The following is a 72,089-nucleotide window of genomic DNA, read 5'->3' on the forward strand; positions in this document are numbered from 1 at the left end:
CTTTAGAAAAAAACACTTTGTTGCAAAACAAAAAGGCAATATCAGCTTAACCGCAGGCAGCAGAGTAGATATTTCTGAGTGAACTATCAAGTAATTGGAAGGTGTTAAACAGCAAGTGAAAAGATTGTTTGCGTGCAATACATAGGAGGACCAGGAGGCCATGCATTTCAGAAATTGTGTTACGTCACGTCAATTTTACTTTTCTGGATAATGTCAAATCTTCTCAAAGACGTTTTGTAAGCCACAATTTAATCAATTACATAAGAGAGAAAATTGCATTTATCAGGCTTTTAGTTGCAAGTACCTCTGATGAGATAGCTCATAAACACTAAGTGTGAGAGTAAGTTTTTGAAGTACACCCCCTAAATGTGTCAGTCAAAGTTATGTCATGAAAACCTTTTGAGAGACACTATGACAGGTGTAAGGTAGTGTAATGGACCTAACATGTACGTAAATACATAGAAAAATGCCTGCTCAAAGCGTAGGTGCAAAAGTGATAACGATACCTATGAAGAAATGTATGCACGAGACGATAACTTTGTGATCAGTCTCATTTAGACAAATAACGCCTTTAATTGCGTACCCTTACATTTTCAGCTTTACATAAGAGATTTGTTTGTTTGTTTGTTTGTTTGTTTGTTTAACGCTTAGCCGAGCACGAAGGGCCATATCAGGGCGGTGCTGCTTTGACATATAACGTGCGCCACACACAAGACAGAAGTCGCAGCACAGGCTTCATGTCTCACCCAGTCACATTATTCTGACACCGGACCAACCAGTCCTAGCACTAACCCCATAATGCCAGACGCCAGGCGGAGCAGCCACTAGATTGCCACTTTTAAAGTCTTAGGTATGACCCGGCCGGGGTTCGAACCCACGACCTCCCGATCACGGGGCGGACGCCTTACCACTAGGCCAACCGTGCCGGTCTACATAAGAGATGCATTTGAACATCCAAAATGCCCGTCAATGTAAAGTATGAAGATTAAATGTTACCACGATTGACAATGTGCGCCATATTTATTGAACATTCATGAAAAAATCGGGTGCATACGTTTTACTGAAGGAAAAACTGAATTTAGAGTGTTATACAAAACTTTCTGATTAACATGATTTACATAGAATACAGAAGAACAATGTATGCCATGTAGTTACTGAATGTAGGTTGAGCTTGCGGAATATTGTTTGAATATTGCACCTGCAACGATGACGTCACACGTAACGTCGAAGCTACAGGTAAGCGAGGTGTACAGTCTAGAACAAGCACTGTATACTAGTCGGCCAACATGGCTCTCAGCCCGATTTTAATGCACAGTTGGTACTCCCGAGCAAATTTTGTATCATTTGAAATTAGAGAGTTCATTATAGAAGTACACCCCCTAATTTTGAAAGTCAGAATTCTGCCCGAAAAGTCGTTTGCTCTCATTATGATGTGTTGGAATACAATTTGATGGCCTTTTTTTTTTTTTTTTTTGGCCAAGCACATCATTGTGGGGCTTTGTTATGTATGTTATAACATAGGCAAATGCCTGGTCGACTAGTAGGTGCAATATTTAAAAAGATACACGTAAAAACATTATTGTGAGAGACTGTTTGTTATTAGCTTTTCTTACACAAATTACGCCTTTGATTGCGCATCCTTACATTTTCAGCTAGTGCTGATTTTGTTTTATCTGAATTGCATGTTATCTTCCTAATTGCTCCTCATTTCAAAGTTAGATGATAAAATGTATCCGCGATGGGCAATGTGTTATATTACTTAAATTTTCACCAAGAAAATCGGTTGTTGACTGTTTTTTGTCAGTTTACTATTCACTGAAGAAAACATGCTTTTCATGTGTAAAACAAAACATTCTGGTGAACTTCATGTGAACGGGACAAAGCAGTACAATTTTGTTTATGTAGTTACTGAATGTAGATTGAGCTTGCAGGCTGTTATTTAAACATCGCAATAACAGCGATGACGTCACACGTGACGTCAAGGTTACAGGTAGGCAACGTGAGGAGCCTAGAATGAGCAGTCTGTGTATAATGTTCGGAAAGACAGACTGCATACAATATACAGAGCAATCGGTACTCCCTCGAAAAAGTTGTGCCATGTGAAAGACATATGAATATACTTTCCAAATTGTTTTGTCGTGGACCATAGTGATATACAGCATCAGTTCACAATTCGAAGGCAAAACACCCCAACTACACTGAGCACAAAAAGGAGTGGATATTTCTTCAGTGCTATAGACCTCATGTTAAACAGCAGCATTTCGGTCAGAAACATATGTGTATATCAATATTTGCCTTCCTTCTGCTAAAAAAATGGGTTAAAAGGATTTGAACATTATTTGGATATGACGTGATAGGTCCATAATCACACCTACCCACACAAATGAGGGGTTTTGACAGCATGATTATCTTAAACTGTCTATACGGTGACAAAAACTAAACAATATTTCACATGTTTTACACCAATGAGTTTTGTTGGAGTCTTAGCTAACAGGGCATACTTATTTTGTTTAAATCTGCCGCGCAGTCAGGCTGATCTAATCGGTGAAAGAGAACGCCCACACAGTTGAAAACGGCAAGAAATCCTGTTTTTTGAGAATGTTTGTCCTTGGAAGAACGCAGTTGATATGCATTAGATCTTAAAATACACGAAGCAGTCCTGTGACGTCATACCCCCAAAAATGCTCAAATCCTTTAAACCCATTTTTGAGCAGAAGAAAGGCAATTCGTCATATACCCAATTATTTCTGGCGCAAACACTGCTGTTTAACATCAGATCTGTAGCACTGAAGAAATATCCTCTCTTTTTTGTGCTGAGTGTGGTTGGGATGTTTTGCCTCCAAATTGTGAATTGACGCTGCTACTGCTGAGTTCCAGGACAAAACAATTTAAAACGTATATTCATATACATGTCTTTCATGCCATTGAACTTTTTCGCGGGAGTACTGTATTTTAGGCAGTAAGTCTCACCGACTAGTATACCGTGCGTATTCTAGACTGTACATGCACACCTCGCTTAGCTGTAGCTTCGACGTCACGTGTGACGTCATCGTTGCAGGTGCAATATTCAAACAATATTCCGCAAGCTCAACCTACATTCAGTAACTACATGGCATACATTGTTCTTCTGTATTCTATGTAAATCATGTTAATCAGAAAGTTTTGTATAACACTCTAAATTCAGTTTTTCCTTCAGTTAAACGTAAAACCGCCCAAAACGGTATGCACCCGATTATTCAGGGAATGTTCAATAGATATGGCGCACATTGTCAATCACAAATACATTCTATCTTCTTACTTTATATTGACGGGCATTTTGGAGGTTCAAATGCAACTCTTATGAAAACCTCACTGCCTGAAAATGTAAGGATTCGCAATTAAAGGCGTCATTTGTCTGAATGAGACTCATCGCAAAGTTATCGTCTCGCGCATACATTTCTTCACAGGTATCGTTATCACTTTTGCACTTACGCTTAGATCAGGCATTTGTTTTATGTATTAACGTACATGTTATGTCCATTACACTCCACCCGTACCTGTAATAGTGCCTCTGAAAAGGCTTCCATGACATAACTTTGACTTACAAAATTACGGGGTGTACTTCGGATATAAACTCTCACGCTTAGTGTTTATGTGCTATCTCATCCGAAGTACCTGCAGAACGTCTGAAGAACGTCCCACAGGATCTCCCAGGAAATTTCCAGCCGATATTCACACAAAAATGCCTCAAAATGTGCAAAAAAAAACCGCCACAGAATGTCTCTGGAAAATTCAAAAATTATCTACAGAAAACAAACTCCACAGAATATCTCAAGCAAAATGCGACTAGATGTCGCAGAAATATTCCAGCGGGATATTTATAGGCAAACTCAACAGAATGTCCACAGAAAAATGTCACTGGACGTCTCAGGAAATTCTAGCAGGATAACTATGGAAAAGCTTCACAGAATGTCTAAAGAAAAAGTCAACAGGATGTGGCAGGAAAATTCCGACATAATATCTACAGAAACAAAGTCCACGAAATGCCTAAAGAGAATCCCGCAGAATGTCTCAGGAAAATATTCACAAGAGTTACGTACAAGACAAATAAGCGCTTCCTCGTTACAACAAAAATTCAGATGTCAATGAAAATAAAGACACACATCGTACAGTAGACCTTTCAACATTTAGTGTTGACACGAATAAGTCGCTTCAACAATTAAAGCAAAGCGAAACAAACAGAAGATAAAATAAATGAGGTTTTGCAGCACCTCCTTCGGGAATTTCTGATAACCCTTTCAAGCGTTTTCAATGCTTCTGAAAAGAACACCAAACATAAACAAAACCTTGATTCACTCACCCTCATAAAGTCGTTTTATTAATTTTGAGCATAACCAGCATGGCAAAGTTTTAGTCTTTGATCGATTCATTCTAATGCCACTTGGAAAAGGTATTTTGATAATTAAAAATATGCTTTAACCTTCTATAGCACGCTTCAAGTACGATTGCTGAATGCAAAATGACAATCAGTTATTGATGAAACATCACCGTATTTAGCTCCCAACACCAGAACATTTCTAAAATATCAAACAAAAAAGCCCGAGTTGTTAGACGATCAATGACTTGCTAACTAAGATAGAAGAAAGATGAATTTGCTACCAGATATTTCTAGCAGAAACGAGTGCCAAAACATCACATCTATGTTGCATGGCAACAATACAAATGTATCAAAACAAGCTGCTCGTTCTTATTTGGCCCTTTAAAGGCTATAAACAATGATTTGAAGAAAAAAAACCCTGAAAGAGTAATCATTATGGCCAGCTATAGAAAACTAAATTCAAACATTTTACCAACAAGCACTCATTTACACAATAAACGAGAAAAATCCAATTCATTTTGTGAGTTCAACAGCCTTACACGACTTGTTTTATTCTCCCTTTGCCTAGTTTATTTCTGTTTACTATTAAATTGTTCTTTTAGTAACAAATTGAAACGCGTTAGCATGTATGTCAAAGAAAAATAAGTTTTTATAGAAGCGTTAAAGAGCTTGAAAAGAAATTCTAACTACTCAACTAGTGAGATTCATATACTCAACGAAGTCAATAAAGAGCACGGTATCAAAAATAATACCGCTTTGGATTTAAGTGTTAGACACATTAAAAAAAAGTCGGAAAGGTCCACGCTCGAGAAAAGTATAACGTAGTCCCCATCACTCATTTGACTTACCCTGAGAGCTGCATTCTGAAAATTAAAATCAAAGGAAAATAAATAATCAAACACATATCACGTAGCTTCTTGGAGGAGAAAAACCCAGACTTAAGCTTTTGTTTCTAAATAGTTTCTACGGCTCATAAAGAAATCAATAATAGTACACTTTCTGTCAAAACTTTAACATAAAACAATAACTGACAAGCATGACCTTTTTTTCTTTACCTGAATTCTATTTGGATCCTCATTGACATTTCTTTCCAAAGGAATCATAAATACAAAAAGGAAAAACTAAAGTGTCACTGTGTGACTGATTTGCATTTTGCAATATAAATCCTATTTCAGAATAACATTTAACACATATTTTTTCTATCAAAGCAAAATATTGCTACCAACAAACATACGTCAACGTCAAACAGGTTTGATTTGTTTCATCTTAGTCGTGATGGCAGACAAACTCGATCAACTTGGGAGTTTAACCACTGCAAGTGTTTTAAAACAGCATTGACTTAACATCTCTGAGCATTGAAAAAATATCAAGGAATGCAATTTACCTAGCACACACGTTGTCAAGAATACCAACAAAACAGCCACAAAAGTACAAGTCCTTTGTGCGAAAGCAGCCATTTTGTTTTTGTAGCCTCCTCCTCCTCCACTCCTTTTAGCAGAAAATCCTTCTATAGTTGCACTTGTAGTTTATTCTTTCACAACTGTCTTGTTGTCATTGGGTGGAAGCCTACCGCCATGTGCTACCGGATGTGACGTCAGCACGATATTCAGACGGTGTTCAGCTCATGCTTGTGGTATGTAGGTCGTGGCTTGGATCGTTGTCTGGTCACACCTGATAGAAAGGTCTGTCAATTTCCATGTTAACTGGATAATATTAGGAGTAGAAAAAAGCCCGTACGATGTGTACAGTAAGCGCGTGTTGTATTGAGTATGCGCGCTAAGTAGTTGATTGTTTTCTTACCGAAACTCTTGTCTCCAGTGATTCAACAACTGTTCATTATTTCTGTTAATTTTATAATCTTTGCTTTTTGTTACACTAACGAACACTTTCAGTTCCATAAATGGCTGTGGTTGTAGAATGTCCGTATACAAACGGAATCACACATCACTGTTGTTTCAAAACAAACTGTCAAATCAAGGGATTTGTTTCAAGCAATTATGAGGGTGTAACTGTGATATGTAACTTATTATCTAATATATTTATGTAACAACTGATTTTGATTAGTTCATGGTTATGCCTTTTTAATCGGTGTTTCTGCTAGAGTACGGCTTAACAACACAACAAAAGGTATGACCTTGTGCTTTATCTCCTTTCAAATATTCAGTCTAACATGGAGAACAACAAGGGCAGAAAAAGGTTCCAGTGTGAGGTAATATAATTAACTGTGCAAGAAAAAAAACAACGTATTTTTATGCTAGTAGCAGTTGATTGAACCCAAGTACCGTTCATGAGAATATTTGTGTTAGTAGGTAAAGCTGTCGATATTTTTGAAATGGTGCATTTGATTTTAGCTTTAGAAATGGTATCGAAATGAATGATTAGTCAGAAACAAAAATAGTACAAAGAGAGAGAGAGAGAGGAGAGAGAGAGAGAGAGAGAGAGAGAGAGAGAGAGAGAGAGAGAGAGAGAGAGAGAGAGAGAGAGAGAGAGAGATTGGATTGGATTGGATTGTTTAATTGTGTAACCAGTGATTTGGTTTTTACAATGGTAAAAAAAAGAGAAAATGTACAAAATCAGCATTTCACGTAATCGAATCAAATGTATATATACATGGTGTTAAATATTTTTGGCAGTTGCTTGCTAATATAGTCACCTCACCATATAGATATATACATCGTAGCAAACAGTGTATCAACCATGAAAACTTTCTGGTAACGGTAATACCGAGGGGTACATTTTCCATGTCACGAATCAAACATCAAGTCTCTTCTGCCTCGCTTTCCAAGCCAGGAATAGATATTTAGCAAAACTTACGGCTTTTGTTTCGTCGCTACCTTTCAACAGTTCACACAGTTGGAGTTCGCATGGAGAGTCAACCGGTATGCCAATATATCTGGTTCTAATAGCCTGATACACTGGGCACACAAAGACAACATGCATTTCATCCTCAGTTTTATTTGTACAAAAAGGGCATAGCCGGCTTGCTTCCGAATGCGAAAAACGTTGCCTGTGTGCACTGAATGGAGAGACGCCAAGTCTGAACCTGCTGAGAGCTGTCCTGTAGATATTCACTTTTATAAAGTCTAAATAATGTTCTCGTCCGATCAGACTTTTGTGACTGTGGTAAAGTTCAAAGCGAGGACTTTGTGACGTATGATTGAGCCATTTCAGACAAAAGTTTTCACTTAATCGTTCTTTGAAGGTGCGCAGGAATAGTCTCTCATCTGCCACGCTTCCAAATTGCCACACAAGGCCAAAACCAAGCTCACACAACAAAGACTTAACACGTGTGACCCAGTTGTCATGGCCCCTTTCATGCATATTCAATAGGGACAAGTATGCCATCTTAGAAAATCTAACGTCCGGCTGCTTAAGTAAGCGGAACCAATATTGAATGCACTTTGCAGCGGACTCAATGTGAAGTGGATAACGGCCAAGTTCACTGTAAATCATGTCGTTAGGTGTCATGGTTGGTACATTCATAAAAAGCTTGCACGCGTAAAGGTGCACCCTTTCGATCTGTTTATTTTCGCTGTGACCCCAAAGTTCAGAAGCATAGAGAGCAGTGAAGGAACAATTTGAGCATCACCAGTTTGAAAAACACTTCGCATGAGGAAATACCACACTTTTTCAGCGTTCTAAGGATTTCCATTGTTCCCTTTTTGCCTCTCGACACAAATTCCTCCGTGCCTATGTTTAAACTCATCATTGTAGAAAAGGTGAAGCCAAGGTATTTATACCTACCAACAACTTCGAGTATCTCAGTGCCTAAGTACCACTTTTCTTTCTCGGATAGATAACCACCTTTACGGAATACCACAACTTTTGTTTTTTCCGCATTAACTTTCAGTCCGAGTCTGTTTGATGATTCGTATAGTGTGGTTAGCTGTGTTTGCAGTCCTATTATAGTAGATGATATGAGGGCGAGGTCATCCGCAAACAACATGAGAAATATTTCTACCTGCGAGAGAGAGAGAGAGAGAGATAAAGAGAGAGAGATAAAGAGAGAGAGAGATAGAGAGAGAAAGAAAGAGAAAGAGAGAGAGAAAGAGAGAGAGAGAGAGAGAGAGAGAGAGAGAGAGAGAGAGAGAGAGAGAGAGAGAGAGAGAGAGAGAGAGAGAGTGCGCTTGTGGGTGTTCCCGAGTGCATATGTACCAGCGAATGTGTGTGTGTGCGCAACGATGATCGTAACAAATGCTTGCAATGAGTTTCATCTAAACACACGCACACAGATACAGAAACAGACACAAAGACACACATAATGACACAGACACACAGACACAGACACAGACGCTCACACAAAAAGAAAATACACACACACCCACAACCACGCCCCCCCCCCCCCCCGTCACATACAGACACACACACGCACACAGACACTCAGACAAACACCCTTCCACTCACCCACCCACCCACATAGAGACACATACTCTCCCACACAACCCCACCCGTCCATCCACACACTCACGCAAACACACACACACCCACACCCACACATACACACTCATACACACACTCACACACACACACGCACACACACACACACACACACACACACACACACACACACACACACACACACACACACACACCTGTGTTTCTGTTTGCTTCTGTGCCAGAATTATGCGAATGCTGTGACTCAGTCTAACGTGCCAAATTAGCATAACAATCAATACAATAAATTTCAACATTGTGCCCCCACAACACTCAACACTGAAGATGGCAGCTATTCGTCGGTGTGGTGGCACAACTCCCAATCAAAACCTGCAATTTACTGGGTTTGGAGACATTCCGACTACCTGGTTGACCAGGAAGATAACTTTTCACGTGTAAATTGGTGTCAACAATAGTTTTAATTAATATGTTCTGGTTTTTACGTGAGAGCTAAAGACTGTGAACACCCTTTGTGAAGACCCTTTCGAGACCGTGCACGAATACAATATCAGCTGCCCTTCTTGCAACTCGTTTAGATACTCTTGTAACTCCTCACAGATCTGTTAAAGGCCAACATTGGCGCGCGGCAGAAGTGGTTCTAGTTTTTCGTGCTGACAACACTAAATTAGGCTCTGTGGCCTTCTACGAGGCTTGGTTTTTTGGAGACGGATGTTCGGCTTTAAGGACTTTACCTGGGATAAGATTAGGCTCTTCCATTAACAGACAGGGCACAACTCTACATTCTGTACAATGCAACTTTTTTCACCAGTTTTACGAGAGAGAAAGAAATGTCACTGACACCAATGTCAGCCTGCGGAATTGATCTTCCACATGCCACCAGTCCTCTGCTGACTGTATGGAAAGCCGTCATCAGGTCAACACAGGCGATGAAGAGGTCGCAATGCTGCTTCTGGCATTGTTCATGTTGGTCTGCTACAAAAATCATGGCATTAGTCCTGCAACCGGCAGGGCAGCCACACTCTCCAGGACCCTCTTGTGAATATGTGGTTTATAATACTAGCATAGCTCGATCTAAAGATTTGAAAGAACCAAGTTGTCTTTCTCTTAACTCTTTGGTAATAAAACTGCCCACTCTACAATAACGTTTCTCCTTTATGTATTATGTATGTAAGAAGCAAGAAACAAAACAAAACCAACAAACAAACCAATCACAATAATTTATATAAATGTGGGAACATGTTTCAATGACACAGTCGTAAAGTATATCGAATGCCGCGCCCTAAACCAAGTAGATCACAAGCGTTGTTTGATACATATTTGGGCGAAATGCACTATAGAAGCAAGATTACGTGTTTTTCGTGCAGTAAAGATTCGTTACTCGAGCAAAACTATCCGAGGTTTGTTTGTTTGTTTGTTTGTTTGTTTGCTTAACGCCCAGCCGACCACGAAGGGCCATATCAGGGCGGTGCTGCTTTGGCATATAACGTGCGCCACACACAAGACAAACGTCGCAGCACAGGCTTCATGTCTCACCCAGTCACATTATTCTGACACCGGGCCAACCAGTCCTAGCACTAACCCCATAATGCCAGACGCCAGGCGGAGCAGCCACTAGATTGCCAATTTTAAAGTCTTAGGTATGACCCTGCCGGGGTTCGAACCCACGACCTCCCGATCACGGGGCGGACGCTGTACCACTAGGCCAACCGTGCCATTATCCGAAGTAACCTGTCAGCCTAGTGTTGTGTCCCTTGGATAAAGAACGTCCCGAACTTGGGTGTATCCCTTCCGAGTTGTTGTAACAGGCAACGGTAGTATTGCCTTTCACTGCTGTCCGTACTGCGTCGTCTGTCAGTCGTTTTGATCTATTCAATCCGTCACAGAATGGCTCGCATGCTTCCTTCTATCGTCGTGAGAAAAAATTATTGTAATAGAAAGCATTGGGCCTAATGATTATGTACGTCATTTATTGACTCGTTTATTCCTCTCCCCTCCATCGTCCCGTCCTCACCAAACACACACACACACACACACACACACACACACACACACACACACACACACACACACACATACACACACACACACATGCACGCACGCACGCACGCACACACACACACTCACACACACACACACACACACACACGCACACACACACATATAAACACATGCACACACACACACACACACACACACACACACACAAACACACACACACACACACACCTGCGTTCCTTCCTACTTCTAAGCAGGAAACAATGTGAACAAGCAGCATTAGCATGACAATCAATATAATCGATTTAAATATTGCGCCGACGATGGCACCTATTCTTCTGTGAAACAGCACAACACCCAATGGAAACCTGTAACTCAAGGATTTTGGAGACATTCCAACTACCTTGTTGAGCATGAAGTTATCTTTTCAAATGGAATTTGGTTTGTTAATGAACTTAATCAATGTGTCCTTCTTTTCAAGTGAGGGCTAGACTGTGAACACCCTTTCGATACATTGCAAAAATGCAAGCGCACCAGCCAGTTTTGCAAGTGCACTTCCTTCTTGTGTAAATGTGACCCTCCACCACGGAATGAGTCGCATGTCACCTCGCGCGGTTTTGCGCTAGGCTTCCGGGGGGTGACTGGTAACAGTGTGAGGGTCACCTTTGTCACAGGCTTATAACTCGAACAGTTTTCGCTCTTTTCTAAAACGGTTTTCACCACTGGATAGAGCATAAAAAACTCTTTAGGAAAATGTAAAAATATGAAAATCATGCTAAGGTGACATGCGACTCATTCCGTGGTGGAGGGTCACATATCCCCATCTATATTCTGGCCGTGGGGCAGTTTAAGAAAGTGTGGTAATTCTTTAAACAAAAGCGCTCAAGGAAAAAAAGTTGATTAATACTTTCTTCTGTTGTAATGACTTGTTTTGCAGCTCTCTGCAGTGTGTACAAAGTGACTTTTTCACCCATGTTTACATTTATACACGTATTGACTAAATGATAGAACATAGACTGGGAATCGAGACGAGGGTGGTGGTGTATGTGTGTGGGTATGCATGCATGTGTGTGTGTGTATGTGTGGAGCGATTCATAGAAAAATGCTATACTGATTTTCATGAAACTTAACATGAATTCCTTGGTATTATATCCCCAGACCTTTTTCATTTTTTTAATTTTGTTGATAAATATCTTTGAAAGTTGAGGCGGCACTGTCACGCCCATATTTTTGGTCAAATGGATTGACAGTTTGGCCAAACAGTCGTCGACCACGACAGAACTATATATGGGATTGAATTTCAGCGCGGCAGCTTTACAATGTGTTAATTCGTTTGCTCTTTCAAATTGTGAATTAAATCGAATTTCACAAACCGATTTAAAAATGATTTTAACTTGGCCAAACAATTATTGCAACAAATTTCGCACACAAATTTAGGCATTACTTCCCGTGTAATGTCATTAAAACTTATATGCCAGTTAAGGTCGTTCACTTGACTATCACGATCACTTTTTGGAATAAAAATATATTTTACAGGGATCACGTGACCGCCACTCAAATAACGGTATCCTAAAAATCGACTAGACAAAAACGGAAAGGCCCAATTACAAATCGACAAAAAATCACAACAGGCATACATTTTACATACGAAAAGAAAGTCAAATCAATTATTTACCCAGAAAAGGATGTTTTGTTCAGGTAGCTTGCGTATTGCGTGTGCTATGTTATTCCTTCGGCGATGACTGTACATTTGGTGGAGATCTTTCAGTTTGATGCTTCACGCGACTTGTTTCTGACCACACAGAACAGATAGCACAGTTACTGTATCTGAAATAACCTCCACGTTAAGTTTTTTGTCCACGCACAGCCGGACCTACGGCCTAACACTGCTCAATCCCAATAGTCTGGATATTCGTTGAACAAAGCGTAAACATTGGCATAAATGTACTTTTTCAAATTCTAATTGAATAAGAGGATACCACAAGTGATCGGACAAGGTCATGACCTTCAAATGTATACTCTTAATCAAAGATCACGCTACTTATCCTACAATTTTGATACTCCCGGTTTCTGTCAAAATCAGGTCTGTAAAATCAGCAACAGGGAAGCTTTTTGCATTCTGTATTACATGAGAGGGTGACAAAATGAGTAAATTAGCATGCTTACACTCATCATACAAAAATAATGCATCATTACCTGCAATTGGACACATAATTCGCGAGTGACCATCGCACGAAAACGAAAAAAGCCCACCCTTTTTAGTAACCCCTGCTGCCGAATAACACCACAAAAAAACAACGAGCAGATTAGCGTTCACATCAAGTGATCAGACAGGGTCATGACTTTTAAATCTATACTCCACCGAAAATAAAAATCATACAAATCTTTTACTGAAATTTTATACTGCCGGTCCTGTAATCCATATCAGAGTTCGGTGGGTTATAGAAACACGAAAATACCCAGCATGCCTCCTCCAAAAGCGGCGTATGGCTGCCTAAATGGTGGGGTAAAAACGGTTATACACGTCCAAATCCACAAGTGCAAAAACAGGAGTGAACATGGGAATTTCAGCCCACGAACGCAGAAAAAGAAAACGAATACTGCCGGTCACTTTTGTTCGTGTTCTTTCTTTTTTCTTCTTTTTTCTTCTTTTTCTTTTTGAATGTGACCTCAGTTGCATGCAGGCTGCTTCAACCCTTCTTTTTTTGCCTCTCTTTCTCTTTTTTCTTTTTTTTTTTTTTTTAGGTGGGGAGCATCCTTCTTCATTGTTTTTAAAAAAAATGAAATTAACACCATAAAACCTTTCACTCAAACTGTCTTAATATAAATTCCAAATCAAACACGACATATATTAATAGGTTTACCGTAACGGTATTTGCCAATGCACATTTTAACGACTATTATCAACTAATTTATATATTCTACTGCCTGAAGAAAAATGTGTTCACGTGGTTGGAAGCCCAGCAAGGCTGTTTCTGCATTCAATACTATACAAACGTCAAACTTCTTAATAACTCTATAAACAACATCTGACCAAATGTTATGTATTTTATGGCAATCAAAACAGAAATGCCCAATATAATCTATTTTATCAGGACAATATGTACAAATATTATCATTTAAAAATAATATTATGTTGGTTGGGTAAATATTATGTAAACATTTCCAGTGCATTTCTCTCAATTTCGTTTCAGTGGAAACTCCTAACAAAAGCCAGTGCCACTCGGTAATTTCAACATTAAATTCATGTTACCAAAAATTCACATAACAGGGATTCTAATACTCTGACGGTCACTTTTGGTATCAGGTCAAAAAACGAGTAAAGCTTTATGTATTTTTTTAAGGGCAGGAGCTACCTTCAAATACACCGTTTTTCTCTTCCAAGTCATTTGACCACAACATTCATAAAACAGAACTGTTTGTGTTCAAATTTGGTGTGCTTTTGCTTCAATGTATGTAGACTAATAGTATATGATCAAAAACAAAATGAGCTTTAGATTGACGTAGTACAAATTATTAACTTGAAAAAATGAAATTCATTATGGATGACAAGATCATTAATTTTCAAATCTATTCAATAGGATGATTTGGAATTTTGCAGAAATGTATAAGACATACTAATAGATGTTTTGTTCGAAGTGATTAGCTCTAGGAAGGACAGTTAAACAGATACACATTTTGGATGTTTTGAGACATTTTGTACCCATAAAATCAACATTTAGAAAAACAATATCTAAAAATGTTTCGAACAAATCAAATATAAACATCTTACACACGTGTAAGCCAATTTTAGTTCAAATATGGGGAGTAGTTTTGAAATTAGACTGTCATCCATGAAGTAACATGATTCCATTCATCGCTTGTCTTATTTTTTAGTTAATAATTTTTGCAAAGTCAATTTAGAAATAATCTTTTATTTTATCATGTACTATTATTTTCCATACATTGCAGCAAATGCGCACCAACTTTTAACGCAAACACATTTGTTTCAGGAATGTTGTGGTCAAATGAAAAACGGTGTATTGTCATGGTAGCTCCTGGCTTATAATATACTTATCATAAAAAATGATGCACCAGTCCCTGACATCGGACACAGAATTCGCAGGTTCCTTAATTGCAAAAAAGAACAAGAACACACGCAGTCTCATATATATGGGGGACAATTGTCCAGGGGGCAGTTGTCCGGGGGGGGGGGGGGGGGGGGGGGCAATTGGCCTGGCAACAGATGAGGTGAACAAAGTGGTGACCAGGACCATCATCAGTTTCTCTTTGAGTGATGGGCATGGACAGAGAAAGTCTCCCAAGCTCAGAGTATTCCCCCTTCTGTAGCGGATAAGACTAGTCATCTCGTGTATCACAACCTTAAAACACGTGTGCGAGGTGGCCAATCTTGCTGCACTGACAAACTTCCTTTTCCCAGTAGATGCAGCTACTGACAGTGTGCAAGCGACACAAAATTCTCAGGGGAACTGGGAGGTGGTGTCCTTTCCTATTGCAGGGGAGATGTACCTAACTTCTCTCCTCACATGTGTTTTAAAGAGTCTGCTATTGTTTCTTATCTTTTCAGCTTGGCTAGTAGCTGTGTAGCTGTGCGCCATTTGGCATGGTTGACATAGCTGCTGCTTTCGCTGCTTTCTCCGCCATTTCGTGTCTCCTGATTCCTGTGTCGGAGGGGAAAACGACTTTTCCTTTTGTATTAATTTGGTTGGCCAAGAAATGAATTTCGGTTTGCATCTCTCCTCCGTTCTTGGTACTCCATACAAGAGTATTAAACAATGGCGACTGCACGTGAGAGGGAACAATAAAGAGACCAAAAAGCAATGTACTCCCGTTAAAATGACGAACACGGAACGAATAACAGCGACGTTTCGACCTAAGGGTCTTCTTCAGGCACCCATACAGGAGCTTGCAGAGAGGCCTAAATAAGTGATGATTACCACCAGAAGTCGGAGATTAAGCTGGACATTAAGATAGCAAATAACCAACGAGAATACGCTAATCCCCTCGCACAGCTTGATATTGTGTAATACTGTACCAAGTCCAGGGATCGCCAAGGTGCACCCAATTAACCCACTTCATTCAAAGCAGGGTCTGTGGTGGTTGCCTTCTGCTGGATGCCGCTCTATCCTGGAAAAAAAAGTCTTCGGTCCAAAGAGAATGACTCCCTTATATTTGAGTTATTATGTTCATACCAACTGTTCTACACATTTGTGACCCTCCACCACGGGATGAGTCGCATGTCACCTTTATATGATTTTCATATTTTTACATTTTTACTCTATCCAGTGGTGAAAACCGTTTTAGAAAAGAGCGAAAACTGTTAGAGTTATAAGCCTGTGACTAAGGTGACCCTCACACTGTTCCAAAACACTCCCCAGACTTTTATTAAGCCTAGCGCAGAACCGCGCGAGGTGACATGCGACTCATTTCGTGGTGGAGGGTCACATTTTAGAAACTGGTTCTCGATTCAGTTCTGTCTTGTTCACAGTTTTTAGATATTGAGAGTTTAGAGGATGTTTCGACAACTTTTAAAAGAGTATCTTTGACCTAAATGTCCCTCGCTCTTGGCAACCATTTCTCCTCGAGGAAGTGTATTGGGTTGCATGGAAGGCCCCAATTCCACCGACGGTTTCTTCAATGATGTCGATGTTATCTACCGAGAAACAGACATTGTCGTCTTTCCTCAGAAAAATGTCTTGGAATACAATTAACATTTTGACCAAAACTCGCTTTGCCATTACCACAAATGATGTGATGAAATTAAAATTCTTCTGCCTCGAATTAGTATAAATAGCGAAAGGATTTAGGGATTTCCTTTAAACGTGCTCACTCATGGCGGTTTCGGTTCCCATTTTGAAAACTGTCGTGGCGGCCAAACTAGTGAAGAACAAAAGGATGCAAACATATGAACGCGCGCGCGCTCTCGTGTGTGTGTATTTGTGTGTGTGTGTGTGTGTGTGTGTGTGTGTGTGTGTGTGTGTATACGATTGTGTGTATGTGTGTGTGTGTATACGATTGTGTGTATGTGTGTGTGTGTGTTTGTCTGTCTGTCTTTCTATATATATATATATGTGTGTGTGTGTGTGTGTGTGTGTGTGTGTGTGTGTGTGTGTGTGTTTGTGTTTGTGTTCTAAAGTATGTGTATTTGGGCAAATTAACAATGACCATGACATATCTTATTTACAAACAGCAAAAACAAAAGCGATAACAACAACGGAAGAGCAAAAATAACACAGGGTCCTCATTTTTCCAAGTAGGTATTTTTAATGCGTATATATAATACAAAACAAACAGCAACACTATGATTCTGGATTTGAACATTTAAATACACCTCTTGAACCACGTGGAAGTCACATGACACACAGAGAGTTACACACACACGCACGCACGCACGCACTTGCGCGCACACGCACACACACACAACACACACACTAACACACACACACACACACACACACACACACACACACACACACACACACACACTCACACACACACACACACACCCACCCCTAAACCGGCAAACAAACATACTACCAAATCAGGCGAATGCTGTGTTTTTCACACTTACAATTGGTCTCACTGCTTGCAGTCCCACCAAGGTTCAGTAGAACGAAGCACACCAAGGCTATCCCACCAAGAACATTCATATCAACGAAGATTCAGCAACAAGTACCACTTAGTATCATGAGAACACGTATTCAGGCGATACGGGACACTTACTACTTGTGCGTCAATGTTTGAGACACAAATGAAAGGGGCAGTAGTTGGCTGTTGGTTGCGCGTATCGGCTTTTTTCTTCCTGGACCAGTTTCCGCGAGCAAGCAACGAAACTCGAAGTACACGCTAAACATTTAAGGGGATATAACTGACACAAAAACCACTGCCTCTAATCGCCCCAGGAGCTATACAGTTCGGGTCGGGGTTGTTATAATGTCAACTCACTCCAGGGAGTGTTTGAGTGCTCAGTTTTCCTAACTGTATTTGAGTTGCGTTCCGAGACTGTAATTCTGGCGCTTTTAATTTTCTTGATAAGCTTTGCCTCTGGGAATACACTTTGTTTCACGCGCTGATGCTGGATGCGTTTGGGGGTTGATGACGACACACACGAGGAATGTCCAGCGGTTATTATCTACTTTGACAAATGCGCACCTATCAGGACTAAAAGGACAATTATGATAAACTTAAGTCGGGACTCCTGACATAGGAGAGTGGAAGAAGCAAATCGCTTGCTTATTAACATTCATTGAATCATTAAGAAAAGCTACCGAGTCGGTATTATCGAGCAAATGATTGCTGGTGTATCTTAAATACGGCGAAGTACAGCGAAGGTTCCTGGAACTCTTTTTAGGGTCATAATCGTCAGAAACATGTCCAAAAATGGCGCCTCATGCAGGTGTTATATCTTCAACCAAGCTGTGGAGTACTTGGACAGCTGATGGAAATGCGAGTTTAATTCCGCTCTATTGCCTTCTTCCGTTTCTTTTGCCAGGTTCTTTTTTATTGATTGACTTACAAATTTGTCTCGTGTGTGTGAGTCATTGTTCAGTATTGGTGATAATTGTGGTCGGTCACTTTAGTAGCTGGACACTTTGTCTTTCGCGCCTAGTGAGTCACATGTCTTAAGGATTTATACATATCAATGTGATTATGTGATTTTGCTTAGAATCCAAGATGTTGCTGTCTGTTTATATTATGATTTGTATGGAAATGAATGTATGTGAAACGTGTTGAATTTTGAACTAAGTCAAATATTACAATTTGAGTAAAAGTTGTATTTGTGTACCATAAGAAAGATGATATTTGTATGTGTAAAATTGGTTGACACAAATTGAACATAGGAATTATTTTGCTGAAAGAGGAATCACCCTGTCAGTGGTTATTAAGTCGCTGCAGTACTTTGTGTGCTGTGGGCTTTTTGATTATATGGTTGGAATGTGTTTGTAGTCATTTCAAGAAGAATTGATTTGGAATGTATTTTATTCATGTCAAGAAGAATTTAAGGCATTGAGTGTCTTGTTTTTTCTGTAAGTGATGAAGCTTCCAGCTTATCATTTGTGGGCGTGGTAAAGTTTTGATTTGACCTTGTTGTACTTGGTCTTAAATGTATCAAAGTATAACATCTTGTTCACGTTTTGAAAGGAAATCGTTATGAGCTGAGATTCAAACAGTAATTCTGATTTGGTTGGATTCCTGTATCATGTTTTACATGATATGCTTTTCCTATTGTGTTCCATTTCGGGTCATACCATGTGTACTGTTTGTACCAGGTAGTAATCATGTTGTTATGTTTGTTTTGTTTTGTTATTTACTGACAAAAAGAGTGTTCTGGATGATTTAAATTAGCATTTCCTATTATTTTTTTTAAACATCCTTATGTTATTTATTTTTTGTTTCAGGGGTAACCTTGTTGATCACTGTCGATCAAAAGTCTGTTTTAGAATTCATTTGCTGTAAATCTGGTCCGAACTTTGGTTGTGTTTGGCTTTTTAAGAGCAAAGATTGTTGTGTAATTGTTTTGAGTTTTGACTTCAAGATGAAGTATTTTGTATTCTTGTGTGTAAAGTGAGAGATCCATCTGTTCTATTCTAGTAAATACAATCTGGAACACTTTCCCTACTTGTGTTGTATTGCAGGAAGCCTGAAGGTAGCGTTTGGTTCTTTTTAAGTTACCTCACCCATCCCCTCGAAATAATTTGCTAACAAATTTACTCGCCGTCTTAGCAAGTTTACAAAAACAAAACAAAACAAGTCGCGAGAAGCGATATAGAAATATTTAGTCGGTTTGAAACTTAAAGGTCAACACCAAACACCAGTCATCGCCGAGACTACATTAAGATAGTCTCGGCTAACCATAATCGAAGACCTAGACGGGTCACGCTCGTCTCCAAGAAGCATGCGACCTTACTGAACATATTCTCTTTCATTCTGAGCACATTGTTTGAGAAAACATGAAATATCTATATATTTTTGAATTGAGGAGAAGATGAGACATACAATGCAAGCTTAAAAAATAATTGATTAATTTGCTCATTAAAGTTGTAATTAAAATAGAATATTCAGTAACAGATTAGCAAATGATTGCATTGTATTCCTCGTCTTCTCCTAAAATCAAACATATAGGTATGTCGTGTTTACTCTAAACATGTGCTCAGAATTAATAAAAAATAGGTTGAGTAAGGACTACGGTGGCATGCTTAGCGGAGACGAGCGTGACCCATCTCGGTCTTCGGGTATCGTTAGCCGAGACTCTCTAATTGTAGTTTCGGCGAGTATTGGTATGTGGTGTTTATCTTTTAGTTTGATGCCGACGGGCGCTGTGGCGGGGTGGTAAGACGTCGTTCTCTTAAACGGAAGGTCGAGTGTTCGAACCCGGCCACGGCCGCCTGGTGGGATAAGTGTGGAGATTTTTCCGATCTCCCAGGTCAACTTATGTGCAGACCTGCTAGCGGCTTATCTCCCTTCGTGTGTACACGCAAGCACAAGACCAAGTACGCACGAAAAAGATCGTGGAATCCATGTCAGAGTTCGATGGGTTATACAAACACAAAAATACCCAGCATGCTTCCTCCGAAAGTGGCGTATGGCTGCCTAAATGGCGGGGTAAAAACGGCCATACACGTAAAATTCCACTCGAGCAAAAACATGAGTGTACGTGGGAGTTTCAGCCCACGAACGCAGAAGAAGAAGAAGAAGTTTGATGCCGATCGTGAAAAAACCCATTCACTCATACACTACACAACACAATACACTGCATACACAACACACGTACAAGGTGTATTATTATTGTGACTGTATACGTTCTCAGTGTAGCAGGTTCCTTTCCCCCTAGACAACAATTACCCCCGGGCAACTGCCTCCAAACATTTTTAAAGCACTTTTCGTCTTTTAGAAAAGTAATTTCCTACAATAAGCATGTGTGTGCCTGTGTGCGCATCCGTGTTTGGTTGCGTGAAAGTGTGACTGCGTGTGTCTCTGTGTGTGCGTGCTTGCGTATGTGTGTCTGTCAGTCTTTGCGTGTGTCTGTATGCCAACGTTAGTGCATGCGTTTGTGCGTGTGTGTGAGAGTGTGTGCGTGTGTCCGTGTGTGTATGTGTTTGTTTTCTGTCGGGCAATTGTATAACTCATGGGAAGTAACTCTTGCTTTACCATTTTCTTAATGATAGCATGTTTTGAGCACGTAAGAATGTCTTCTATGGCTGTGGGTTTATATCTGTATCAAGGCTCAAGAGTTGTCTGAGACAAGAGAGATGACTCGATCATACCAAAGAAACATTTGAACAGCAAGAAAATTGATTCATGATATGTATGCACTCATAGATGGCTTTGCCTTTATGCTTCAGAAAAGACATGGAATTTTCTCACAGCTCTTATTATGCTAAATTCACTTGATCACAGTTAAATCAAGTACGGCAAGGGAAAGAAAAGAAAACAATAAGGCATATCAAATATGGCAGGCACTTTGCAAAATGTGTAATACTAACTAAAAGGCACACGAGAAACAAGTTACAAAAATGGTGCTGTACAGTCTGCACCTTGGAAATAAAAAGTTTAATATCAGAGCACTTTCCTCAAGATAAAAGGCACAAAACCAAACGTACAACAGCAACAAAGCTACTTTCTGTTCTACTATTTTGAGTTTACTGTTGTATAGTACAACAAAAACAATATCAACAAACACATTCAGGAATATTTTTGCATGACAAAGAAAAGAAAAGAAAAGCTTCTGATTGGAAACCTAAAATTGCTGTCGAGGTAGGTTCACTTTATTTAACTACGAGTTTATATTTTTTTGTTCACAGGGCAATGTAAAGTGATCTAAAATGTTTGCTACCTTAAAAGCGTACAGACAAAGAATGATACATTTGTATATAAAAAAGCGTAAAATATCTACAAGGAATCGATCAGTGTACGACGTATATAACAACAAAACACACACACACTTCAGAAGCACAAAAAAAATGTGCGGTGAATTTGAACTGCAGTTATCCACTGCATGCATTAATGAGATTCGACTTCTATTAAACAAACCCGGACCTGTCTTCTTGACCCTTCCCATCTGGAAAAAAAACCTCCTGGCGCCAAAAGCAACGAAAAATTCGACAATGCGTCATAAATGCGAAGATTTGCGTCACGTAAATTTTTTGTCTCTTCTTATGTATGTGCCCGGAAAAAATGTCAAAGAATTTCCAGAATGAAGTTCGTCTCGGTGATTTTATCATATCAGCACATGAAACATACTCGTAAGGCCACCGCCAGGCTGTGCATGTATCGCTACCGTAGGTCATTAACATAACAAAAAAAGAAGAAATGTAAGTTTTTGGAATATTTGTTATTGATAAAACAATACGTTACAGTCACAAATATATCAACCCAACGGTCTTTTTATAGGAAGCGGCCGCGTTCACTTAAAAGACCGTCGGCTCAGGTCGATATATTAGTTAATGACCACACATCACCCTCACCCTCTCCTGCTGGTCCTTGATCTGTCTCTTTCTTTCTCCTTCTTCTTCCCTTTCCAGCTCTATTCTTCTTCTCTCAACAAACTTTATGTATCCAATACTTTATTTATTTATTTACGACTGTTTTTCCGTCTAGAATGCATGTGCCTGTAGTTGGTATGAGTGAGTGCGTCGCGTTCTCGCTGTGCGCCTGTCTGTGAGTGTATGAGTCCTTGTCGATTTGTGTTTCGTATAATGTTCACTATGTATTTTATATTTTGTAAGCGCCTAGGGCTATATTTAGATTAGGCGCACAAATGTTCATAATAATAATAATAATAATAATAATAACAAATGTTCTTTTCTTCATTTTTGATTCTGAATTTTGTAACGTTGGCAGTCTCTTTGTTTTGGGATTTTTTTCAAGTTTCCTTGTCTTGGTCTCAATGTGCCCCAGTTGTCTTGGTCTCAATGTGCTCCAGTTGCACGGTCTCAGTTTCTACATTCAGAGCTGGGAGAAGGGTGACCGGATCCCACGTCTGACATCGTACGGTCTTACCGGTGTAGCTCCTGGAAGAAAATGAGATTGGTTAGATACCATAAATACTTTGCTATAATTAAGCAGGACTTCATAAAACTTGTTTCATAAAAAGCCGGGGTTTCCCCGACTCACATGCCCACACTGGCTTTGCTGTGATTGAGGGCGTACAATTTAAAACTTACATTTTTATATTTAGTCAATTTTTGACTAAATATTTTAACATCGAGGGGGAATCGAAACGAGGGTATCCTAACATTTTCAATTAATCCACCTGGTCTTGGTTGAAATACAGCGCTTTTTGTCATGGTAAAACTTAAAAATTGACGCAGAAACTTTTTTTGTGTATTTAAAATTTGCAAAGCTTTGCCTCAAACGATTTTTATCGATTTTTTTAATGGTACCCTGAGTTTTTGTCATGCCGATTTTGGGGTACCCTTGTTTGAGCGGTGGTCCCGTGATTCGAGCTGTGGAGAAGGGCTATATAAATGTCCATTATTATTATTATTTATTATTATTATTCCTGTTAAAAAAATCTTTGATCCAACAGGTTTGCCAGATAGTCAAGCAGATTGACTTTAGTGACATAGAAAGTGTGATTGAAATAAAAGGGTACTTAATGCTTTCATCGAGATGCACAATTTGTCGCATTTATGTTTTGCTAATTTTAGAACTAAAAAACCTAGAATAAAGCAGAATAAAACAAACAAAAGTAAAAACATAAAATCGTCAATTAAATCAAATAAACAAGTCGCAATCGATGAAGTTACAACATTAAGTCACTCTGTTGAGCTCACAGAATGAAACTAAACACACTGCATTCTTTGAACACGACAATTACAGCTTCGTCAATCCCCGCGGAAAGGAAATCGCTCACTTTTCCCGTGCAAGACGAAGTGAAATTGACAAGCCAGTATGGCAAAGTAGTGTATTGCGCTTAGTAGGAAAGCAATCTCTTCTTTATTCTTTTAACTTTCTGAGCTTGTTGTTAATACACAAATATTAGAGATATAAGTTTTGTGAATCCGAACAAAATAAGATGGAAACATGTTTTGATCAATTTCTTACATTTTAATTATGGTACCTTATTAACCTATTTTCTGTAATTGTGATAAGATTTTTAGAGTAAACATAACATATCTCTATATTGTTAGATTTATAATTCAATGAAGAATATGATGCAATCATATTTAAATCTGTTTGCGGACATTCGATTTTCATGACAACTTTAATGAGCAAACTAATCAATTACATTTTAGGCTTCCGAGCTACAATGCAATCCCATAGTCCAGACTTCATCAAAGATCGCTTGACCAACATTTTAATCAAATTTGTTGAAAAATGAGGGCGCGACAGTGCCGCCTCAACTTAAAAAAACACGGATATGACGTCATCAAAAACATTTTTCAACAATAACAACAAAAACGCCTGGGGATATACTCAGAAACACAAACACACACACATGCACACACACAGATATACGCACACACACACACACACACACACACACACACACACACACACACACACACACACACACACACACACACACATACATACACTCACACACACCACACCACACCCTCATCTCGATTCCTAGTGAATGTTAATACATTGATTCATAACTTGACTAAATGTAACACAAAGGTACACTAAAATGATAATATATGATAAAAACAGTATACAAAGAAGAAAAACAAGAACATAAAGTAGATTGAGAATACAAAAGTAAAGACCTGAATTATTCAATGAAAAGAGGTTTATTGGGTTTTTGGCAAACATAGCTTCCTTTGCTTGCAAATAAAACAAATAGAAAATTTGAAAAAAAAGTTGATTTTTCTGTCAGAAAACAAACAGAGAATTACGTGGTCATGATGGGAATATTTCACCTTATTTTAGCAATTTGAACATTGACACTTCTTTACAAAGAATGTATCATAAACTAAGGACTTATAACATCGGTCAATTTCATCATTCTGCGGTTGACAAGAAACTGTCACATTCATGATTAAGGAGAGTGTAATACATTTAATTTTTGCCAAGAAGGATTGAGGGTTACAATGAGTATAACTAAACGCGGACTCTTTTGATGACAGAGTTTTCATTGATGTCAGTACAACGAACAATCTGGAGAAAAAAAGTTAAAACGCACAACAGGACCTATTTTGTTTACACGAGAACTATTCAAATCACATTTTCACGGCAAAGTCCAGGCGACCAAGTGGTATTAAAACTTCGCAACTACCCACTCAAAGCGGAAGTTTTTCGTCTATAACTCTGACCACTGTATTGCATTTATCTCCAAACTGAAAGGAAAGATGCAGGCGGGACCTACATGTTTCAGTGGATTAGCAAAGTTTACATTTCCAGGACAAAAATAATGTATCATCTTATATAGTGTGCCGCATCCATCCTGTACATAGTCAAAATAACATTGACAAACATACGACCCCGAAAATCGACTTCGCTAATACTTTTGCGCATATTTTGTCTGTGACATTTTCAGAATGTGTTGAATGAAGTGTTAAAAAATAAGAGAAATCTACTGGACTGACTTTAACAAAAGTTGATGGCCAATGAGGCGACGATTATGATAACTCTTCCACTCACCAGAGGCTCCAGTTGATTAGTTGGTTCCACTGGAGGAGGGTTTGCTGTTAACAGGATGCATGGAGTCATCGGGCAGGCTGTCTGCGTCTTCTGTCCTGTTTATGATGCCTTTGTCTTGTCCTGTTAACATGGTGTGCCAAAGTGTATTGGAGAAGTCATGTATGGGTATTACGAAGACATGCACAGTGAGTCGGTTAATCTGTTAAATTCTGATCAGTGCAGCTTGACAAAATCACCACAGCGTATTAATTCCTCGTCAAGTGTCGATAGACGGCCATACGCCGAGCTTTACACTTAATCGCCAAAAACCATGCTTTCAACTTTGCAAATGTTACTGCCATTTTGACAAACAAAGTGATTGCTATCAATGTCTCTGGAAGTTTTCCATGTAACATTCTGCGTGAAACAATTGCATACATTAATCAATCAATAACTCAATGAATCGACCAAATAATAATGAAACCTCCATCATCATCACCAACACTTCGATTGTTGTTGAAATGTTGTGCAATATTCCTGTTGCTGATAACATTGGAAAAGAATATGGAACAGATAAACACGAGAATATCGCCAAAAGTGTACACTTACTATTTCTCTTGACATAAATCGCAATAACGACGATGCTGGCAAGGACGAGGAATCCCATAACTCCAATCAGTACGGCCAATCCGAGGCTGATTGGTGGCGGCTCTTTCGGAACAGGGGGTGCCATTTCTGTCGTAACTGTCGTAACTAGCACGGAAAAAACGAAAGTCAGATTAAAAAGCTTCTAATGATCCGCGCATATGGGGTAGTATTGTTTTGCATCGGAAGTTGAATTGTGAAAATGTGAACTGTACTTATGCTTAAATTAAATGTTTTAACTTTTATACGAGTTCGACTTTTATGATCTAATACCCTTATAGCCTTTCATGAACCTTGTTTATTTGCATAATTTTGATTCTATCTAACGTTTTCTTTAGATTACAGCTATCCAAACTAAATAATGGCATTATTTATTATATTTACAAACAAAGTTGAGACTTTTCGAGATTGTAGAGTAGTTGTTCATACAGCATTTACTTTACCAAGTTGTGTGTTGTTGGAATACATAGCGGGAATATATGCCATTATATCATACTTTCGACAAAGTAAAACAACACTAACTGCATAACAACCTACGTTTACTTGCAAAATTAATTCTTACAAGTAATGTAGAACCCCTTTCTTGCTTAATGCGTAACATGATGGCCGTTTTACAATCTTCAATCTTGCTTTGAACTTTAAACCGATAGTAGGAGCAACTCGAAACGTTCATATCTGACCAACAGAATTTATTTTTTTCTAAAGTTACGACAAAGCTATTGCTTGCTTTCTTTTGCATTAACAATTCAAATTTCATATAAAGAAGTGTTTTCATGATCAGATAAGATTGTTATTTTGTTTTTTTTAGATAGAAGTAGAGAAAATGTAGTATTTTTCAGATGCTTTAGCTGCATAAGCTCAAACTATCTGAAAACAAAAGAATAAAGATGATTGCTCATAAGCGTAGCAAACTCCCCACTGGTCTTTGCAAATCAAAATGGAATAAAAAAAATAAAGATAAAAATAGAATAAAATATTCACTCAAAATTAGGTGATTTCTTTCGATTTCTTAAATATCGATATTTGAATCACAAAGGTGATATCAGCATATTCTGTGTTGTCTCCTATATATCCGAACATATATTGTTCTGTTGTGTTTGGTTGACAGATGGGCTTAAAAATGAAGAAAACCATTAAATAGCAAAGAAAGAAAGAAGCGAGCAAAGGTTTGAAATGTGTGGCTTCAAAATTAAGAAGAGAAGAATAAGTAAAAGTAGCAGAAGGAGAAAATTGAAAAATGAAGAAGAAAACAAGAGAGGGCTGCATGCAACTGAGGCAAAAAAAAAAAAAAAAAAAAAAAAAAAAAAAAAAGAGAGGGCAATTAAAAAGGAAGTCGATGACAAAGAGTAAAGGCGAAGAAGACGAAAGAGAAGAAAAAGAAGAATAAAAACAACATGAAGTACAAGAACAAGACGAGAGAGTAGGTGGTAAGAGTACACGCAGCAGAAGAAAACAACAGAGAAAGCAAACAGTAGCAAATAGAAAAGAAGGGTTGATGAAAAGACTAGTGTCACCAGTACCAAAGGGAAATAAACAAGATTGGCGAAGGATTTTTTTTCTGACAGATTTCGAGCTGGAAAAAGCAGCATTTGGAAGTCGACTGATTCAATAGACTGTCCTACTCGTTTATGTAGCAGACAACATCAGTTCAGGACTGAAATGAACGATTTTCGCATATTTCAAGACAACTACGATGTAAACAGAAAACGCGAAGGCTTCAAAACATTCTTACCGTGTAATCATAGCACCAACCTCCCAGCTGAATGCAGATACATTACACGAAATAACACGCCAACTTTATTTTTTGCGAATGAGGGAACGAACGTGTTACTTTGAGTCGTTTGACATCAGGGGACGCCACTCAGTTGCTTGGGGGTCGTTCATTTTTGTGGGAGCATAGAACATTTCGGTACATGTTGTTTTGAATACCAATAATTAATACATAGGTGAAACTGTATGCTAACGGGTACATTTCGCACAACTATTTCTCATACTGTTAGTTGATACTCGATAAAACGGTACAGAGGGTAATCATATCGTAAAATGCATGATCGGCGATGAAACCGTCAATACCCCCGAAATGTGCAAAGCCGACACACACACAAAAGTAGATCTAACTCGACCTGTCCACAATTTATCCAAACACTGGCAGAAAAATGTGCCTTTTCAAACGTTCTAATATATTGTCGTTACTGACAATATCATTATTGAAACAATCACAGTGCGCTAAGAGATTTATAGAGCAAATCTTGAAAATAATTATTGAACTCAGCTCTTTGCGCTTCGTTCAATAATTAATTTTCTCGATTTGCTCTATAAATCTCTTAGCGCATAGCGGCCCTTATATGTTTTCGAATTGTGCACTTCATGTAACAAACACCAAAATTGGCAGAGACAGGCAGTTTTATGCATTTATCAAACTCTGATACAGGGCCATCGTGAAAAATTAGTTTAAAGGTGTTTTTTGATACAATTTCAAAATGGCCGCCACATGTAATTTAGCAAAATTATTAATTTATGTTCAGTTGATGCTACAAGCACCAAATTTGGCAGGGAGGTACAGTTTTATGTACTTGTCAAGGTCTGATACAGGGCCACCAAAATAAATTTGTTTAAAAGATTATTTGAATGCATGTTCAAAATGGCTGCCACAAAAAAAGTCTAAAATTGTAGATTTGCGTTCATGTAGTGCAACAACCCTCAAAATTGGCAGAGATGCACAGTTTTCTGAACTTATTAAGTTCTGATACAGAGCCACTTAAAAGATTAAAATATTTGTTGGTTATTTAAAGCATAATTTCAAAATGACAACCACGGGAATACATGCAAACGCACATGCTGGAACGTAACTGAAGGAACACAAGAAGTTTAGACCAATGTAGCTTGATTTACCTACTGTTGGGGGTTGTTAGCAGATGCACACACACAGTTGCAGAGGGCCTCTCTTTGCCCTTGCCAAACAAATTCAGTGGAGGCATCCTGATTTGTATGGAGAAAGCAGAATGACCATCGTTTTGGGAGGACTTCACACCGAGATGGCTTTTTTGAAGGCCCTTGGAAGTCTCCTGCGTGACAGTGGCTGGACAGACGTCCTTGTACAGGCTGGTGTGACTACAGTTGGTACTGCAGACTCCTTCTTGTCAGCTGCTCATGTCACCAAGACTCGGCATGCTCATCAGCTTACAGTATGTGCCCTCTACCAACTGATGAATGCTGTCTATGAGCAATATCGTCTCTCATGACAAGCTCTTGGGGAGAAGATCATGCCTGTGGATGAGTGGAAAGTCGTCATGACGGAGAACAGTCCAACGTTTCACTTCTGGGCTGTGATCATGCAATTAGAAGTTCTTGTGCTTGCTTTTCTGTCTTCGGTGAGAAGTGGTGACTTCATGTTGTATCAACTGTACATCGCGAAAATGGTGCCAGTGTTCTTTGCATTAGACCAGCATAACTATGCAAGGTGGATGTCTGTGCATGTGAATGACATGAAAAAAATCAGTGCCATTGAGTCTGTTAGCCATGAATTCCAACAAGGCCACTTTGTCCTGCAAAAGACTGGAAGGCCATTTTCAAGACTGGCACTGGATCATGCACATGAACAGAATAATGCGATTGTGAAAGGTGATGGTGGGGCCGTTGGCTTGACAGGTAATCCAGCTGCTTTGGGACGGTGGATGGTCAGTGGCCCTGAAGTTGCACGCGTCATCCAGGAATTTCAACGGACCCTTAGCCCTCCTGAGAAAGACTCGGAGAAACTTGGCCATCATGAGCAAAGCTTAGCCTTCCAAGTGGATTTTGTTGACAACGTCACAAAAATCATTGATGTCATAAAGGAGGCGGGAAACCCTTTTGCTGAGCGAACATGCGATTTCCTCACTCTTCAGAGCACTGAGATCATCAGTGCTGCGACGCATGAGGCCATGAAATCCATGTTGACGACCGGGATGCAGCAGTACACATCATTTGTGGAAGATAGTCTCAAGACAAAGACCAAGAAATTCTCTGATCATATCAAGCGCAACAACATGGTCCTTATTGCTGGCACAAAGCGGAAGAAGAAAGGCACTGGAACTTGCAAACTTTCCATCCTTAAAAAGTCTCTTTTCCAGGCTCTATATTGCATGCCAGACCCGCCCAGGAGGACTCGACGACTTCTTCCAGCATGAAAATCACAGTACCCCTCCATCACTTTCCTCTGAAGGACAAATAAGGCCGGGATCGAAATCACGCCTGATGGAATGCCTGGAGCAATTGTCACCGCCTGAAGCAATGCGTTCTGATGCAGATGTTCTGATTTTGGATGGCGCTGCAATCGTGCACATGATTCGGCCTGGGGCAGCAAAGACATTTCGTGCATATGCAGAGGATGTGTTTTTGCTGCACATCACCCTCTTGCTGCAAACAGTTTCCCGCCTGGATGTGATATGGGATATGTACAGGACAGACAGCCTGAAGAAGACTGCAAGGGAGGTGAGGGGAAAGGGAAAGAGAAAGCGTGTCACACCAACAGGCGCCATACCACCCAACTGGCAGACATTCCTCAGGGTAGATGACAACAAAACGGAGCTCTTTAAGTACCTGGCACAGTGTCTCCTGCGAATTCCCACTGAGAAAACCATTGTCACCACCCAGGAATCTATTGCCATTTCCAATGTCCCTGTTGAGCTTAGTGCACTGTCTCCTTGCACCCATGAGGAAGCCGACAGTAGGATAATGACACACCTAGTGGATGCAGCAAAGGACAGCAAACACATCTTGCCTCGCACCACCGACACAGATATTGTTGTCCTCGCCGTCGCCTCTGCATCACGCTATCCAGACCACGAAATTTGGGTGGCGATGGGTGTTGGCAAAGACTTCCGGCACATTCCTGCTCACCTTATTGCCAGGAACCTTGGTCCCACCAGATCATCCTGCCTTTCCCTTTTCCACAGTTTTACTGGGTGCCACACTGTGTCATTTTTCAATGGCATCAGTAAGAAGAAGGCTTGGGAGGTGTGGAGTGTGTTCGATGATGTGACTGAAACTTTCCTTCGGCTTTCAACGCCTCCGTGTACTTTGACACCTGATGACAGAGCTGTGTTGGAGAGGTTTGTTGTGCTCCTCTACGACAAAGCTAGTAACTGCCTGGATGTCAACAGCGCCAGAAGACATCTCTTCATCAAGAAAACCAGGCAGATTGAAAACATTCCACCAACAAGCGATGCTCTGCTACAGCATATCAAAAGGGCAGTCTATCAAGGCAGCTACATTTGGGGCCAGGCAGAAAATCCCACACCTGCATTGCCTAATCCCTCTGAATGGGGTTGGAAAAACAATGACGGAGAGTGGCAACCCCTTTGGACCATCAGCCCTGAAGCATCTACAGCATGCCGCGAGCTTCTCAAGCCTTGTGCCTGCAAGAAGTCATGCAGAACCCAACGCTGCACTGAAATGCTACAAAGCCGGACTACGGTGTACTGCCCTCTGCAACTGTGTGTGTGCATCTGCTATGCGTTTGCATGTATTCCCGTGGTTGTCATTTTGAAATTATGCTTTAAATAACCAACAAATATTCATATTTTAAGTGGCTCTGTATCAGAACTTAATAAGTTCAGAAAACTGTGCATCTCTGCCAATTTTGAGGGTTGTTGCACTACATGAACGCAAATCTACAATTTTAGACTTTTTTGTGTCGCAGCCATTTTGAACATTGCATTAAAATAATCTTTTAAACAAATTTTTTTTGGTGGCCCTGTATCAGACCTTGACAAGTACATAAAACTGTACCTCCCTGCCAAATTTGGTGCTTGTAGCATCAACTGAACATAAATTAATAATTTTGCTAAATTACATGTGGCGGCCATTTTGAAATTGTATTAAAAAACACCTTTAAACTAATTTTTCACGATGGCCCTGTATCAGAGTTTGATAAATACATAAAACTGCCTGTCTCTGCCAATTTTGGTGTTTGTTGCATGGAGTGCACAATGAGGCTGTTTTGTGTAACGTACAAGGGCCGCTACACTGTGATGTCTCAATAACTTAAATTATGATACTACTACTACCAATAATAACAATATTAATAATAATGATAATTGCTTTAAAATGCAAACCACAGAATAATTCCATGCTCTTTTTTTCATTATCGTGAAACTAGCAGCTCGCTACTGACCGGCTTTAACCTGTCATCGTGACGATCAAATAATATACGCTTGTTGTGTTCCAGCGTACCCTGTTCTTCTGAAAATATACTAATTAAAGTTCAAGATTCGTTGTTGCAATGATGGCCAGCCTGCAGTGATCGCGGACAACGTATTTTTACCGAGGCCATGTGGAGTTTTGAGCTAGGCTATAGAGTTTAGGACAACACACGTGCTTAACATTATTTTACTGTCAATGATCGGCAAGCAATCGACAGCAATTTGTGTCTGCGATGTATATATTTTCGACAGAGAAGATTATCACATTGAGCCCACACTGCATTACATACATATTAATATTTATCAGACTTAGTGGATAGTCGCGATGACAAGTTAAAGCCAACCAGTAGCAAGCTGGTTGTTAGTTAAAAAGCGTGGGTCAATAACAGTGGATGTTACTCGGTCACACCGCTTAATAAGCCTAACAGAGTTATTTCCTCAAAACGTCTGTTGAAACTTACAGGTAACGCTGATAGAACGGTTGGTCATTTTCTGTATGTTTGTATCATAGTGAACAGCATAACAGGCCAATCCAAAGTTTGGCGCCCCGGTGGATACGGTCAGTGACAACGTGCTTGTTGTTTTGTGACTGAAATAAAACCACATGAAATGTAACCACAAGAAATAAACACACATGAAATACAACCATATAGAATAAAACTAATGTAAACCCCAGATAGACGGCTAACGCTTCCAAATCAAGAACCAAACTACAAGTAATATAACCAATTCACTTGAAGGTTTTAATCTTTAAGTGAATGTATTGTTTGATTAAATATTAAAACGTTCCAGTATCTTTACCATTCTTGGTGAGTTTTCTTTACACATGACATAAAACCACATACAAAAAAATCCGCAACAGATAGACCGCTAACATTCTGCAATCTAGAATAAAGGAAAACCATGAAAGGTAATTAAGTTAATGGAAGGTTGAATTATAGACAACACTGTTGATGTTTCGTTTTGTCAAGCAATGAAATCCGTGTGCTGAGCACATGCACATCTTGTTAATCAAAATCAAATGCATCCCATCAACCCTTTAATGATAGAATCAATCCATTAATCAATCAATCAAACAACCAATCAACCTGTTAATCAACCACCAAATGAACCCACCCACCCATCCATCCATCCATCCATCCATCAATCCATCAAACCGTTAACCACTCACTCACTCACTCAACAAACCAACCAAGTAACCCACTCACTCATCCATCCATCCATATAAACCATCCATCCATCCAAGTTCTCACATTTCCAGATTGTTGGTGTCCCTATAGTCTTCCCCAATATTGTTGAAGGTTCCAGAATCAATTCTGCTTCCATTTCCAAACTGCCAGTAGACGTTGGAAGCTGTAATAGAAGATCCGTCTACAACACAAGTCCACGTGCTGGGAACGTCGCTGACAACGGTGCTGGGACCAGTTAACACCGGATCGTCTGGACCCTCTGAAATACGGTTAACACATTTTGACATTTAGATATTTTTTAGTACAGAGATTTGGATTGTCAGATAATTTTTACATGTTGGTATATTTTGGGGGGATACCTTATGAAAAGCAATGAAACATATTTGCCAAAATAATCATTATGACCAGTAACTCGATCAGGAACAAAATCTGTAACTTGGAAAATGATTATGGGGAAGGGCCCCTAATATGGACTACCTCCCGATCTGACAAACGGACAATGCTAGGGCATTCAAAACATTTTCATTCTCAACATTTACCCTCTCGGGATAATTTGCATGTGTCAAAACAGATGTGGTTGCACAATCCACAAAATCGTTGTGCTTTGTGATTTCTATATGCTTCTGGCAGCGTTCAATATACATCTAATGCTTAAAGGCAGAGTAAGCCTCCCGTAAACCATCACAGATACGGTCAGGCTTTTACACACAGTACAAACACCCTTTCATTTAAACACTCACCAATTGAGAACATCCTAGGTGCCCTCCGTAAAGAGCGAACAATTTTCAAAGAATTTATTTTTGCGTGGTTTATCTTACCCCTGAGCCATCGTGAACCCGTGTGATCCAGTTTTCCTTTTTCACAATGCAGTCGTCAGTTAGTCATGAATGCGACTCGATGTGAGCTTATCTACAATAGCACGTTTTTTTATGCACGAAACAACGGCTGTGGTTCACAAGAACTCTAGCGATGGCTTTTGACTGTTGAGAGGAACGGCGATTTGCACTGATAAACCGTCTGCTACGACCCTTGCGTGAGCCTGCTTCCGGGCTTTTCTTTTTTTTAAACTTTCACAACTTCGAATTGTTCTGATCTTGTCTTGATGAAAAACGAATTCTTTTATGATTAAAGAATGTTTGTGTAACAAGCTGTCAATTTATTATTTAGATTTTAAAAGTTAGGTCTAGCGCAAAAACGAGGCGCCGTTGTTGTTAACGAACAAGTCTACGAAAATAAATTCTTTGAAAATGTCTCACGCTCGACAGAAAGCAGCCAGGATGTTCCCGTTTGGTGAGCGTTCAAATGGAAGTATGCTTGTACTGTATTTAGACGCTCGGGGAGCTCTGTGATGGTTTACGGGAGGCTTACTGTGCCTTTAAAACGGACTAGCTTCTTTCCAAAGACACAATTTGCCATGCAGAGATGACCAAATCTAAACAAAAATCTAATCTTGCGGCCAGCCGGACGAGTAACTTCATGAAAGTCACTAGCCCGCCAGTAATTTCACTAGCCCGGTATATATACTAAACACAACAATTATGACTGTCAGATTTCTGTGCAGAATTAAAATAGCAGTGATATGACAGACAACTAAAATGTGGTCAGCGATGAATAGGCTTTCCCAGGCCTTGTCTCGCTATTTTGCAAATTAATGTTGTTCATGCAAGTTGCTCGTCTGCAGTGTTGGTATGACTTTGAACGCCGATATAGTGCAACCACAAGTTTTGCACTTGACCCGAATTTTCACTGGCCAGCCGGGCGAGCTGCAAGACGGTTTCTATTAGCCCGGCGGATTTTTCACTCGCCCCTGGTGACCGGGTGGACGATCTGGCCATCCCTGCTATGTGTAACATATTACAGATACTAAGCCTGTAATCGTTACATTCTAAGCAGTGTTGGTCCCGTCATTCTGGCGCAAAATATAATAATAGCAAAATCTCAAAGTATGTGTGTATCCACTAATATGAACCACCTTCAACAAAGAGAAGAACAATTGATATCGAACAATCATCTTTGTTTGAAAGTTGGTAATTGTATCTATTTGTGTCTCTGTTTTTTTTTTCTTTTATACATTTTATTAATTTCTTGTTGTGTTTCAAATAATGTTTTCGTCGAACCGAAACAGATAAATCTGATGCAAATATAAATTAGTCTGTCACTCGCACTGAGTTAATTGTATGTGTTATTTTGAAGTATAATTGGCTTTGTACAATCATTCGTGATTGCCTCTTTACTGGTTTATACAAGGCGCCCAGGCTCATCATATGTACCTGTTGTACATTGTTCTGCGTTTAATGTTTGCTAAATGTCAATCAAAACTAGTACGATCTAGTTAACAGTCATCACACACACCACTACAACGAGAACAACTACCAAGCACAAAATGAAACTTATTTGCAAGAAAACAAGCTTACCGACCTTATTTATTTTTGTTTTTGGTCGTATCATCGGAAACAACATATTTGGTGTCATTTACTTACTGTACACATAGACAGTCCAAGAAGCCGTGGTTGTCCCAGAGGGTAGGTTGGCCGTGCAGGTAAAAGTATCCTCGTTGTCACTTGGCTGAACAGTGAACTTGTAAAAACTGTTGTAATTCTTCACGCTCCCTGCAACGATGACCGTCCTTTCCTCCGAGGCAGTTAGATTCGAGCCATCACGTGACCAGGTGAGAGGGAAATTGTTGACCGTTTCTGCAGTGGTGATGTAGCAGACCAGCGACTTCTCTTGGCCAGCGATGAACAACCCGTTCGCTGTGATTTGAGGCTGGGCTGTACAAGGACAGAAGGGATAGGCTGTTTTTAGTAATCTGGTTTGCGAAAATAAATGAAAATATGAATAATGCTATAGGGGTGTCCTTTGACACCGGCAGTCAGAAAAAAAAGGCTGAAGCGCATAATTTCGGCCTGACTTTATTTTATTGTGTAGGAAAGTTGAAACCTGACCTTTGTCTTACTGGCCATTTCAGAAAATTTGCCAAAGAAAATACATTTTAGCAAAATGCTTGTACTACCATCTTTACATTATGACACAAGCTGTTTTCAGAGATGGCGCGGATGGTGACAAGCTGGTGACAAATAATGGAATACCATCTTCGTGACTTGAAACAAGGAAAGCATTTTCTGCTGTAGAGGTAAACAAATAAATAAATATATATAATACTGCATTCAGCTGTTCAAAACGTAGTTCTAACTTGGCATGCTGCACACATGTTTATTGTTTGTATTACACCATAGCAGCTATCAAAGAGTACAGTGGTGGTTTTTGTTTTACACTATAGTTTTCCATTTTCTGCCGTTTGCTCCAGTACTCAACATTCTCACTTGTTTCTTTTCTTATCCTTTGATCATTCTCCAAATCTGAATTTTGGATGTAAGAAAAGTTATAGCCTTGATTGGTATTCATTTTGTTTCAGAACCGTGCTTGCTTCTACAAAATTCATTAGTTTCATCCAGCCTGGAAAACGAGATGACAAAACATTTAAGAGTGCAGCCATATTTTAATTGAAACATAAACAGTACCCAAAGAACTCAATGATAATTTAATTGTGTGTTGTACTTATACAACAAAGATCCTGTCACTGAAGTTAAGGATAGAGGATCAGTGTCACCAATATCACTAAAGCAGTCACGAATCCTATAGCCGACAGTCACTCCAAAATCTCAATTTAAGCACGGTTGCTGAATGCAAAATGACAATCAGTTTTTGATGACAAATCACCGCATTCAGCTAGCTGCTACCAACACCAGAACATTTCTAAAATATCAATCAACGAAGTCCGAGTTGTCAGACAATCAATAACTTGCTAACTAGAATAGAAGAAAGATGAATTTGCTACCAGATATTTCTACAACTAGCAGAAACGAGTGCCAAAATATATCACATCTATGTCACATGGCAACAATAATACAAGATGCTCGTTCTATTTTGGTGCTTTAAAGGCAACGAAATTGATTTGAAAAAAGGCCTGAAAGAGTATTCATTATGGCCAGCTATAGAAAACAAAATTCAAACCTTTTACCCGCAAGCACTCGTTTACACAACAAACGATAACAGCCCAAATAAAAACAATGCAGTACGTTCAGTTTCAGTTTGTGAGTTCAACAGATTGAATAAATGTTGTAATTTCGCCTTACGCGACTTGTGTCATTCTCCCTTTGCCTAGTTGATTTCAGTTTTTGATAAAAAATTTCTTTTGATATCAAAGTGAAACGCGTTAGCATGTATGTCAAAGAAAAAGATATTTTTATGAAAGTGCTAAAGAGCTTGAAAATAAATTCTGACTACTCAACTAGTGAGATAAGTATACTTAACGAAGTCAATAAAGAACACGGTATCACAAATAATAGCGCTATAAATTAAAATGTTAGCCTCATTAACACTAGCAAAACCCAACACACACATCATACCCTAAAAAAGTTGGAAAGGTCCACGGTCGAGACAATTATAAAGTCGTGACCTTCACTCATTTGACTTACCTTGAGAGCTGCATTCTGAAAATTAAAATCAAAAGGAAAATAAGTAATCAAACACATATTAACGTCTTGGAGGAGAAAAACCAAAACTTCAGCTTTTCTTTCTATTTAGTTTCTACAGCTCTTATGAAGAAATCAAAAATAGTACACTTTCTACCAAAACGTTAACATCAACAATAACTGACAGGCATGACCTTTTTTTCTTTACCTGAATTAAATGGGATCCTCATCGACATTTGTTTCCAAAGGAATTATAATACAAAAAGAAAAAACTTTTTTCAATAAATTCTATTTCAGAATAACATCCAGATTTTCATTCAAAGAAAACTATTGCTACAGAAAAACATAACGTCAACGTCAAACAGGATTTGTTCGTCTCAGCTTAGTCCTGATGGCAGAACAAAACTCGATCAACTTGGGAGTTTAACCATTGCAAGTGTATGAGAACAGAATTGATTTTACATCTGTAAGCATTGCAAAAATATTAATAATGCAAGAACAACTTACCTGGCACACACATTGTCAAGAATACCAACACAACACCCACAAAAGTGCAAGTCCTGTATGTAAAAGCAGCCATTTTGTTTCTGTAGACACTTCCTTCGCCTTCTTGAGGTGGCGGTGTTCAGTTCTTGATAGTGGTATGTATAGATCGTGGCTTTGATCGTTGTCCGGTCACACCTGATAGAAATCAGATGTCTGTCAATTTCCATTTTAACAGGATAAGATTAGGAGTAGAAATAAGCCTGTACGATGTGTGCTGTAAGCGCGTGTTGTATTGAGTATACCGCTATAAGTGTTTGATTGTTTTCTTTACGAAACTATTTTCTCCAGTGATTTAACAACTGTTCATTTTTTCTGTCAATTTTGTAGTCTTCGCCTTTTCTTACACTGCCGAAATCTGTCAGTTCCATAGATGGTTGTGTAGAATGTCCGCATACAAAGGGAAGCACACATCACTGTCTCAGTCTGTCTGTCTCGTTTTTTTTTTTTTTTTACATTTAGTTAAGTTATGACTAAATGTTTTAACATAGAGACGGGGAAACGAGACGAGGGTCGCGGTGTATGTGTGTGTGTGTGTGTGTGTGTGTGTGTGTGTGTGTGTACAGATCGGTTCCGAGAAAACCCCTGGACAGATCATCATGAAACTTCACATGAGAGTTCCTGGGTATGTTATCCCCAGATCAGGTTTTTTTCCTCAGATAAATGTCTTCGATGACGTCATATCTGGCATTTACTGGAAATTGAGGCGGCACTGTCACGCCCTAATGTTTCAACCAAATTGGTTGAAATTTTGGTCAAGTAATCTTCGACGAAGCCCGGACTTTGGTATTGCATTTCAGCTTGGGGGCTTAAAAATTAGTTAATGAGTTTGCTCATTAAAGTTGTCATTAAAATCAAATTTTTGCAAAGAGATTCAAAATTGATTGCCTCATATTCTTCATCAAATTCTGATTCAGAAAATATCTCTCTCTCTCTCTCTCTCTCTCTCTCTCTCTCTCTCTCTCTCTCTCTCTCTCTCTCTCTCTCTCTCTCCCTCTCCCTCTCTCTCTCTCTCTCTCTCTCTCTCTCACCATCGTCATCATTATCATCACATGTTTATTTGTAGTTAACTTTTTATTATTTTTATTTTATCATCGCTGTGTTACTAACTGCACATTGTCAATATTTTTGACAACTTCATGTGATATACAGTCGTTGGCAGGCTATGCACACTGAAATGGGATAAGTGGGCTTGTGTCTTTCGACATGAATCGACACTTCTCATTCTGGAAGATGTGTAGTTTACAGATAAAAGAAGAGATGGCACAAGCGGAGACTGACACCGTAACACCTTCTAACGACCAACACAGAGACGGGCAGATACACGCATTCACAACGAGAGGCATGACAGGCAACAGACAGTGAGGCAAACAAACGCGCGGACACACAGACTTAGACGAACAGACACACACACACACACACACACAGAGACACACACACATACCTCCGTTCCTTCCTACTTCTGTGCGGGAACAAATGTAAATGCTGTGCCTCAGTCTAACGTGCAGCATTAGCATGGACATTAACATAATCGATATCAAAATGACATTATTGCGACAACTCAACACTGACAATGGCAGCTATTCATCTGTTTGACACCGCAACTCCCAATGGAAACCTGTAAATCATGAGTTTTGGAGACATTCAAACTACCTTGTTGACCAGGAAATTATCTTTTCAAATGGAAATTGGTTCCAAAATAGACTGTTTTAAATGTGTCCTGTTTTTTGTGTGAGGGCTAGGTTGTGAACACCTTTTCGATACATTGCACAAACACAAGCGCACCTGCCATTTTTGCAAGTGTCAGTCAAAGGTACCTTCATTCTCATGTATATCCCCATTTATATTCAGGCCGAGGAGCAGGTGAAGGAAGTGTTTTATTCTTTAATAAAAACTTCGACGCAACTTTTACATAGCGCTCAAGAAAACAAGTTGATTAATACTTTCTTCTGTTAGAAGGACTTGTTGTGCAGCTCTCTGCAGTGTGTACAAAGTGACTTTTTTGACCCATGTTTACATTTAATCAAGTTTTCACTAAATGATTGAACACAGACTGGGAATCGAGACGAGGGTGGGGGTGTATGCGTGCGCGTGTGTGTGGAGCAATTCCTAGAAAACTACTGGAATGATCTTCATGAAACTTAACATGAGAATTCCTGGGTATGATATCCCCAGACAGGGACAGTTAGAATAGATATTTATATCTGAAAATTGTGTTTTATTTTTTAAATTTCAGTTTCGAGAAGAGAATTATAATATTAAGTTCTATTAAAAGATGGACAAAAGAACTGTTTTGGTCGTCAATGTGATTATTTGTGTTATTTGCTGCCAGAGCTTTCTTCATGTCTTCTTCAGACCATTGTCCATGTCTGAAAGATCAAAGCAATTTTCGAACATCAAAACTAACCTGGATTCGCTAACAGCTGTTTTACGTTTATATTGTACATTAACGAGGGGGTAATGGAGTGTTGTTTTATGCATATTTCATGCATTAAAAGAGCAACATGTTCAGGTTTTCAATAAAGAAGGTCGCAATTCATAAAAAACACACACACACGCATATAGTTTTCGAGTTATAATTGAACAGTGTCGATTATATAAAACAAGGTGTCCAAATTACACTTTGAGTTCAAATTATCCTCCTTCATACTATGAATGAAATAATAAATCAAAAATTCAGCCACAATATTCTAAAAATGCTCGCCTGCCACGCGTTGTTTGTGGTTGTGCCATATTTTCTTCTGCAAACGTCATTGCCCATCACCAGTAACGTACAAATACAGTGACGTAACACATTGTTTCACAAACTATTAAGATATTGGCCTTGTTCAATTTACCCTCCTTTACCCTACATAGACCATGTTGGTACAATACACACATTTATGTTCTTCAATATTGAATTCCGCATAGCCATTTCTGTTAAAAGGGAATTAAAAACAAACAATCTTTCAGAATAATTTTGTCAGCACTGACCGTCCCCAAGTATTCAGCCACTTTCTCGTGGTACGTTTGATGTTCAAGAATTTTCCCTCTTTGCATTTCTTAAAAATGTCTCCGCTGGCTGCGTCATTCTGTACAGCAAGAACGTGTCTGCTACTTACACGATCAAGTGTAAGAATAATAATAGTGAAACGGGGAAGTACATACGTCTGAGTAAAGAGATAGGACGTCTTAGCTGAGCCCACTAAAACTGTCCCTGCTGCCCAATCAAACGGTTGCAAAGACATCACGTGAGGACCTAGAGTGGAACAAGTTTGCCCAGTGCCAGGCAACAGCGTCAACACTGCCAGAGACAGCTTCATAACTTTACAGATTGCTTTGACATACCGAGAACACTCCTATCTATACTGTCTATACTGTCATGAAAAAAAAACCTAGACACATACGTTTGTGTGCAGATCTTTGTGATTGGAGGGCCTATCTTAACAGCAGCTATTATATGACTAAAAAGTCCATTCATCTGCTCCACTACCATATTCAGCAAACAGATATCTTTTTACTGACACGACTGTTTATACAGTAAAACAGACAACACAGACGTACACCCATAGCATGTTTCTTATTGCACTAAAAACTATCCAGTCCGGGCTGGAGGTTGTAATTATGACACCACACACCAGGATTACCTTATGATATGCGTTTAAGCACTCTTTTATTTAAATGTCAAACGGATACATTTTAGATAGTGTTTCATGATTGGAATTACCTCATTTCTTTCGTCTCAGTCTCTGTTTTGATGTTCGTTCCACTGTTCGCTTCGTATGTTTTCACGCTGTTGCTCGAGGTACAGATTTGAAATCGCCAAAACGGAGCTATATAGTTCGGTTTGGCGTTGAATAGATGCCGGACAACATGCAGAGGAATTGCTTTAGAATTACTGTTTGGGCGTTCTATTTTTATTAAGTATAAATGACGTGTTGGGTAGTCTTTCGAGACCGTGTAAATACTTCTATGGACAGTGGGTTTTTTCCTATGTAAGCTAGATATACACAATGCGAATATTTACCGTCCAGCACTTAACTTGTATGCGTTTGCTAGATTACAGTAATGACTTCCTATTAGGACTAAATAAAACAAACATGGACACGAGTGAATAGTCAATTGACGGGGTTAAAAACTGTTTTCCGAAACATTGCACAACATCTGAACAAATACCTGTAACAATCCATACTTTCACAAGAAGTATGCTTACGTCTGGTATGTTGGACAATATTTTGAAAGTTTCAAAGCAATCCACCAAGTCATTGCTGATGTACAGCGCTTTTTGTCATGATACCCCTCAAAATTGACGCACAAACTCATGCGATCAACACCTGCATCAGTAAGAATAGCATAGCAAACGAAATATGCAAGCTAGCTAAACAAAACAACATGTTCTGCCTATTGAGAATTTCGTCGATTTTTAATTGGTGCCTTGCATTTTTGTATGGTCGATTTTTAAGGGTACCTCAGTGAACCAACTGTGTCAAAACATGAATTAAGTTAACCTTACTTTCCCTTATTGGTGACCAGAGCCAAACAAGAATGTTCGATCCCCGTCATGTTTCAGAATGAGCTACGCATATTCTTTCACGGTTAACGCAATCACGTTTTTGTGGTAACCACACGAAGGCATTGACAGACCTGGGATCCCCTGTTTTGCACTTGGAGTATTCTCAAACAAACCTGTAGGGGGAATCGAGATGAGGGTCGTGGTGTATATATGTACGTATGTATGTATGTATGTATGTATGTATGTATGTATGTATGTATGTATGTATGTATGTATGTATGTATGTATGTATGTATGTATGTATGTATGTATGTATGTATGTATGTATGTATGTATGTATGTGTATGAGTATGTGTATGTGTATGTGTGTGTGTGTGTGTGTGTGTGCGTGCGTGCGTGTGTGTGTGTGTGTGTGTGTGTTTCAGTCTTTTTGTGTGCGTATTTGTGTGAGTCCATGTATGTTTGTATTTGTTGTGTAACAATTGTATGCATTCTTTTACACTGTTCTAAAATCTCATATTCCGAGCAGTGATAACTTTTGTCAATGTGTCATGTTTTTATCCATTTTGCTGCCCAGAAGGAACAGAAGGAAAAGTGTGACCCATGTTTTTTGTCCACCAAAAATTAACAATCTGGAAAATAAGATTTTTGCAAACAAAAGTAAACAACCATACGGTGCTAGTGCAAAGGGTATTTCTTTGGTCCTTATTAGCTTGTAAGGAGAGGTAAATCTTTTTTATTCGATTTATGACCTTGTGACCACCCCGCCCCAACCCCTCTTTTTTACCCATTTATAATAAAGTGGAGCATACAAAATATGGTCTCTATAGCTACTACGATGATAATCAGAAAATGACGAAGAATAAGATGATTTTTTTTTGGATCGTTTTATATAAAAAGAAATGTAATTACAATTTTCTGATTTTTAATGACCAAACTCATCAATTAATATTTTAGACTCCAAGCTGAAATGCAATACCAAAGTCCGGCCTTCGTCGAAGATTGCTTGGCCAAAATTTCAGTCAATTTCATTGAAAAATGAGGGTGTGACAGTGCCGCCTCAACTTTTACAAAAAGCCGGATATGACGTCATCAAAGACATTTATCGATAAAAATGGAAAAAAAACGTCTGGGGATATTATTCCCAGGAATTCTCATGTAAAGTTTCATGAAGATCGGTACTCTGAATCGCTCTACACACACACACACACACACACACACACACACACACACACACACACACACACACACAGACACACGCACATACACCACGACCCTCGTTTCGATTCCTCCTCGATGTTAAAATATTTAGTCAAAACTTGACTAAATATAAAAAGAAGAAAAACAAAAACAATCGATCCGATGCAATGTGCTAAGCAACGCGAAGAAAAATGTCACTCGGACAAAACACTGCTTATGATATTAAACAAACAAACTGTAAACACTTCAACAATAAATCAAAATTAATCCTTCTGTACAGCACTGACCACAGACGATCAAAAGCGAATTGCTGATCAGGAAAACTGAACACGCCCCGCACAAACCATGGCCCATGCAAAGCGCTCGCAGACTGAAATTGGAGACGGCCTGTGGGCATGGGGAAGCTGGGTGTTGATAACTAATGATAACAGACTTGGAGGAACGAGTCGCTGTAGCACATAGCAGACATTCTTTCAAAACTGCGGCTTATTAAGCCTAGGTCCCACTGTCACGAATTTTGACGGCGAACTACGACGATGTGAGATTCATGGAGAAAATCGCCGAGGTCGTTGTCGTTCGTATTACTTCGTTCTTGTTCGGCGAAACAATCGTTGCACCTCGCAGACATCGGCAGAGATCAACTGTTTTGAAATATTCAAAACAGTCGTAGCGCCGCAACGAATTGATGACATTCGGTGTATGTCGTTGTGAATTCGGTGTAACTCCTTCTTGTTCTTTGTGCGTCGTATTGCGTCGTTCTGGCTATCGCCGCTTTCCGTTGTGATTCGTATACAATTCTCCATGCTCTCAGTCTTGGACACTGTGACGAATTTTCACGGCGAACTACAACGATTTGGGATTCGTGGAGAAAATCGTCGAGGTCCTTGTGGTTCGTATTACTTCTTTATTGTTCGGCCGATTGTTCGCAATCATTCGTGGCAAACATCATGGCAACATCGCAGTAACTCGAGGTGGTTCGCCAAAGTATTCGCGATAGTGGGACCTAGGCTTTACATCGGTCAGCGGTGACTACAATCGTTTCTCAATGCATAAACTGTCTTAGAGCGGTTGGTATTCTCTGGTTCATTGCTTTAAAAACAGAAGATGTCGGCGATCGAGCACCAGAAATGTGCTATTACCTCGTTCATGTGATCATGCTCATCGCCGCAGATATGTGTATTTTTATCCCAGCGAAGCTGGAGTTATCCCACGAACGCTACATAATGCTGCGTCGCCCAAAACAAATAACGGTTTTGGGTTTGACGAAAAAAAGAACAGGGCCGGAGTGCTATGTAAATTATGAGCAATTCTTCCAAATCCATTTTAAAAATATGACACTATCAGACTGTTTCCGCATATTGAGCCAGAATTTTTTTGTAATGGCAAACCCAGGTAGCAAAAGATCTGGAAATCATCTGCGGGACAGATGCCAGTTGCCACATATTGTACATATGTCAGAAATCGTATGGATACCACATGATTATAATTTGTCATTTCTCACATGATCTGACCATGACCAGCGGCAAATCATAGCCAGCTGGATTCTTGCTGGCGCGGTCAGCTACTCTACTTTTTAAAGCTGAATTATTATAAAGCTTTTGTTTGTGAACAATTATGGTATTTATTTTGCGAATTATTGTATATTAATTACAAAAAATGACAATTGAAAAATCTGAATTTGGGACAAAGTATGGTATGCCATTTTTGTTGTTGAGTGCGTCTAAACCCTCCAAAAAAGGTTTTGAGTGTGTGTAAAAAAACAAATTAAAATTTGTTTGTGTCATTTGTTATTTTGCAAAAAATGTATGTGTGATACTTTTTGCAATCAGCCGAAGTTTGCTGTCTGAGTTTGACTATATTTTATAAGGTGAGCGTCCCCAGCCACCATGATCCTGCATGCGGGTTTTTTTCTTTTTCATGCTGGAGTGCGTGACACCTTCGCTATTCGCGCCTTACATTTTGCCAACTTTCACGCAGATTGTCGCAGTCGAAACGATTTCACCACGCTTATTTGAAAAGGTGATTGCAATCTTTGTTTTCCTAATTTAATACAGTGCATTTATGTTTGTTCTTTATAAAAACTAATTTTTTTATGTTTACTTTTTTTACCTGTATTTAATTTTGACATTTTGACATAAAAAGTAGTTATTCTTCTTGGTGAATTTTTTTTTATTTAGAATTTTAATTGCATTATAACCTTTATTCGGTTATTTTTAAAGTTATTTTCAGACAGTTTGGATTCAAAGAATACATTTTATTTTTAATCAAATATTTTTATCTTATGTATCGTTATTAAATTTTTATCATAAAATTTGTTCTCAGTCTTTTTATTTTTTTTATTTGATAAAATAAATCCAAAAACAAAGAGACTGCCAACCTTCAATACAAAAAAAAATTTGGTAGAAAAAAGTTGCTGAAGTTTTGTTTTTTGGTCAACTGAGCATTTACACTCATAATGTTTAGATCAGTGAGCTGTTTGTTTTAAGGGAGACAATAACAACTGCAAAGAGCAATATCTTTCAGTTATTTCCCTTGTTAATTAATGATCTCACTTCCGGTTGGCGCTAAAGTTAGTATGCCACATGTTGTGGCGTTTTTCACCCTTTTATCTTCCTACCTTGTATTTTGAGTTGCTTATTGGATGTAAGGTAATCCTTGTCTTTCATTCTAAAATGAAGATTGATTGTCTCACGAAGTACTAAGTGAATTAACTGATGGAACAGTTTGATTTCGAATTTGATGACTGATGGCAGTGATGGGAGGGGGGCCTCACAAGTCACAGTCACAGCTAGTCACAGTCTCGATTTTATTTTTTTTGGCCTAGAAGAACACTGTTATATTCATCCAAGTTTGTTTTTTTCTGAACGAGGTGTGAGTCAACTAACTTTTCCAAAAACATGATGTTGATTGATGTTGTGGTTTGTTTTTTAGAATAGAAGTTGTAAAACTAAAACAGTAAAAGTGAAAATGCTCAGATTCGCCGGTCACCTGCACACAAAAATCGGGGAGGTTGCTAAATTACAACACATGTCTTACCCGTTCGCTTCAAATATAATCCAATCAGTTTGAAACATTGTTCACAAGTAGACAGACTCTGCTTTTCATATTCATGATATTGATTATAATTTGATAGTGATTGAATAATATATTTTATTCGCGAGCTGATCTACATTACACACGATGTCGATGACAAAATTCAACCAACCCGATTTTTTGTTGAAGTAAACAAATGTATGTAACCTGCGAATTAGATGGTAGTTTTTTACATTCTCATTTAACATTTATCAGCTTCCTGTCTCTTGGTAAACTTCTGGTTTCTAATCTACTGATTATAATTTATACATTCCAATTTTGTTTTCATTGATGAACAAGTGTGGACTTTTTAAAGATTTGTTTCTGTCTTCGTTTAAAAAAATGTCATCCATCAAATGTAAATTGCATCTTCATCAAGTGTTAACTATTTCTGTGATATTTTTTCAAGGTGGCGGTAATGAACAGCTTCGGTCAGTTCAAACATACTCTGAACTACAAACAGGACCTTGCGTATTGATCGTCGCGATATAACCTTCGTGGTTGAAAACGACGTTAAACACCAAATAAAGAAAGAAAGACCTTGCGTATTGAGCCGAGGTAAGTAACCATTCGTATTGCTCTGCCTCATAAATCAATAACCGTTCAACTTCAAGATTTCTCTCTCTCCCAACCTCAATTTTTTTATTTTCTCTTTGGTGAGTCAGGTTGTGACTTTTGTTTACATGGCAGATTTTGTACCAACTTTCCCCCTACTTTGAAACAATTTTAGTCAGCGCCAAATCAAATCAAAAGTGCTGCCCTTGTGATGTAAACTGCTAAACAGCGCAAACTGTCAAACTTGTTTTAAGCAACGATTCTTGTCAGACTTTGAAGGCCAGTGCAGCTATTGGAGCTACCTCCTAATGCGACAAAAACAGTTTGGCTATAGTTTGACTCTATAGCTAACCAATCAGTAAGCGGCGATAAGAAAAGTCAGCGGAATATCTTTGTTATTCCACTGCCAAGTCCAGCAGCTTTTGTAGTCGCTGCTAAGTCTTACCTTAATTGTTTCTAAATTATATTATACATTCCAATTTTGTTTTTGTTGTGAGTGTGACTTTGAGGCTTGTGAATGATGAATCATTGTGTTCCTAATCAAATTTCAAGGATTTATTTTTCAGAAATCCATGAGTATGACAGTGTGTTTGAACTTGAAGAAAGCTGAGATGAACAGTGACCTCAGCCCTCAACAGACAACATCGCCACAGATGCCGCTAACGCAGACTGTGGTTTCGCTACTGCGGCCAGGTGAAGATGTACAGGTATATCTCGATAGCAACAAATGCAACGTTAACAGCGACACATTTGTCAGGGTCTTTTTGTTTTAAGAATTTGGCATATTTTGTCTTTTATTCTTTTGTAGAACCTTTTTAAAGTAATAAAAGCAGATGTGTAAAAAAAAATTACATTTTCACATTTAGTCAAGTTTTGACTAAATGTTTTAACGTAGAGGTGTGTGTGTGTCTGTCTGTCTGTGTGTGTGTGTAGAGCGATTCAGACTAAACTACTGGACCGATCTTTATGAAATTTGACATGAGAGTTCCTGGGTATGAAATCCCCGAACGTTTTTTTCATTTTTTTGATAAATGTCTTTGATGACGTCATATCCGGCTTTTCGTGAAAGTTGAGGCGGCACTGTCACGCCCTCATTTTTCAACCAAATTGTCTTCATCAAGCATTAATTATTTCTGTAATATCTTTTCAGGGTGGCAGTAATGAACACCTTCGGTCAGGTCAAACATACTCTGAACTACAAACAAGACCTTGCTTTTTGAGTCGAGGTAAGTAACCATTCATATATCACTTAGAGGGCTGTCACACATGCGACTGAGTCGCGCGATTTACCCTGTCACACAGCCGACTCAGTCGTAGAAAACAGCTACGACAAGTCTGCGACTCAGTCTCATGCGATTCCCTCGTAGCTTTGAGGTTTAGAACATGTTCTATTCCTGCGATCCAGTCGTCGGTCAATCGCAGGGGCAGAGCCAACAGAGCCAATCAGAACGCGTTGCTGCGGCCTTGACGCCGTGACGTAAAATAGTGGCGTACAGCGTCTCTTCGTCGATTCAAAACTTTTTGGAAGAACAGTTTTTTACTCAGATATAAAGGAGACGTTTTAGGCGTGTACAGCAGTCGGAAAACATTAATTGCAGCTGTCTGGGAACTTTATTTCTTGCAAAGGCGTAATGCTGAAAGGAATTTTTCAGAAAGGTAGAGCGACGTTCGAACATTTTGCAAAGCGCGTTTGCCGTGTTCACTATGACAGGTCACTTCTGCCCCGCTCGCGTGGAGTTATCATTCGCCAGTCGTTCGTCTATCGTTCATCGTGTGACGGGTCAATGGCCTACGATGTGATGTGCGATCGGCCAAAGACTGAATCGCAAGACTGAATCGCAACGACTGAGTCGCCTGTATGACCAGGCTTTAGCCTTATAAATCAATAACTGTTCAACTTCAAGATTTCTCTCTCTCCCAACCTCAATTTGTTATTTTCTCTTTGGTGAGTCAGGTTTTGACTTAAGTTTTGTTGACATGGCAGACTTTGTACCAACTTTCCCCCTACTTTAAAACAATTTTAGATCAAAATTGCTGCCCTTGTGAACAGCGCAAACGCTCAAACTTGTTTTAAGCGACGATTCTTGTCCGACTTCGAAGGCCAGTGCAGCTATCGGGGCTATCGGAGCTACCTCTTAATGCGATAAGAGCAGTTTGGCGTTAGTTTGGCTATAGCTAACCAATCAGTAAGCGGCGATAAAAAAAAGTCTGCGAAAAATCTCTCATAAAGAATGTAGTGTCCCCCAGTCATACAATTTTACACTGTTAAATGGTAAACATTTTCCTCTGGCTACACTTCATTCTATCAGGTTCTATTTTCTCTCTTTTTTTTCCAGGTACCATGCCTTAACAAAGTCTTGCAAGATGTCAGCCGATCAAGCTCACACATCTTCGTGATCAGGGATATCTGGCGATGGGGGAGAAGTTCTGTCCAAGACACCACCCCTGTGCATCATCCAGAAAGCTGAAGAGTGACAAACCTTGACCCACATTCAGAGTGTAGGACTGATTATCTTAAGTTAACATATGATCCTGAAACCAAATTTTAAAGCAGATTAATTCTTCTCAATCCAGAACTTGTCTTTAAATCATACTGCAGAGATTACATTCCCAGTGCTGCGATGGTTATTCACCACACACACTCAAGGTCCAACCCTGAAGTGATGCGATAGTCATGGGTTCACTACAGAGCCTTTTTGGAGGAGAGTTGCGGGTACTTTTTTTTGTTTTAGTTTTTTAAACTATACTTAAAGCCTTTTTTCCCCTTAATGTGTGTGTGTTTGGCTGACTTGGAAGTATTATTCCTGCTGTGACTTTGTTTCATTGATTCCTTATGGAGAAAAGATACAAGTTGGCTTATTATTATGATATTGAATATAAAGTATGATCTTCAGACTGTTGTTTTGTCTTTTGTTGTGAAAATGTGTGATTGAGTGTGTCTGTGAGGTTCGAAGTATCGGTCAAACATATGACGAAGACATGTCATTCATACAGTAAACATATGAAATATATCAAACAATATCATTTGTTTCATGGCAACCATGTAATTTGCATATGCCAATGTCATTTGTGATATGGCAAACAAATGATTTTCATATGTCAGTGTCACTTGTAATGTGGTGTAAATGAGGTTTCCATATGACAATGTCACTTGTGATGTGGAAAACTAGTGTTTTTGACATGTCATTTTCACCTAAAAACCATATGGTAGCCATTCCAAAACCATTTGCAATTTATCTATGACTGACATATGGTTTTACTATATGATTTCCACATGCCATGTCATATGTTTGTCATATGCTAGGCATATTTCTCTGCTGCCTGGGGTAAAGCGCTTACATTATATTGATTTAATTTAAGTGCAAATTGTTGTGTATATTTATGTAGTATGACTGACGAATATGTATGTCTCTGAATGTGTTATGTCGAGGCAGAGCTGTAGCCTACTTCTTATAGTATTTTCAACGTGATGTAGAAACACTTTGTTAATCCATAAAGCTTGCCTACCTCATTTCCCACGGCAGCTGGTATACGGTGGGACATATCGATTCGTAATACTAGCTCTTCAAACTTCAGAAAATACTGATGGTGTTAACAGTTATACCATAACTGTAACTTCTGTGGCATTGCACCTCCGTCATACATTAAATTATGACGTCACACTGCATGCCTTTGCTTAATGTCTGACTTCTGCGGCGGATACATTGCTATTCTGATATGGTACAGACGTTTACCGGAAATAACTCAGGATTTTCAAGTGGTGTCATCATATGGCAGAGAAGGAACCCCTGATATCGAAGCAAGCGAGACGAAGGAACAGCACGCTGCTGACCTGCTTTGACCTGCATTCGCGACGAACAACTAACTCTGATCTGTAGGAGTTGCAGTATGCGTGTAACGATCTTGACTTTTCAAGTTTAGTTTAGAAAAATCAATTATGTTAAGAAAGGGAGTAGGGGATTTTATGTGTTAAATGAATAACACAAATACAGGAATAAATGTGTTCACAATCCTTTTATATTCTTGTCTGTCTTTTCTTTTTTCAACAAAATACAAACTTCCAAGAATGAAATACAAGAACTAAAAAACCAGTGTTAAACTTAAACCAAGTGTTCATAAGGTGCTTCACCAATAATCTTCTCCCTAATACAGGAGTAACATTTTGCCAACTGTGATCAATTCCATCTTCATTGACAGAAACAGAAAGACTATATGTTATCCTACAAGACAGTGACTAACCATCTTAGATTTACTTTGTAACAATACCACACATCACTATGTGTTCCACTCCACCATTGTTACAAACTCAAAACTAGCTACAAGAAGTGTCCATGCATAATCCCATTTATCTGCAGTGATAAACTGACCATTATGACCAAACTTCTTCAAATCACAATGTATAAATCACTTGGAATGAAATCTCACCTCAAACATCTTAAATAAAACACGAGACACAAACACTTTTTTTCTCCATAACATAGAGGCAGCCAACTTTCCAATAATGCAATGCGCTTTCGGTTTTGCCCGCGCATGCGCAAAACTTTCTTTTACTTCAAATTTCAAATTATATTTAAAACAAAATTTCTTTGCAAAACCTAACCCCTATTTAACTTCAAAACATCAGTAACACACTTATCTTTCTGTCTACGCACTTCATATAAACAAACTACAACCAAAAATACAAATATTCTGCACTGTTTCTGTGACAGGTGCTTTTGTAATATAATTAAGTTTCAGAACAGATTTACAAAAATAACCACTCCAATTTATGCTATCCATGTCTTGCTAAACTAGTAACTAATGATATTTAAAGCAGATGACAATGTAAAAAATCAATATTCACCTGATTTAGAACCAACATGTTCTCCAAAGATTTCCCACCAACTTGGCGTATTTTCAACAGAGGGCGGAAGTGAAGCTAAAATTCAAAAATCGAACTGGAAGATATCTAACAATAAATGTCTTAAAATAAAATAAAATATCTTTACAACTTATTAAAGTTTATAATAAATATCTAATCAAAATAACACATTTAAAACAGCTTGAACAATTTAATTAAAATCCAAAAATATGAAACTTAGTTAGCCAAGTTGAAAAGACTAATGAAAGGGAGGTAACTTCTTCTTCTTCTTCTTCTGCGTTCGTGGGCTGAAACTCCCACGAACACTCGTGTTTTTTGCACGAGTGGAATTTTACGTGTATGACCGTTTTTTACCCCGCCATTTTAGGCAGCCATACGCCGTTTTCGGAGGAAGCATGCTGGGTATTTTCGTGTTTCTATAACCCACCGAACTCTGACATGGATTACAGGATCTTTTTCGTGCGCACTTGGTCTTGTGCTTGCGTGTACACACGGGGGTGTTCGGACACCGAGGAGAGTCTGCACACAAAGTTGACTCTGAGAAATAAATCTCTTGCCGAACGTGGGGACGAACTCACGCTGACAGCGGCCAACTGGATACAAATCCAGCGCGCTACCGACTGAGCTTCATCCCCGCCCTAAAGGGAGGTAACAATCAATGTACACACATTACCAACAGTTGCTTCCCTTTAACTACTAACCTAAATCTTTCTGTGTACATGTTCAAAACAAGACGATAGGTTTTGAATGTGTTACAATAAACATGCGCTTGATGTGATACCCTTTTCTTTCACGCACAACAAGTCAATGGAGTATTCGTTGCGGCAATGATTACTGACTCGCAGTGGTGATTGCTTACAATTTTGTTTTGACCGAGGTCACGTGGGTTAAGCTTGAGGTCATGTGGGTTAAGAAAAACACACGTGTCACGTTTAGCGATCACTGTCGGTTAAAAAGCCGGTCAGTAACGAGCTATACGTGTAAGAACTGTGAAAATGTGCCAGCTGTTTAATATAAGAGTTCGCCTTGCTTGCTCATGCAAACAAGTCCAGGAAGAAAAAAGCCTTCCAACGAAGTACACAGTCAGCTATCACGTATTGCATTTGCGGGTTCGGCGTTAATAGATACACATCGCATCGTAAATGTAACAGTTTCAGTCTGTCACATTGCCCGAATACATTAGACCAAGTTGTGCTCACTTTTCGCGTGAACTTTGTTGTCATGAAAGTTCGTGGTGGATTAGCCTTGGTGTGCGTCGTTCTACTGGACCTTGCTGGGGGTGCAAGCAACGAAACTAACTGTAAGTGTGATGAACGCAGCCTAACGTTTGATTTGGTCGTTTATTTCATTTAGTCAAGTTATGAACATTGACTTGGAATCAAGATGAGGGTGTGGTGTATGTATTCATGTATATATATATGTGTGTGTGTGTGTGTGTGTGTGTGTGTGTGTGTGTGTGTGTGTGTGTGTGTGTGTATGTATGTGTGGGTGTGTGTGTGTGTGTGTGTGTGTGTGTGTGTGTGTGTGTGTGTGCAGTGGTGGCGCCAGTATCTTTTCAAATCGGTACACACACTTTTATGAAGCAAAGTGTCCAGAGAAAACCGGTAGACTGGTCGTTGGAACCAATAAGAGTCCAACTCAGAGTACTGGTTTTGTTGTTTTACCAGCGAAAAAACCCCGGTAGTTCTAAAAATCAAGCGGTAGGTCATACCGGCTGCCAATTTTGTTCCGGTATTTTCTCATTTCAACCGGTAAAATACCGGTAATTACCGGTTAACGCCAATTCTGGTGTGTGTGTGTGTGTGTGTGTGTGTGTGACAGTGTGTGTAGGGCGATTCCGAGGAAAGTACTGATCTTCATGAAACTTCACATGAGAGTTCCTGGGAAATAATCCTCAGACCATTTTTTTTCTTTTTTTAAGATTGATGTCTTTGATGACGTCATATCCGGCTTTTTTTGGTGAAAATTGAGGCGGCACTGTCACACCCTCAGTTTTAAATCGCAACTTGTTTGTCTTTCGATCGCCTTTAAACTAGTTTTTCTTTCTATCTCCCTTCCCCTGCCCCGGCCCCCTCCCCCCGCTTGAATCCGGACATTGGTATTGCATTTCAGCTTGGATGCTTAAAAACTAATTGATGAGTTTGGTCATTAAAAATCTTAAAATCGTACTTAAAATATTTTGATTAGAAATGTATTCAAAAATAATTATATCTTATTCTTTATTATTTGCTGATTCCAAAAACATATAGATATATTATATTTGGATTAAAAACAAGCTCAGGAAGCTAAAAAGAATATTAATACAGAAAAGCGGGCTTTCCCGTAACGCGCAATACGCTACTGTGCATGCTATACTAGCTTGTCGGTTTCTGTGCGTAAACGCGACAGAGCGATATGAAATTCACACAGCTATTGGGTATATATTAGTGAACAAAACGCGGTGCGGTCAATTTCACTCTGTGAGTTTGATGGGTTGACAATCATAATTGTAGTAATATCGCTTTACGCGACTTGTTTTCTTTTTGTTTTTGTTTTATTATTTTATGTTGAATTGTTTTTTTCATAATCATGTCTTTTTTTCAAATTGGAAAACACAGTTTAGTGTAGTTTAAATAACCTTTCAGAATACCTAATTAGACTCTGTTAGTCTCTTTGTTGTTGTTCTTACGTTTTTGCTGTTGCTGTTTTTACATTTAGTCAATGTAAGGTGACCCCGTTTTTTGCAAGAAAATGACCACGGTTGACCGTAGTGTGCGTTGCGCCTAGACAAAACCAGGAAATGGAGTCGATTACCAGTGCATTGAGTATGATCAGCAAGTGTAGCAGCATGCAAGATAATAATCCCAATTGAAATGAAACGATCAAAGGGAAAGAAAATGCTAGTATTTTGTCAAATTCACTTAGTGCGATTACATACAGAATAACTTTTTGCTCATCAACTGCAATCTTCAGTATCTTCAGTATTTGTGCAAAAGTATGGCGGTAAAAGAAGTTCCTGATTGGTTTTCCGTAAAGTTGTCAGTATTACCACCAAATATACTGCACCTGCACAAGAAAATAACTCCCACGATATTTTTACTCCGGATAACGAATAAATCACTCCACTCTTACATGAGCAATTTACTCCGCACGACTGACCGGAATACTCCCGAGTAAAAATGTCGTACTCCCATTCTCGCGACATTTCATAAGCTAAGCGTGATTTTGATATCGTGTCATACCAATAGCGCAACATCCCATTTTGGCGCCATCCCATTTTCGCGTCATTCTACTGGGCAGGGGTCACTTTACTATTGCATCAAACAACTAGAGAGCCATTCCGTTTGCGCGACATCCCATTTTTGCCGATATCCAATGAGTCCGTCGTATAATACGAACGTTCACTGCGAAATATAAACCCGGGAGTAGGCTTAAACATCTCGTACGAGACTCAGCTCATTGACTAAAACACAACGATATGAAATCACCAAAACATAAACATTCATGATGATATGCACAATCAAGCGCCTGCCTGCAGGCATATAATGCAATGCTTTTCCAAAAATATGATGGTTTTTTCCTCGAATAAGAGACAGAATTTGCTATAATATTTCTTATATCCGGAGTCTTTGGATAAGAAAACCCTCGGATATAATAAAGCAAAACAAAATTACCCCTCTGCTGTCAACTTTCTTATAAGCGGTTTCCGCTGTGGTAAGTAGCAAAGCACAATGTCATCAAGATGTGTTGACACATGTATTTGTGGAAAGAAGCACAAACCGTCCATGTTCTTGATATCCTTCTGACCTTACTAAATTTGTCATATGGGCTTTAGGTAGACAAAACGTTAACTCGGGAACACTTACGTCCTAAATAGATAAATCAGAATATGTGACAGCTTTAAATAGTGTTTTTTTCTGGGTTTTATTGGCAACGACAGGATGGACGTGGTTATTGCGTGAATGTTTTGGCTAAACAAAACGATGGGATGGGGTGGAGTAGTTTTTTGTGTGGATTTTTAATTTGTACTTGAAATATGTTGGATACGGAACAATGAGAAAAAGAAATATGGTAAATATGTGATTTCCATTGATATGAGACTTCGGGGAGTCCGTTTCTAGAGACAAAAATAGGGATTTGCATTTGTTTGCTTCTGGAAAGAACACGGACTCTTGCGACAATTTGTTGACATTTTCTGTTTATTTTCTTTGCTCTTTTGTTATGACGATGGTGGTTGTGTTGTTGTTGTTGTTTATATTGTTGTTGTTGTTGTTGTTTATATTGTTGTTGTTGTTGTTAATTAAGCATACATTTAGGAAAGGAAAAGACTTTGCCAGTATTATCATTATTAATATTCATGTTATCATTATTAAATATGAAATGAAAAAATATATTTCCGGACACAAAGATATACGTCAAACGTCACTTGACAGTAATTGATTTCATTTCAGGTGCCAAGATAATTTTCAAACATCCACAAGGACACTACATGGAGGTGGAAGAACACAGCACAGCTATTATCAATTTTGAAGTACGAAACGTCAGCTGTTCACACCTGCAGGATGAAGAAATTCACGTAAAATGGAAAACTTACTTGGATTACTGCAGGATTATAGATTTAACAGAATGGGAAACCGCCTTGTGCCAGTGCAAAAATTATGTGTGTTCGGTTAACAACAACTTTTCTCGAGGAGACTCTCCATGGACATTCAGCAGCCCTGGGGACAGAATCAAGGACGAAACTCTCAATGTCAACGTCACGTGTAAGTACCATATGTTCTGTGTTTTCTGTCTTTTTTCTATGGCTGTTAAATTGTCTGGTTTGGATACGTTTATGCATTTGGTCAGCCGGCGTGTACAAACTCCAAAAGAAAGCTTGACAGCTGTTATGAGTACAGTTACCAACTTTAAAGATCCTACAAACACAGTCACACACACACACACACACACACACACACACACACAGTCACACACACACACACGCACGCATACACACACACACGCACAGACACACACACACACACACACACAGAGTCACACACACACACGCACACGCACACGCACACACACACACACACACACACACACATACACAATAACACCCGTTGTTTTCAGCAAGCAAATTTCTTCCTTTCAATCATCTACCAGAGTACCAATCAACGACATCCAAAAAAAGACATGTTTACGTAACGTTTCACGCTGGAATACTTTTGCAATTGAAGTCCAATGTCACAGATTAGTGTAAGGGGTTCTCCTCCCGTGCAGCCATTTTACACGGCAAGAAGTCAATCAAAGGGATGGAGGCAATCCAACAAATGCTCTTTCGATCAGCCTCATGCCGATATAATCTTACTAGTACTACAGCTCTTCGTCTAACAACTTACCATGCCCCATCCACAGATACAGGAGACTGAACAATCTATGCCGAATATCATCTGATGGAGGCAACTGTCCAGGTGTGGTTCATAAAGTATACGTTTAAAACGACAAAAACAAGATTCGGTCCAGAACGACTAGATCAACAATACATGAAGATAATAACAAAATTGAATGATCAGATCATGAGCAATTACGAGTGTGGAAATAAAATCATGCATAGAATCGTAATTTTTAAAGCACATGTATATCTGTTGGTATATATGATTAAAATTAGATGGGAATGTGCACAGAATACTTCAACAAACCAGACATCACAATGACAAATGAATATGTTGACACTTTAAAATATTAAGAGTTTTACCTAAGCACACTGTGTGGGTGCGGTTCTTTTGGTTTTAATGAAATGGGTTTTTCCATCAAAAGCAATGCAAAGTCATTTCTTCGCACACGTTTGATATAAATATGTTTGTGGTATGCACCCTAACATTACTTCGATTCTTTAGTGTGAAAGAAAAGAAATCCACGAGGAAAAAAAAGTCTCTGAAATTGTAAATGACTTGACACACAAACACACTTTTGCACACAAAAAAAGGAAAACGAAAAAAACGAGAAAAAAAACGAAAAGGTCTGTTTGTGAACTGTTCAAGATGCAGATTACTTTAAAAATAGACAATGACTTATCTACACTACCCGTCATAAAAAAAAGTAGGCAGATACATTTATATGTACAGTGAAACCCGGCTATATTGAAGTGGCACGGGACCCGGGAAGACCTTCAATATAGCCGGAACTTCAATATAGGCAATTCTCGGTTATATTGAATTTCCCTCCTTGTTCCTTCAGAAATTCAATATAACCGAACTGTTTTTCACTATACGTTCTTATTTCCGTGTCCATTGCGTTTGATGTGAGATATATTCCCATTAATCTTTCACCTGTTGGCTGTTGTTCTTCGAGCCTCCTTGCTTTTTTCTGCACACACACACACACGGACACACACTCACACACACGCACGCCCCCCCTCCCTTACACACACAAACACACAGAGCCATTCACAGTATCAGACCGACGCCAAATGAGGCATTTGATTAAAAGTTTAAGGAAAAAAAAGACATGAAATAATCCAGTCTGTCATTGACTGAAGGTTGGCAAAGTGGTGCGATGCTATCAGAAGAACAATGTTTGCCACAAAGGTTTACACTCTCGGCATATGTTTTATAAGCTTAGCACAAAACATGTAAATAGACAACTAAAAAAAGAAAGAAAGAAAAAACTTTCATACGACTCCATATCGTTACATAAGGGACAATGTTTAAGAAAGGATGAGAGAGAGAGAGAGAGAGAGAGAGAGAGAGAGAGAGAGAGAGAGAGAGAGAGAGAGAGAGAGAGAGAGAGAGAGACTCAGAACTTTATTACAAAAGGATAAAGGTTTTAGGCAAAGCCTATTCTTCCAACCTGTCCTTTATACAACACATAAAGACAGACGCACATAAAAAAAAATTCAATCATATAATATACAGAAATACATTGTATGGAATTAATGCAACACAATGTGCATTTAAGGAATTACATAAGGAGAACTCATAAATTACAAAATTACATTGACATAGTTATAAGATAAAGGATAAGATTTTATATAGTCCATGAGGGTAACCTCACAGAAATTCGGGCTGCTTTCTCCCTGGGGAAAGCGAGCTGCCATACAGTATACGGCGCTACCCATTTTTTTTTCCTGCATGCGTGTATTCATGTTTCCAAGCCCTGAGACTTAATGCCGTGTGAGATGGAATTTTTTTACACTTTATTCCAAGTCACACGGGTATTTGGTGGACATTTTTATCTATGCCTATACAATTTTGCCAGGAAAGACCCTTTTGTCAATCGTGGGATCTTTAACGTGCACACCCCAATGTAGTGTACACGAAGGGACCTCGGTTTTTCGTCTCATCCGAAAGACTAGCACTTGAACCCACCACCTAGGTTAGGAAAGGGGGGAGAACATTGCGGCCTGACCCAGGCCTGAACACGCAACCTCTCGCTTCCGAGCGCAAGTGCGTTACCACTCGGCCACCCAGTCCTGCTATACCTTTAATTTGGGAATAAAGTTGCTCCGATCAGCTACACATCCGTTCTTTCTTTCTTTCTTTCTTTATTTGGTGTTTAACGTTCAAGGACACATCCGTTAACACTAGTACAAAATGTTTAACAAAATAACAATCGAACAAGACATTTCATTCACGAATGATGTGTGAACGTGACTGTCTCTTAAACATTTTAACTGAAGTTGCATTTCTTATCTGATGGGGGAAGGAATTCCAGAGAAACGTTCCCGAGAAGGCTAAGCTCGATTTGTAGAGGTCTATGCGAGGCATAAGAGGGATTATTTTTTGGGACCCATATCTTTTTGTGGCATGTTTGAAATGTGATTGCAAATATTTAGGACAGTCGTCATTTAGAGAGAGAGAGAGAGGGGTAAGTGCAAAATGGTTCAGAATAAGCTATAATAGCGAAGCGCGCAATAACCATTAGAGCCGAACTAAGAGACACATTAAACATTTCAAGAAAAAATAACATAACTGCTGTTCAAAAGTTCAATTTCGAATACGGAAAAAATACACACACACACACACACACACACAAGAAGGCCATCATGCCATTAAGCTATGTTGATAACCCTTTCCGAAAGTTTCGGATCAGCACTGACTGACACGCGGTTCAAGAGTATGGTACAACAAGTCGCGTAAGGCGAAATTACTACAGTTAGTCAAGCTGTGGAACTCACAGAATGAAACTGAACGCACTGCATTTTTTCACAATGACCGTAGTCCGTCGCTCGTACAAAAGGCGAGCCTGTTTAGCGCGGTAGCGCTGTGCTGCATAGCACGCTTTTCTGTACCTCTCTTTGCTTTAAAGGGCAGCTGTCGGGTTGTGGCTCTCAAAATCTGTTCCTTAGAATGAGTTATCATGTAACTGAAACTATACTTAAAAGTTACTTGGTGATTTTGACAGCTTGATAACACAAGTCCGAAGACTTTAGACATGCTACAATGTCTTTAATCGAAGAAAGTTTGCATTCTTGGCCGAGTCAATGCAGCCCGCTCGAAAATTACTTCCCTTGGACGCGTGACGTCAGCCGCGGAATCGGCCGGGTTGAACGGTGCTCTCTTTATGCCGTGTAATGGGCGCAATCGGGTTGTCTAGTCAAGCCCTCAAGCATACTTCACGGGTAGGTGAAGAGAAACTTAGGATGGGGTGACTTCTCCCAGGCCAAAATTTCGCAGTAAAAAACGGAGTTCATAACTTGTCTTCCGTTCCCCTCCTGCTTTTGTTCCACTTGAACCCTGTTTTTGTTCAACTTATTGGCAGATATTGTCACGCGTCGAGGAACACAAACACACACACACAAACACACTCACACACAGACACACACACACACACGTGTTATCACACATATACACAGACACACACACACATACGTGTTATCACACACACACACACACACACACACACACACCCACACACACGCACGATAACCATCACAAACACAGTTTGACAAATTCATCTTTGATTTTTTGCGGCCGAACCCCCCTCCCCCATTTTCCACACTAGATCCACTGTTTCATCTTTGTCTCCGTCTCTCTTCCCTTTATCTTATCTCGTCTATCTACTTGAGTGAGTAACTGAAGATGTTTTATCATCATCTCTTTCCTAGATTTTCCCACCGACAGTTGGCTTTTGTCTTGAATTCAGTACCTCACACGTACACGGTAATTGGTGTGACACCTCAAGCGGACCTTCTTCATAAGTGTACAGTGTATGCTGACAAGGGACACGAGGGTCTGTGGTTGAGCAACTTTATGGTTTAACCGGGTGGACTGGAGGAGTAGCAACAGCATGTGAACCACTTTAGAAATAGGGAGATTTAATAAACGAAACGTCGGGACGTTTCGTTTTGAAGTTGTGGTAAACGTCATAATTTCGGGGGTCTCTCGCTGGAAAGGTGAAGGTCAACTGAAACGGAACGTGGAACGTCAAAACGCAGTCACGTTTTCCACCCCCAAAAAACGAACAATATTTCGTCAACTTTTGTGAGTATTTTTGCACATTAACAGTTTTATTTGTTGGCCATTTTATGCATTGCTAGATTCATCAACCCTTTCACAGTCTTTCAGCGCTGAGAATGTGTTCATTGGAGGTAGACAACTGTTGTGAACTGAAATATTTTGAAGGGTGCTGATCCTGGTACATTTATCCAACTTCATGGTGAAGAAAGCAAATGGCGAAGCAGAAGTAGGTCATCGCATCGAATTTTTATTCTGGCTTCGTATGTGATTTTGTATAAACAAAGTCTGTGTGATTTATTTGGACTGAAAATAATCAAAGTATGCCCGATTCTGGACCACCTCCTAGGGGTTTTTTTCCATTCTGATCGAGGACAGACGTGATAATTTCACTTGAAGATTTATCGCCCTTCCTTCATTCCGAAACGAAACGTGAATACATCTAAATCTTGTCTGCGGCCTATGCCGTCTCGTTTCACGTTCCGTTTCGCGGGGTGACTCATTCACCAAACGAAACGAGCTGCAAAACGAAACGTGCTGTCCTTTGAATCTCCCTAATGACTTGTGAAGGTTGCAGTCGGTCAGATCAAAGAAGAGAAAATGGGAACGTGGGTCTTGAGAAGATACCACCATCATAATACTTTACTTTATGCAAGAATCAATCACGCGTACAGCATTACAGATGTCCAGCTGTAGTCTACATTGTACTGTAAACTTCACAGCGGCCTTATCGGCTTCCTCGAGTGACGTCACAGCAAGGCTAACGCTGCGGCGTCTTTCTTGTGCTGACAGACTCAGAGTTGTCGGTCGCGGATTTTGAGTCGTTTCGGCCTGCCAACTGCTTTGGTTTTTTGCGGATTGTGAGAACTAGCAGAAAGTTTCACGCATTTTAATGGTTTCAAACTAATGATGAAAGTGTCTTCTTCTGGACCAAATCAACAGTCTTTAGTTAAATCAACTCGGAAAACTCTTAAACGCGTTTTTGTACGCGACTCCGCGCATTTTTGAGACCAGGCAACCCGACAGCTGCCCTTTAACTTTCTGAGCGTGTTTTTAATCCAAACATATCATATCTATATGTTTTTGGAATCAGGAACCGACAAGGAATAAGATGAACTTGTTTTTAAATCGATTTCGGAAATTTTATTTTAATCATAATTTTTTAATTTTTAATTTTCAGAGCTTGTTTTTAATCCAAATATAACATATTTATATGTTTTTCGAATCAGAAAAGGATGAAGAATAAGATGAACGTAAACTTGGATCGTTTTATAATAAAAAAAATGTAATTACAATTTTCGGATTTTTAATGACCAAAGTCATTAATTAATTTGTAAGCCTCCAAACTGAACTGCAAAACTAAAGTCCGGCCTTCGTCGAATATTACTTGGCCAAAATTTCAATCAATTTTTATGAAAAATGAGGGTGTGACAGTACCGCCTCAACTTTTACAAAATGCCGGATATGACGTCATCAAAGACGTTTATCCAAAACATGGGAAAAAAAGTCCGGGGATATCATACCCAGGAACTATCATGTACAATTTCATAAAGATCGGTCCAGTAGTTTACTCTGAATCGCTCTACACACACACACGCACAGACACAGACACACTGACACACACACACACACATACACACACACACACACACACAAACACACACACATACACACACACACACCACGACCCTCGTCTCGATTCCCCCTCTATGTTAAAACATTTAGTCAAAACTTGACTAAATGTAAAAACCACAAAGTGGTTGGGAACCCAGGTTGACGCAGGTTTGTCTTTCCCCAGACAAGACGTCCACATGATAGTCGGCAAGCTTTCCTGGGAAGTGTTTCTCACTTTGTCGACAGATGCGAGGCTGCACAACTCTATGGAGGTCCTTTCTTATATTGAAACCTTCATACTGTGGGTACCCAGACTAGACAGGCACACCCAGTACACTACTCAAACCATGAATTCCCCACATACTCATGTTGGATCCTGGGCATCGGCAGTTCAGTAAAGTAAAGGTTTTTCGTGTCTTCTTCCGTCACGTTGATGGAAAATACCTGGCATGAGTATGACATGTAAGTCTTCACCAAATTCTGAAGATCCGTCCCCAATGCAAGGATAATCATGAGAAAGATACAGGTCTGAATTCTGAACCATCTCAAAAATGATTCTTAAAAATAAAAAGTTAAACAAAAATTTGGAGCAAACATTTAATATAGCCAGGTAAAAACGTACCGTTGGCTGAATTTTTGTTTCAATATAGCCGGGATTTCAATATAGCCGACTTCAATGTAGCCAACATTTTTTAACAAAGAAAAAGTAGAGCTTCAGCCGGGACCTGAAAAATTCTTCAATATAGCCGGGATTTCAATATAGCCTACTTCAATATAGCCGGGTTTCACTGTATATCTTTGGGATGCGGCCAGTCATAACTATGTTAAAACCAAGTATATTGCCAGAAAGGTGATTCTTTCCCCTACCGTATGAAATAATGAGTTGCAATTTTCATGAAATAGTGTTTATGCAGTGGACCGGAGACCTAGGAAACCCCCCATAATCAAATTCGCAAAAGCAAACTTGCAGACACTAAAACACAAACAAAATCAAAATAAACAAGAGTGACCCCGTTTTTGATCTCAAATGGAAGAACAACTCATTGTCTACCCATACAAATGTATTTGGATTAGCTGTTGTGCCTAGCAGTGTTGTTTTGTCATTGTGAAGAAGACTGGTGTAAGCCTCGTCAGAAGCCGTAAAAGGCTTGTTTTGACGCCTTTGTTTGTGGGCTTAAGCTATGTTTCCATTTAGCGACGCGGCGGCGGCACGATGGCGATAAACTCGCGATGCCGCTAGCGAATTTCGCTATGAGTGTTTCCATTAAAAGCGGCGCGGCAGGCGGATTTTTGTTCTTTCTGGCTTGACTTCTTCTTATTGTAGCCGTGTGGCGATTTCATGTACTGTTGTCCCTCTCTTTTACTCCCTGTCTATTATCTTCCCCTGACCCAAGTTGTGTCTCCCGCTAGGATTATTGTGTGTTGTAGCTAATTGTAGGTGTGTATGGAGGCTGGTTTCTTATTGGTTGATTGTTTGAACGGGTGCGCGCGTGAGTCAGAATAATAGCGTGGGCTAGAAGAGTACCCGGTGTGATTTCGAAGTGTGAAGGAATACCAGACGTTTCGCACCTTTGACGGTTCGCACTTCGGACGATTCGCACTTAATCTACAATTTGGACATGACGTTTCGCACTTTTTTTGTCTTTTCGCACATTTTACTTATAACGTTTCGCACTTTTCAGAATGACGTTTCGTACTTTTTTTCCAAGATGTGCGAAACGTCATTGCCAAGAGGTGCGAAACGTCATTGTCATATATATATATATATACGACTTGTGTCTGTCTGTCTGTCTGTCTGTCTGTCTCTGTGTGTGTGTGTGTGTGTGTGTGCACGGTGTGTGTGTGTGTTTGTGTGTGTGTGTGTGTGTGTGTGTGTCCGCGATGCCAAGCCAAAGTTCTCGGTGGATCTTTTTCAAATTTGGAGACCGTATTCAGCTACACCCCGGACACAACCTCATCGATGAGATATTTCAACACGTGCTCTCAGCGCGCAGCGCTGAACCGATTTTGGTTTTTCTCTGTTTTTCTCTGGATCCATTCCCAGTAACTCTTCCTTATCTTCTCCGGTGTTTTCAGCGTTTATCTCCCTTCCTTCGTGTGGCGTCAATCCATATTCCCGTTACTACGTTACTATTTTTAGAATGTCACGATTGCACCCGTAAGTTGTCCTTCCGATCACAAGTCCAGTGCACTACCAACTGAGCTACCGGGCCCCCCGGTGTGTGTGCTGTTCTAATAAACCGGATTGAAATAGTGAAACAGTTTGATTTGTGTGTGCTGTTCTATTAAACCGGATTGAAATAGTGAAACAGTTTGATTTGTGTGTGCTGTTCTAATAAAACGGATTGAAATTGAAAATGTTGGGATTTGAAAAATATAAGCATTATTTGTTGTTTCTCTCTCTCTGTCTCTCAGTCTCTCTCTCTCTCTCTCTCTCTCTTTCTCTCTCTCTCTCTCTCTATCTCTCTCTTCTCCTTGTCCATTTCTAGCATTAAAGGAGAAAGGAAAAAACAAAAACAAAAACCCAACAGAAATACTTCAGGGGTAGTTATATTGTTAGCGGAACCATATTCTCCATTTCGCAGTCAGAGCTCGCGTCACATCCGCCACCAGACATGAAATAACTGAATAATGAACATTTTGTGTGCTATTTCTCTATGCTAAATAGAAACGAAACGCTAGTGTCAGTATGCCGATCGAAAAAGGTCTTCTTCCGTAGAGGACTCAAAGGGAGAGACCAGCCCAAAACAACACTGTGACCAAAATCGCTCACCTATGACTATGACGATTCGCACCTTATTATGGTGACGATTCGAACTTTTTCCTTGTGACGATTCGCACCTATCACTATGACGATTCGCACCTGATGCTGACGATTCGAACTTTTTCCTTGTGACGTTTCGCACAAGTGCGAATCGTCAAAGTGCGAAATGGCGAAAGTGCGAAACGTCTGTATACCGTGTGAAGACGTGTCAGTGTGCGTATCTTGGGTTGTGATGTTTTAGTTGTAGTTGAACGATGTTTGTGATTCTGTAATAATCAATGCAAGTAGTGTAGTTTGGGCCATTATAACTGTATTTTGGCGAAGGAGTGATTCGAGGATTGTTTAGAGAGACTTTGTGTGTGTGTTCAGTTGAACAAACGTTTTAGAGCTGGGTTTATATCAGCGAAGTAACTTTCGACCGGGATCGTAATTCGAGTTCCGACGAGTTGTGTGCGGCTGTATATTGAGGAAGGAACTGTAAGTAGATATTGTTTCTTTGGTATTATTGTATTTGCTATGTTTAATCAGTTCTATGATGTGTTCTGAGCGTATGATTGATGCTATGGCGTGTACGTATGTATGTGTGTCAGCCATTTTGTTTCCCGCGACAGCTGAGTGTCTTTGTTCACGACGTAGCGTGCCTTGTGACGTCATAGCTAGAGTAACCTCCCCTTAGTAACTTGTAGTAGTAGTATCATGGACCTTGAAATTATCGGCCCTCGTCACGCTTCAATGCGTGCAGACGTGACGTGTCCTCGGAGATCTATTGTGTTGTAAAGGATAATAGGTCCTGTCTCCCAACCGCTCTTTCTACCCCCCCCCCCCCTCCCCACTCCGTTCACTTGATATTGTAGGTTTATAACAATAACAATAACAATAACAATAACAGCACTTTATTGTCCATTAAAATATTACATAAAAATGGAAATTTTTCTTCGGCACACCCTGTCTGCCTGTAAACGATTATAACAACAATTGTATAGGACGACACACATAAAACATAAAGGGGATACAATCAAATATGATATTGCACTATGTAAATTTACCCTCTCATATCACAGGAGTTGGGTTTCACAGCCGAGTAATCACATTACAAATATTTCCCACACACCTTCACATGTACACATTGGTTTTTTTTCCCCAGCCGACTAGCCTCTACGTGATGCGAGAAGAATTTAAAGTGGTGACTGCAGAAGGCAGTAATGACTTTTTAAACTGGTTTTTGCGTGCCAAAGGGACCTTATAACGTTTACCTGAAGGGAGAATTTCGAAACAGGGGTTGAGAGGATGGATCGGATCACGGACAATTTTGAGAGCTTTCCGCTTAATGGCAGCTTCGTAGAGACTGGTCAGCTGTCGTTGGGGTTGCCCAACAAGCTTGCTAGCCGTCGCAACAATGCGGTGGAGTTTAGCTTTGTTTTTAACATTTGTGGTACCATACCATGTCACAATGTTAAAAGTTAGTATGCTTTCAATCAAACTGCGATACACAAGTTCCATAACACTTTGATTGACATTAAAATATTTAAGCTTCCTGAGAAGAAAAAGTCGCTGCTGAGCTTTCTTATAAACAGCATGAACATGATCACTAAAAGTCAGCTTATTGTCAATTGAAACCCCAAGATATTTGAAGGTTTCCACAAGTTCAACTTCCTTGTCGCCTATTCTCACTTTTCCATATGTGCGACGCGACATTGTGGAATGTATGTATGGTTAGGATGCATTGGTATGAATGGTGCGTTTTTACTTGTTATGCCATATGTACTTATATTATGTTTTTCCTTTCTTTTCATGTGTCATCAGACACTGCTTTCTGGTGTCTGCTTTCTGGTGTACGTTAATTAAAAGTCACGTTATCGCAACCTCTGTCTTGGCGTCTCATTTATGCTTCCTGGCCTATTTTCCCCCTTCCACTCCACCCTATCACATTATAAATCGGTAACACACTCACACAACATGCATACCGTATTTAAGGCTGGAGTTCACACCTGAGGCCATATTTCAAAGTGGTTAGGCAGTTTTAAAGGTTTGTTTTTATGTTAGTTCAGTGTTTTGTTTATCAGGAAAAAACAAAATGAATAGAGCTTGTCGCGCAACATTTTGAGATAGCGACTGAAGTTTGAGCATAGGTATGAGATTTTTTCACGCAAACCCTACTGAAGAAATTGTGATATTGTATTGTGAATATGTTAACAAAAAAACAATCGGATGATCAGAAACTGAAGAAGAGAAATAGGGAAGCAAAATAGAACATCAAACATAGTGATTTTACAGGTGAATTTGGAAAAAAACCCTTATGTATCCATTTTTGAAGCCCAATTTGAAGCATGGAACACAGTCAAACATAAATTAAAAGTGTTAAAGTGGTTACAGTGTTCAGAAATAGTGTTAAATAACAAGTTGAGTTATCCCTCTTCACAAATTTTAAGAGAAATACACCTCTTGTCGCGCAAAATGTTGAACTGTGATGCTTTTACTACCCCCACCCCCTACTCATTTTTCAGAAAAGAGTGCATATTATCTTCCAAATAGACAAGCAAGGTAGTCAGATGATCAAAACTTCAGAACAAAAATAGGGAAGCAAAATAGAACATGCAACATAGTGATTTAACTGGTGAATTCAGAAAAAACACACTTTTTTACTCATTTTATTAGCTGAATTTAAAGCTTGGAAGACAGAAATAAATAAATTAAAAGTGCAAAACTGGTTACAGTGTTCAGAAATAGTGTTAGATACCAAGTTGAGTTATCCCTCTTCATCACAGTTAAAAGAAACGCATCTCTTGTCGCGCAAAATCTTGAACTGTGATGCTTTTACTACCCCTACCCCCTACCCATTCTTCAGAAAAGAGTGCATATTATCTTCCAAATAGAAAGGCAAGGTAATCAGATGATCAAAAACTTCAGAACAGAAATAGGGAAGCAAAATAGAACACCCAAAAGAGTTATTTAGCTGTTGAATTCAGAAAACCCCCACTTGTTTACTCATTTTATAAGCTGAATTTAAAGCTTGGATGACAGAAAAAAATAAATTAAAAGTGTTAGAGTGGTTGAATTGATCCGAAATTGTGTTAGATACCAAGTTGAGGTATCCCTCTTAACCACAGTTGAAAGAAATACAGACCTTAATGCGCAAAATGTTGAACTGTGATGCTTTCGCTATCCCTACCCCCTATCCATTTTTCAGAAAAGAGTGCATATCATCTTCCAAATAGAAAGGCAAGGTAATCAGATGATCAAAAACTTCAGAACAGAAATAGGGAAGCAAAAAAGAACACCCAACAGAGTTATTTAACTGTTGAATTCAGAAAAAACACACTTGTTTACTCATTTTGTAAGCTGAATTCAAAACTTGGATGACAGAAAAAAATAAATTAAAAGTGCTAAAGTGGTTACAGTGTTCAGAAATAGTGTTAGATACCAAGTTTAGTTATCCCTCTTCATCACAGTTAAAAGAAACACACCTCTTGTCGCGCAAAATCTTGAACTGTGATGCTTTTACTTCCCCCACCCCCTACCCATTTTTCAGAAAAGAGTGCATATTGTCTTCCAAATAGAAAAGCAAGGTAGTCAGATGATCAAAAACTTCAGAACAGAAATAGGGAAGCAAAATAGAACATCCAACATAGTAATTTAACTGTTGAATTCAGAAAAAACCCACTTTTTTACTCATTTTATTAGCTGAATTTAAAGCTTGGAAGACAGAAAAAAAATTAAAAGTGCTAATGTGGTTACAGTGTTCAGAAATAGTGTTAGATACCAAGTTGAGTTATCCCTCTTCATCACAGTTAAAAGAAACACACCTCTTGTGACGCAAAATCTTGAACTGTGATGCTTTTACTTCCCCCACCCCCCCCCTACCTATTTTTCAGAAAAGAGTGCATATTATCTTACAAATAGGAAAGCAAGGTAATCAGATGATCAAAAACTTAAGATAAATAGGGAAGCAAAATAGAATATCCAACATAGTGATTTAACTGTTGAATTAAAAAAACACCTTTTTTTTCTCATTTTTTGAAGCTGAATTAGAAGTTTGGAATTCCTCCGAAAGCGGCGTATGGCTGCCTAAATGGCGGGGTAAAAACGGTCATACACGTAAAAATCCACTCGTGCTAAAAACATGAGTGAACGTGGGAGTCTAAGCCCATGAACGAAGAAGAAGAGGAGGAGAAGAAGAAGAAGTTTGGAAGACAGAAAAAATAAATTAAAAGTGCTAAAGTGGTTACAGTGGTTACAGTGTTCAGAAATAGTGTTAGATACCAAGTTGAGTTGTCGCTCTTTATCACAGTTAAAAGAAACACACCTCTTGTCGCGCACAATCTTGAACTGTGATCCTTTTACCACACCCGCCCCCTTCCCATTTGATCGCAAAAGAGTGTATATTCTCTTCCAATTAGAAAAACAAGTAATTTGCAACTGGACATTTTTAAAATTTATATTTTCTGTCAGTCCAAGGATTGCTTAGTCCATTAAAAACAAACAGACTAAGATTTAGCGCACCCATTTTAAGAAAAAGTTAACATGATAATTGATATATATATAGTTATACTAGAATGAATACCCGCTTCGCCGGGTAGCCGGCTTCGCCGGGAAGAAGTACTTAGAGCCGTCCGAACTATGGACCCGCCAAGCTTAGGTCCCTCCCAGATTCGTGGAATGGGAACAGCACGAAAATGATTCAGTGGCCATAATGCCATTCCTGACCATATCGAGTCCCATCCTTGTCGACGAATGTAACCGTGTTAATCACCTTTGGAGGCGAACTCCACTCAAACAGGACTGAGCAAGTTATGGCTTCTCAAAGGAAGGCCAGTACATAAAATTACACAAAAGCCGCCAGACCACATCACAAACAGAACTGAAGAATGCACAGGTGTTGATTACATAGAGACACACACACTTACACACACACACACACAAACACAGAGAAGCCGTATCTATAGAGAGATAGATGACAGTGTATTTTTCGCGTGGCTATAAATTGATTCGACCTTTGCACTTTTACAGTGAGGATAATTTACGGGTCCAATTTACGTTCTGTACACTGCGTTGACCTTCTAAAAATAGGTAACAGTAACAGAACGCCGGGAATATCCGAAGACGCTCAGCGCAGTGGACAGCGCAGTGTAGTAACTTACAACTGAACGGGAAAGCCACACGAAGGAAGGGAGATAAACGCCAAACACTGGAGAAGATAAGGAAGAGTTACTTATAATGGTGAAATGAACCCAAAAACGAAAATGAGTTCAGCGCTGCGCGCTGAGAGCACGTGTTGAAATATCTCATCGATGATATTGTGTCCGGGGTGTAGCTGAATACGGTGTCCAAATTTGAAAAAGATCCACCGAGAACTTTGGCGTTGTGATGTGGTGTAGCGGCTATGGTGTGTCGGTATGGGGGCCCGGGTAAGCTGAGGTGGAACCAAAATAGCTGAGGTGGAACCAAAATCGGTTCCGCGCTGCGCGCTGAGAGCACGTGTTGAAATATCGACCAGGTTGTGTCGTGTCCCGGGTCTACTTGAATATGCCCACCAAATTTGAAGCAGATCCATCGAGAACTTTGGCCGTGCATCGCGCACAGACAGATACACACACACACACACAGACACACAGACACACAGACACTAGTCGTATATATATATAGATATATATATATATCAGACTTTTTTTATGCAATTACTACTGAAGATTCCAGACCAGGTAAAACAATCATTTTATATTCTTTGTCACATTTTTAACTTTTTTTTTTTATAAATTTATCTA

The 72,089-nt window shown here is 39.3% G+C and overlaps 1 protein-coding gene and 1 long non-coding RNA gene across 6 annotated transcripts in view; one reads left to right on the forward strand and one right to left on the reverse strand.

Moving 5' to 3' along the window:
• Positions 1-21,507: 21,507 nt before the first annotated feature.
• Positions 21,508-42,076, reverse strand: LOC138981336 (uncharacterized). Of its 5 annotated transcripts, none has more exons than XM_070354223.1 (9): positions 42,057-42,076; positions 38,315-38,488; positions 37,811-37,825; positions 35,813-36,103; positions 33,396-33,591; positions 32,604-32,731; positions 25,925-26,068; positions 25,337-25,456; positions 21,508-22,758 (listed from the first exon to the last, which is right to left on the reverse strand). In XM_070354223.1, exons 2-8 carry the CDS (start codon positions 38,385-38,387, stop codon positions 25,353-25,355), a joined length of 951 nt encoding a protein of 316 aa, XP_070210324.1. In that variant the 5' UTR covers positions 38,388-38,488; positions 42,057-42,076; the 3' UTR covers positions 21,508-22,758; positions 25,337-25,352. The 5 variants fall into 5 exon arrangements, with proteins under 5 accessions (XP_070210324.1, XP_070210323.1, XP_070210321.1 ...); XM_070354222.1 differs by lacking the exon at positions 42,057-42,076 and adding an exon at positions 41,498-41,602; XM_070354220.1 differs by lacking the exon at positions 42,057-42,076 and adding an exon at positions 41,324-41,477.
• A 15,095-nt stretch (positions 42,077-57,171) lies between these two features.
• Positions 57,172-72,089, forward strand: part of LOC138983278 (uncharacterized) — a 19,619-nt gene continuing 4,701 nt past the window's right edge. The window contains exon 1 of the long non-coding RNA XR_011461060.1: positions 57,172-57,272. This is a non-coding gene — a long non-coding RNA (uncharacterized lncRNA). The remainder of the gene's footprint in view (positions 57,273-72,089) is intronic.

This window comes from Littorina saxatilis, linkage group LG12 (assembly GCF_037325665.1).
Source record: "Littorina saxatilis isolate snail1 linkage group LG12, US_GU_Lsax_2.0, whole genome shotgun sequence".
NCBI classification, from domain to species: Eukaryota; Metazoa; Mollusca; class Gastropoda; order Littorinimorpha; family Littorinidae; genus Littorina; species Littorina saxatilis.

Bases quoted from the DNA above. Each gene is read 5' to 3' on its own strand.
- LOC138981336 (XM_070354223.1), bottom strand. From the start codon at position 38,387: ATGGCTGCTTTTACATACAGGACTTGCACTTTTGTGGGTGTTGTGTTG. The intron at 33,592-35,812 runs GTAAGTAAATGA...ACCGTATTTCAG, and splicing joins TTGGACTGTCTATGTGTACA to AGGGTCCAGACGATCCGGTG. The intron at 25,457-25,924 runs GTAAGTGTACAC...CCATGTTAACAG, and splicing joins GATTTATGTCAAGAGAAATA to GACAAGACAAAGGCATCATA.